The sequence below is a fragment of the Colossoma macropomum genome, unplaced genomic scaffold (assembly GCF_904425465.1).
Source record: "Colossoma macropomum unplaced genomic scaffold, Colossoma_macropomum, whole genome shotgun sequence".
NCBI lineage: Eukaryota > Metazoa > Chordata > Actinopteri > Characiformes > Serrasalmidae > Colossoma > Colossoma macropomum.
In genome coordinates this window covers 1,357,501-1,416,589 of record NW_023495515.1, presented here as the reverse complement: position 1 = coordinate 1,416,589, position 59,089 = coordinate 1,357,501, and the positions used below count along the sequence as shown (strand labels likewise).

Genomic DNA, 59,089 nt, shown 5'->3' with positions numbered 1-59,089 from the left:
ATGATTCTCTGCATGGTGACATGGTTCTTCCGATTAATGGAGAGTGTGTTGCGTATGGTTCCATGTCAAACCTTTTTGAAAACGGTTCTATATAGCACCAAAAAGTGTCCTTCTATTGTTACAAGCTTGAAATCGTAACAATAGCAGAACCTTTGGTGCTGTATAGAACCATTTACAACACATTCAAATCTGAGGAACATTTCACAATGCAAAGAACCACTTGGGCATACAAATGGTTCTTTGAGTGTTCATGGTTCTATATAAAACCAGTCTTTACTAAAAAGCATTGAAGAACCATCTTTTTTTAAGAGTGTATGGTTCTATGTAGAACCTTTTTGAAAATGGTTCTATATAGCACCAAAAAGGTTTCTTCTATTATTACAAGCTCGACATCGTAACAACAGCAGAACCCTTTTTGATGCTATATAGATCCAGATATGACACATTCTCCATCAATCTGAAGAACATTTCACCATGCAAAGAACCACTTAAGCATACAAATGGTTCTTTGAGTGTTCATGGTTCTATACAGAACCGCTGTCTTTACCAAAGACCCTTTAAGGAACCATCTTTGTTTAAGAGTATATGGTCCTATACAGAACCTTTTTGAAAAGGGTTCTATATAGCACCAAAAAGGGTTCTTCTACTGTTACAAGCTTGACATCATAACAATAGCAGAACCCTTTTTGGTGCTATATAGATCTAGATACAACACGCGTTCAATCAATCTGAGGAGCATTTCACCATGCAAAGAACCACTTAGGCATACAAATGGTTCTTTGAGTGTTTGGTTCTATATGGATTCACTTTCTTTACTAAAAACCATTGAAGAACCATCTTTTTTAAGAGTGTATGGTTCTATATGGAACCTTTTTGAAAATGGTTCTATATAGCACCAAAAAGGGTTCTTCTATTATTACAAGCTTGACATCGTAACAACAGCAGAACCCTTTTTGATGCTATATAGATCCAGATATAACACATTCTCCATTAATCTGAGAACATTTCACCATGCAAAGAACCTCTTAGGCATACAAATGGTTCTTTGAGTGTTTGGTTCTATATCAATCCACTGTCTTTACCAAAGAACCCTTGAGGAACCTTCTTTTTTTAGAGTGTATGGAGCTCCAGCCCAGATCTGACACATGTGATCCAGTTGATGACGATCTTCTGAGGAGATTGATCAACTGGATTAAGTGAAGATTATGGTTCTAACTGACCACTGCAGGACAGTAGATCTCCAGGAGTGAGTTTCATCAGTGAGGTTAGTTGTGGCCGTGCATCAAGTTCGTGGTCATGCACCATCTGCCCACCTCAGCCCAGGGGAACAGAGCACTGTGAGCCCATAAAGGACGCTCCACTGCCATAACAGCATTGGGCTTTATGCTTTGAACATCTTCTGGCTTTTCAGGCCTGTTTCTGTGGCTTTTATTGGCAGAGGCAACCTCCAGACGCCTTGTGCACGAGGATGGACAGTTGTATAACCACCGAACGCCCACCCGCGTGCTAAACATAGGCACGCGCCTTCCCTCTCGCGCTCTCGTTTCTCCTCAGAAGCCCACTGGTGGGAGGCAGGCAGACTTTGTTCTACCACAGACCAGAGGAGTGGGAGCAGTGAATAGGAATCAACCAAAAAATCCATCACCGATCACATCCACTACTGCGAAAATAGCCGTACGTTAACGGGGGGTGTTCTCGGGAGGGAGGCGGAGTTTCCTTACAGGACTATTGATTGTGCTTACCACTCATAACCCTTAACATTTCACAACAAGACAACGTGCAGCGTTTGAGGTCTTAAGAGAATAAGTTAGCGACTTTATTCGTCTCAGTGGGGCAATTAGTTTTGCAGAATAGTCAATTCACTACAATACAATTCAGAGTGCTTAATTGGGATGATGAATAAAGGTGCATATTGCCAAAGCTGGGCAGACAACATTTGGGAATGCTTAAAGAAATAAGAAATTGGACATTTTAAAGTCGATGCAAACTGGAATAATGATTAAGATTATAATAACAGTAAAAACTACAAGGCAACTGTATTTGTACAAACAAAGGTACATGTATCAAGTGCATTATATGCACAGAAAAGACTAAGCAAATACATTATATCACCCAATCTACACTCTCAGAAATGAAGGTACGAAACTGTCACTGTCACTGACTCCGTACACCCCATCTCATCTCTGTTTTATTGTTCTGTTTTAAAACATTAGGTTATGAAAATACAGGCTTTTTACTGGGGAAAAAACAATTTAAGGTACACAATTGGACCTCAAAACCACTGTTGTACCTTTGGGGGAACATTTACATTGTTTGTACCTTGATGAACGAGAAATGTACCTGCACAGAACCTTTAGTTCTAACAGTGAGCAACTTCTAAGACTGAACTTTGGAGGTGTGGGAAAATATCCCTGCAGAGTTCTAACAGTGTACCAACCCCATACACCTCTGAATCGTGTATTTGCGTCCCTGATTTACTTTTACTGTAGTTATCCATTTTTGGATTAGATTAGATTAGATTAGATTAGATTAGATATAAAATTATCCCCTTGCATAAGGAAGGAGAAAGTGTAAGGAAAATAAGTGAAAAAGCAAAACTGGAGTTTAGAAAATGATTAAATGCTACAGAGATAAAGGGATTCCTAACAGCCACCCGGAACACCTGGGAGACCACCAACACTGTCTATCAGAAAAACAGCACTTAAAGCTTTCAAATCAAGCTCCACTCCTGCTTCAGATCCGAAAACATCCACAGGTGTTTCTGTCCATCCTTCCAGACAACTCAGCGCTCTGAGTCTGAAATGATGTGTAGCTGCCAAGAAGTCTTTATTGAATAAACAAAATAGACAAAATAGAAGAAATCAAGCAAAGAAGCTGCTGGTGTTCACAGAACAACGGACTGACCACCCCAGAGTCCAGACCTCAGCATTACTGAATGTGTCTGGATCGTAAGAAGCAGAAAATGCAACCAACTTCTAAGACTGAACTTTGGAGGTGTGGGAATATATCCCTGCAGATTTCTGTGAAAAAAACTGAAAAATTGAGATTATATTTAGTTGTTTTTGTAATTTTCTGTTAAAGTTGTTTTCTGTTGCATAATGAATAAACTGTTTGCAGTGGCCGTTTTTGTTTGTACTGGTCAGTGTAAACTGTAGTCCAGTAGGACACATTTGAGTTTAGAGAACCAGTGAGATCAGACTCTTTAAGCTCCAAGCTGACACCCAATAACCTTCCTCATCTTGATTAGGGTGGCCAGTGAATTTTCAATGGCCAGAGCACTTTCGCTGTAAGATGTATCGAATGAAGCCTGAATGTTCTGTCCAGGTGACCAATCCAGCAGTCCACCTTGTGGAAGCTTCCTCGCAAGCATATCCTCAAAGGATGTATCTTTGTGTGTGTGTGTGTGTGTGTGTGTGTGTGCGTGCATTAAATTACTGCAGCTGCAGTGGCTGCTGTGTGTGTGTGCATATGTGTGTTAACTCCGTACTACACTTCCTGCTGGACAAAGGCATTAAGAAAGGGCAGTGTAACACACTTATACCCACACAGCGGTTAGAACATGGGTCCACACTGAATGTCAGAGCATCAGCAGAATATGTTGAGCCATGACTGCGCAAAACTGCCCGACACTCCCAGATATACTGCTAAGCCTTTTAGCAGCTCTGGTGCACTGAATGCTTAGAATAGAATAGAATAGAATAGAATAGAATAGAACAGTGTCATCAATTTGATCATAATACAACGGAAAAGCATTTAGTAGAATAGATTAAAATAGAATAGAATGGAATAGACTCATTTATTATATTACAATACACCAGACTAGAGTGAAGTAGCATAGAATAAAATAGACTAACTGATTAGATTATAATACAACTGAATAGAGTAAAGTAAAATAGAATAGAATAGAATAGACACGTCAACTAGATTATAATACAGCAGAATAGAATGAAGTAGCATAGAATAGAATAGACTGATTGATTAGATTATAATACAACAGAATAGAGTGAAGTAGCATAGAATAAAATAGAATAGACTGATCAATTAGATTATGATACAACAGAATGAAGTGAAGTAGCGTAGAATAGAATAGAATAGAATAAACTGATTGATTAGATTATAATACAACTGAATAAAGTAGAATAGAATAGAATAGAATAGACTCATCCACTAGATTGTAATACAACAGAATGGAGTGAAGTAGAACAGAATAGAATAGAATAGAATAGTCTCATTGAATAGATTATAATACAATAGAGTTAAGTAGAATTGATTACAATAGTGGTAGAATGGAATAGAATATCATCAAATGGAACATAACAGAGTAGAACAGAATATAATAGAAGAGATTAGAGTGGAGTAGAATAGGTTACAAAAGGAGTTCAATAGAATACATACAGAAAAAGATGAGTAGAATGGAATAAAGGATAGAATGTAATAGAATATAACAGTGGAGTCAAATAGGTAGGAGTGAAATAGAATAATAGAAGGAAAATAGAATGAAAAAGGAGAATGGAATAGAAAATAGAAGGAAATAGAATCTCATCAAATTGAAAAGAATAGAATAGAATAGAATAGAATAGATTACAGTACAGCCTTAAAAAGGGGGTCTTCAGAGGTTCTTCAGTGACAGCATATAACATTAGCATAAATGGTTTTCTATGTGTTGTATATGGTTCTTTAAAGATCCTTTTAGAAATGGTTCCTTATAGCACCAGAAAGAGTTCCACTATTGCTACAAGTCAGAGAACCCTTTTGGTACTATAGAACAGAACAGAATAATGTCATTGGAATACAACCAAATAGAGTGGAATGGATTACATGAACAGAAGAGAAGAGAATAGAACAGAAGAGAACATAATATAGAATAGAATAGAACAGCAGAATCTAGAACAGAATGAATAGAACAGCAGAATCTAGAACACAAAATACATCAGAATATAGAATAGAACAGCAGAATATAGAATAGAATAGAACATCAGAATCTAAAACAGAATAGAATAGAACAGCAGAACCTAGAACAGAATAAAATAGAACAGGAGAATCTAGAACAGAATAAAATAGAACAGCAGAATATAGACTAGAATAGAACAGCAGAATCTAGAACACAAAATACAGCAGAATATAGAATAGAATAGAACATCAGAATCTAGAACGGAATAGAATAGAACAGCAGAACCTAGAACAGAATAAAATAGAACAGCAGAATATAGACTAGAATAGAACAGCAGAATATAGAACACAAAATACATCAGAATATAGAATAGAATAGAACAGCAGAATATAGAATAGAATAAAATAGAACAGCAGAATCTAGAACAGAATAGAACAGCAGAATCTAGAACACAAAATACATCAGAATATAGGATAGAACAACAGAGCAGCAGAATATGGAATAAAACTTTAACTATTCTAGAGTGTAGTAGAACTGATTACGAGTTCAATACAATAGAATATTACGGAACAGAATGGAACAACAGAATAAAGGATAGATGAAGTAGTAGAACATAGTAGAACATAAAAGATCAGATCGATGTCATGAAATAGAAGAGTACAATATAATATAACAGATTACAGTAGGAGTTGATATAATAAGAGGAGGATGCAGCAAAACAGAATAGAATAGAACATTATAGAATAGAATAGAACAGATTATCATCAGTGGAGCAGAACAGAACACGACAGCATGTGGAACAGAATAAAGAGTAGAATATAATACAACAGAGAAGAACAGAACAGAACAATGTAGAGTAGAACAGTAGAAAAAGAATGATAATACAGTACAGCAGGAACTCTACAGAGTAAAGTACAATAAGACCGATGAAAATATGAGAATGAATTATTATTTCACAGCTGGATGATTTGGCTGGTTTCTGCCTGTGACTCGAACCTGCCGGTGTTTTCTCTCTGAGAGAAGCGCACGGCTGCATTTACAGTCATTTAGAGCTTTTACAATATTGAACAGTAGCGTACTGAGAGTGTGTGTGTATGTGTGTGTGTGTGTGTGTGTGTGTGTGTGAGTGTGTGTGCGAGTGTGTGTGTGTGAGTGTGTGTGTGTCCAGTGGTGCAGCGGAGAGGCCAGAGGGCAGAGAGGGACTGCAGCAGCTTCACAGACTGAAAAAGTGGAGCGTCAACAGAAAAAAGACGACACATCAGTTTAATGATTACTCAACCTTTATACATGACTTAATGCCTCTTTCAGCCTCTCTCTCCCTCTCTCTCTCTCTCTCTCTCTCCCTCTCTCTCCCTCTCTCTATCTCTCTCTCTCTCCTTTCCCTTTCTCTCTTTCTCACGGCCTCTTTCTGGCGATTCCTCCCTCTAACTCTCTCTACATCTCCCCTTTCTTTCTCTCTCCTTCTCTCTCAACATCTCTCTGTTCTTCTTTCTCTCACTCTCTCTCCCTCTCTCTCTCCTTTTCTCTGTTTCTCCTTTTCTTTCTCTCTCGCTCTCTCTCTCTGTCTCTTTCTCCTTTTCGTTTTCCCTCTCCTCCTCTCTTTCCACCCATTTCCTTTTCCTTTCCTTTTTTCTTTCTCTCTTTCTCATTTTTGCTCTCTCCTCTCTCTCTCTCTTTATCCCCTCTTTCTCTATCTCTCCTTTCCCTTTCTCTCTGCCTCTCCTTCTCTCTCTCTCACCCCCCTCCCTTCCTCTTTCTCTCTCTCTACCTCTTCTTTCTCTCTCTCACTGTATTCAGTGTTGTTGGTGCTGCAGTGCAGTGTTGAGCAATCTTGTAGCACCACTTGCAGGCAGGCTGGTGAAAGTCTCTCTCCCCCTGCTGTCTCTCTCTCTCTCTCTCTCTCTCTGCGTTTCGTGGGTTGTTCAGCGAATAAGACTCTGATATAATATATATGATATAATCCCATCTTCATGCTTATCTGATGAGCTAAACAGCTTAATTTGAACTGAACAGCTTAATGTTGATAAGCAGCTCTTAGTGCAGTAATCCTTCTATAACTGTTTGAATAATGACCCTCGCCTGTGCGCTGATGGTCAGCTGCGTGAAGCCTTGCAGACGAGTGACAAAGTAAAGAAAAAACTGAGCACTCTGTCCTCTTCCCCAGCATGGCGGACCTCCTTGCAGCTTGCAGCATCACACCTCGTGCTACTAGGGGTGGCAGTAGCAGTAGCAGCGCTCCCTCAGCCACTCTCCACCTCCTCCTCAGTCCAGCGCACTGTAGACGCCAGTCAGGTTGCTGCTTATGCATACTGGAGCTGCATCATTTGGTCTTGACTGACCACACTCCCGGCACCTGCTCAAAGCATCGCTGGGGGGCCGCTGTAAATGTTCCCCGGCTACCATGCCGCCCCCGTCAGGTCCTTGCAGCTGGCTGCTGTCCAGGCGTCCTCGTCAGCCATTGTCCCTTTCAACATCCTCCAGCTGGGCTCTGCTGACAAGCCTCATCGTACTGCCTCCACTGCTGTCTTTGCTGCCCATCCTCACCATGCTGCCTCTTCCTCGCAGTCCTCGGCCAGCCTCGGTCCTGTTTCGGTGACGAAAGAAAATCCTCCAGTAATCTAGCTAACTTGCTTAATATAAACAGTAACAAAAGTGAATGATATCTGTGTGCAGCTGTGGATAGCCAAGGAGCTAACACAGCAGTTAGCAAGCTGGCTAAGTAAAATAAGCATTTCAGACAATTGGCAAAATACTTGCCACAGTGCATTGCTACACTCTGATCTGTAGCAAGAAAAGTAGGGTGCTGGTTGCAGTGGGTTGACTTGTGTGCAGCTGCAGTTAGCCAAGGAGCTAACATAGCAGATGCAAGGCTAACTTGCCTACCTTAAACAGTGAAACCACAAAAGTAAAGATATTATACAGTCTCTGCTTACCATTTTGCTGGCATTTGTGTTTAAAAAATGCTCAGCTCGAAGATAAATATTAATTCGCTTGCATTTGTAGCATCCTGTACACTGTTATCACTGAGGTCCGCTTAACAACCTTGAGAAAGAGATGACGAGTACCCCTCACCTCTGTAGCTCGTATTAATGTGAACATTACAACGTTGTATCTCTGTGCCAGTTGTGTTGTAGTACTTGAGACTACTCTCGAGACCAAGAGCTAGCGGTCTCAATCTTGTCTCAGTCTCAAACTCATTTAGACTCGATCTTGTCTTGGCCTTGGGGTAAGATGGACTCGGCAATTGTTGTCGAGCCCAGCCGAGCGCAATGCCGCCATCTGAGATAACTGGAAACTGATTGTTGAATATCAACAAAGCCAGAATAAACAGAATAAAAGTCCTTTCTCTGCAGCAGGGGTTCAAACCTTTTCAGCATGCATGAGGCTGAAGTGGAAAAGCAGGGTTAGATACATTTTCACTATCTTTAGTCTCTGAGTGACGTTGTTAATTTTTGGGTTTCAAAACTTTATTTGAAAAGACCCAAATAGCACAAAGTTGTAGTTACTCATTTTCAGTTCCCACACATGAAGCCCAGAGCTACGTATTCACTGCTGTACTTCTTTCGTTGAGCATCTAATTGCTCTTTCCAGGATGGCTTAACTGGGTGTTATTTGTTTCTTGATCTCATTGTTCCCAAAATTCAACCCTTGAGAGCAGATTGGAATATTATTTTTCCTTAGTGTGTCCCTCGATGGTATAACCACACTGCCAGTTTACCACCCACACAGTCATCCACACAAACACATGCACACCCTTCCACCCATCTACACCACCTTAATCGCTGGTGGTGTTAAAAATAACTGATCTTTAAACATGGTGCATTATTTATTGACATTGGGACGTAAAGCTATACTCCCCCCGCCACCACCACCACCACATGCACAGGCACTTCACTCCCTAATTAGCCACAGGGATCAAACGCAGATCAACATGGCGTGAAGTGCTGGTTTGTTTATCAGTCATTTCCATAAACTCGCTGACCCGGCTTGGATTTTTAAGGGTATCATTTCCTGTTAATATACACTAAATACCCAAGTACTACATTATTTCCTTGATGAATTCCCAAACAGTAAAATTCATTTGCCTTTTTATTAGTTTTAACTTTTTAATTAAATTACTTTTTAAATGGTTTTTTTTTTTTGTAAAGCAGAAAATATTTAATAAAAAATTTAAAATATATATACAGTTAAATTTCATAGCTTCAATTCTTTTCAGGAGACTTGCTTTCAGTTTTTAAACCTCCAAAGTTCAGTCTTAGAAGTGGGTTGCACTTTCTGCTTTTCACAATCCAAGTAATCCCAAACACATTCAGTGATGTTGAGGTCTGGACTCTGGGGTGGTCAGTTCATTGTTCAGCTTCTTTGTTTGATGCCTGTCTCCTTTTCTCAGTGAGGGCTTCTTGACAGCAACACATCCTTTCAGACCCATAGCGCTGAGTTGTCTTCTCACAGTGGACGGACGGACAGAAACACCCGAGGCCACCACATAAGCCCTCGTTGTCCTCATGGTGCTTGGACCCCGATGATTGCAGCTTGTAGCTATATTATTATCCTTGGATATATTTCTTGAAAAATGAATATCTTGTACATAATGGATGTTTTGACTTTAAATTTAATAAAAGGAAGGTGGTCTTTTGCACAGTATTGTATCTATTGCTTATACATGCAAGCGTTTTGGTATGTAATAAAGCGAAACATAGAGCGCTTTCAAAAGCGTTTATTAAGCTGAACACTGATATTAATTGCAAATGTAAATCAGTGCTTAGTATTCAAACTATTAACAAGGTAAAAATGAGTTTTATTGCAGAAATTAATTATTCGGCTCACTTTCCAGTCTCTCTCTCTCTTTCCATCTGCACAATGTTAATCTCTCTCTCTCAGTACAGAAACAAAGTCATTACTGCCCCCAGCAGCACAGACAGTACAGAGGTGAGGGGTGGGTGAGGGGCGGAGCTCCGTGCTTCAGCAAGCCTGTAATTGGTGGTGGATACGCAGTGCTGCTGATTGGCTCCCACACACGCAGCATAGGCCATGGCATGAGCCAAATAACTCTGTTCGTTTACACCCTGGAAAAGATGTGCCATCGGGCCTCTGGCCAAAACAGCCACGTCCTCTCCACCATGGGTCTCCGAGTCCAGAGGAACCGCGGCCTGCTGGACATAGTCCTTACTCTCTGAGAAAGAGAAAAATAGAGAAAAGACGAAGAGCGTACATGTAATTGTTCCAGAAAGACTTCAGTAGATGTGCTAAAGGAATCGTTTGGCAAAACTTCAACCAGGTTTTCAAAGTTTCTGCATAATTAAATGGTCAAGATTACAATACAGAGTGGTTTGACTTGTTCCACACAGTGGTGGTGATGGGAACCACAAAGTTGTTAAATGGTTATGAATACACTGCCTGATGTCTGAGACATTGTTTTGTGATAATTAACGACAGTAGTTTCAACCTATAGGCTGCGTCCCCCCAGTGGGCTGTGGTGGTACTGCTAGGGGAGCCATTGGCTGTCTTGTGTTTTAAACCAGAAAAGTTCATAGCTCACAATTTTTCACAATTCACAATTTATAGACATTTAACCAAGACAATACATTTAGATATTGACAAGTATTATTGTTGTGATAATTATTTGCAAAAACATCAAAAAAGCCTAAATATTTAGGTTGAGCTCAGTGATTGGTCTGGCAAAATGCTTGACCGATGTAACCAACATAGGCAAGTCAATGTACATAGGCAAGTAATGTTAATGACTACAAACAGATCATTTTAAGATTTTTGGTGTTATGTTACGTTTATGTTACGTGTTATGTTTGGTTACATTTATTATTGTGTTATATTTACTTGCATTTGAAATAATCATTCCAGTTAAATGTTCTTGTGGACTGTGGACGTTTTTCGGTAAGTTGCGTGGCCTCAGTCTTGACTCGGCCTCTCTCTCATTTGGGTCTTGATCTTGACTCAGCCTCGGTCTCTTTTGGACCCAGTCTTGAGCCAGTCTTGCTTTCATTTGGACCCAGTCTTGACTCAGTCTGACTCTCATTTGGTCCTAGTCTTGACTCAGTCTCACTCTCATTTGGGTCTTGATCTTGACTCAGCCTCACTCTCATTTGGACTCAGTCTCGCTCTAATTTGGACAAAGTCTTGACTTAGTCTCGCTCTTATTTGGGTCTCGATCTTGATTTGGTCTCACTCTCATTTGGACTCAGTCTTGACTCAGTCTTGCTCTCATTCAGACCAAGTCCTGACTCAGTCTCACTCTCATTCAGACTAAGTCTTGACTCAGTCTCGCTGTCATTTGGACCAAGTCTTGACTTGGTCTCGCTCTCATTTGGTCTCAGTCTTGACTCGGTCTCGCTCTCATTTGGACCAAGCCCTGACTCTGTCTCATTCTCAGTTGGAGTCCGTCTTGACTCAGTCTCACTCTCATTTGGACCAAGTCTTGACTTAGTCTCGCTCTCATTTGGTCTCAGTCTTGTCTCGGTCTCGCTCTCATTTGGGTCTTGATCTTGACTTGGTCTCACTCTCATATGGACCCAATCTTGAGATGGTCTCACTCTCATTTGGACTCAGTGATGACACAGTCTTGATCTTGACTTTCATTGTCTCTTTCATTTGGACTCCATCTTGACTTTGTCTTATTCTCATTTAGACTTGATCTTAACTCAATCTTGGCCCCCTTTAGACTCGGTCCTGCTCTCATTCAGACTCAATCTTGACTCATTCCGATTTGGACTTGATTTTGACTTAGTCTCGCTCTGGATTTCACTCAGTCTTGACTCACACTCATTTAGACTCAAATCTAGCTTGATTTCCGCTCTCTTTCTCTTTAGACTCAGTAGTGTCTTCATCACTAGTCATAGTATTGGATTTGTCTCGGATTCAACAAAGCTGGTCTTGACTAACACCCTATGTATTTATCCATTTTTTGACAAAAAGGAAAATCACAAAAAAAAAAAACAGAACTAACTGGTGGACTGTAATCTTTCATTACTTGTTAGCCACATTAGCCTCATATCTCCAGTGCCAAACTCAAGAAGCTAACTTCACACAACAAACATGTCTTTGCTGACTTTGTGCAAACTTGACATTTGGGCAAACTATTGCTTTTAGAGCAGCGACTGTATTTGTCTTACTGGTGTCCACGCTACGGATGTCGGGCCTTTTGTTGTCGCTGATTTTGTGTCCAGGGCCATTTCCGTACATCAGGGTGGTGTAGGGGAGCAGGTCCCGTCCATACAGAGGAGATTTACCTGTCAGATCACACATGCATGAGTCACACTGGGGTACAGGTACATGTCTGTCTCAACACAGATAGAATAGAATGCACAGGCACACAATCCGCACAGACACCATCGCTGCACCCGCCCACCCAAACAAATTAGATTTACTTTAGAGCTTAAACAGCAAGCAAAGATATAATTACATGAGCATATGAGTCCACACACATAACCACTTACCCAGGATGCTGTTGCCTCTAAAAGGGTACCCGTTGAAAGACAGAGAGTGGGAGTGGTCAGCAGTGACGATGGTCAATGTCTCGTCCTCATTGGTTAGTTCCAGTGCACGGGCAACAGCGTTGTCGAGGGCGACAGCTTCATGTAGTGCCATGGAGGCACGACTGGCATGGTGACCTTGATCGATACGCCCACCTGTGTAGACAAGACGTCAGTTGACTGGTGGTGATAGTTTGGAAAACTATTGCTTCTCCAAAATGTAGTCTGGAATTTGGAGACAGTATAGTACACGAAACTGGGATGTTATGGGATGATAATATTGTTCCAATTTTAGCTTAGCTATGCATAATTTGAAGTGAAAATATGACGATTTTGGCTTGTTTTCTGTGGAAACAGTTTGGGTGACTATTGACTTCCAGTTAGCATCATTAGCCTAGCAGCTCCAGTTCTAACCTTAAGAAACTCTACATATCTTGGCTGATCAAACCTTCACTTTCAATACTCAATTACTGTGCTTCTACCTCCAAGTCGTGAGGGGATCGATAAACAGTCTTAAGTGTTAAGTGATTGATTGACTGGCCTATTGATCGGATGTCTGATTGACTAATGAATAAACTGACTGATTGCTTGATCATTTACCCTCCACCAGTAGAAAGAATCCTTTGGGGTTCTTCTGAAGGATGCGAATGGCTTTTTCAGTGGTCTCTATGATGGACGGGTCCATGAGTGGGTCTCTCTCCGCCTCGTACCTCATATCACCAGGTTCAAATAGAGCTGGAGAGGTAAAGAGTATCAGGAAAATGAAACACCTCATTTCTGCAAATGAGTCTTTACAGTGTGTCACAGTATGATGGATAGTGAACAACCACCTCGAACTGGTTTAAAAAAGACGGAGAAGGTGCTTGCATGGCCTGGTCAAGCTTCTGACTTGAGTCGCATAGAAAATTTATGGAGGATTTTGAAAGTCTGTCAGAGGGCGGCACGGTGGAGCAAGAAGGGTTCAACTCCCCAGGCTGGGTTTGATTCACAATCCAAAAACACGCAGACAGGGCAATTGGAAAAGCTAAACTGCCCCTAGGGGTGAAGGTGTGTCTCTGCCCTGCGATGGACTGCCTTCTGCCCAATTAGCACTAGGATAGGCTCCAGCACCCTCTGCGACCCAGAAGGATAAGCGGCTTAGATAATGTGTGTTTGTGTGTGTGTCCATCAGAGGAGCCTTTGTAACTTTGGGGAATTGAAAGATGGTTTGCCAAAAGTGTGTGTTGCGCTGGTGCGAGTAGATCAGACACAGCAGTGCTGCTGGAGTTTCTAAACTGGACTGAGAATAGTCCACCAACCAAAAACATCCAGCCAACAACGTCCTGTGGGCAGCGTCCTGTGACCACTGATGAAGGACTAGAGGATGACCAACACAAACTGTGCAGCAGTAGATGAGCTATTGTCTCTGACTTTACATCTACAAGGTGGACTGACAAGGTAGGAGTGTCGAATACAGTGGACAGTGAGTGGACACAGTGTTTAAAAACTCCAGCAGCACTGCTGTGTCTGATCCACTCGTACCAGTGCAACACACACTAACACACCACCACCACGTCAGTGTTACTGCAGTGCTCAGAATGATCCACCACCCAAATAATACCTGCTCTGTGGTGGTCCTGTGGGGGTCCTGACCATTGAGGAACACTGAGAGACATGATGTGTGGGTAAATTTGCAATATATATATGCAAATAAGACACACCCATTTATTTAAAGCCTATATCTCAGAAATGGATTAAGATGCACTTCTGAAATGTTGCACTCTATTTGTTGGACACCATACATTTTGGGGGGGATTTTCTAATGTGAAATTATGTGATACCCATTGCAAATAAAACTCTTAACCCAGGAATGAAACTTCAAACCCTTTTGTTCTGTGTTAATAAACATATTACTGTTCATTATTTCCAAAAAATAAAATAAATAAAATAGTTATTTAAGAAAAAAAGTGGCGTTTCTCACCCATCAGGTAGTCCGTGGTCTCTGGATCCACTGCGTCAAAGTCCTTCTTATTCCACACGTAATGAGCCACCTAAGGAAATCCATTTATCAATATTCAATATTTAGTTTGTCAATATTTAATATTCAGTGTCCCTCTCTACTTCCCCTCCCTCCATCTTGCTACAGAGCTGAAGTGAAGGCCTTCCACATTAGATTGACTACATAAACAGGAAATCAACCAATCACACAAAGAGTTCATTTGCAAAATCTCCATTTTAACGAATTGTCATAAAATTCATTGCTTTCTTATTTAAATTTAGTTTTTTTGGCCAAAGCAGAAAACTCCAATGGTCATTTTATGTTTCGGATTGAAACAAAGACATTTAATGGACACGAGCTTCTTTTAAGAGCAACATTTAAATAGGTAAAATGTTAGGTAGGTTGCAACAACAACAACAACCCATTAATAGTCAATATTAAACATCTGTAAGCTCATACAGTGGAAAATCCTAAGGCTGAATCTCAAACAGCTCACTCCTCCCTACATAGTGCACAATGTAAGTTATGAAATTTTGGCTTTTACACTCAAATATTGGTCTTTATGTCCAGTATGAACTGCGCACACATGGCTGAATCCAAAGCGGCTCTTTGTTAGACTTACTGAGCTCCGTTCAGATGCAGTAGCTGTTATTTTAAGACCTACGTAGTGCACTATGTAGGGAGAAGGGAGCCGTTTGAGATTCTGCCTAAAACAGTACACAGCAGTGTTGCGTCACCTGACCTGAATACTGCACTCTGATTCGCTGAACAGATTTATCGGGTTCTGCGCTGCAAAAAATTATATCTGACCAAGTGTCAACTTCTTACATATAGTTAATAAATCTAATATTGAGACTAATGATTTTATCTACTTTGGCAGATTAGTATACTTGTTTCGAGAAATAATGGAAATAATTTTGTTTATTTCAAGATGTAATGCTTAAAACAAGTAAAATGATCTGCCAATAGAACAAGACACTTTTATAAGATAAAACTGCTTAAAAACAAGTTAAACAATGTCTAGAAATAAGTTAAATAATCTTACAATATTCTTATGACAGTCTCACAATGAGTCTCACAGTGCACTACAGTATTTTACCACGGTTAAAATGGTGTTAGGCAGAGTATGAGGAGTCCTGCCAGTGAGGAATATTGTGGTTGGTCTAATGCTAACATTAAATCTTGGCTACACACTCATTATTTGCTCTGTGCTGCTGTCAAGTTGCAACTAGTTGTGTAAAGTTGTCACTGTGCAGAGCTCCAGGTTTAAGATTAGGTTCTGTTGAATTTAATAGACGTTTAATTGAACGTAAGTTAAAGACAAAGTAAGCAATTTATGGACTATCTTTCTTTTGGTCCCTGTTGCCATCCAGCTCCACCTTTTCTTTCTTCATGTTGATCCACTCGTCTATCAGGTTGCGATTATCCTGTCTTTTGCCGAGGGCGCCGAGATCCAAGGGGTACTCGGGGTCCATTGTGCCTTTTGGGGTCATGTACTTCCGGCCTCCGCCGATAATCACCTGCACGAATATTTGCAGATGAATACATGCAGCCATTAGCATGAGCACACATACACACACACACATACACACACACACACACACACACACACACACACACACATACACACACACACACATACACACCACACACACACACCACACACACACATACACACACACACAGCATCACTACATCACAAGCGTCATTTATGGACAAATTTTTCACTAGGTTTTACGTGAGTCAGATCAGATCACATGCACTGCACATACACACTTTGAGACCACATAGATTTGGCTCACACATGCTCTCTCTCTCTCTCTCTCTCTCTCTCTCTCTCTCTCTCTCTCACATACATCAATGTCGGTGTTGTTGATCAGCTGGGCGGCGATGTCCGTGCAGCCGTCTCTTTTGGCTGAAGCTGGCATGTCAGCATCACTGTACCACTTCCTGCTGGAGCTGTGGGCATACGCACCTGCCGGAGTGGCATGCTGGACACGCGTGGTGGTCACTACACCCACTGACTTACCTACACACACACACACACACACACACAGGACTGGTTATTAATATGTCTGAACGGAGTGTTTGAATACGATAGATAGATAGATAGATAGATAGATAGATAGATAGATAGATAGATAGATAGACTGGCAGACAGTCAGACAGATAGACAGACAGACAGATAGATAGATAGATAGATAGATAGATAGATAGATAGATAGATAGATAGATACACTGGCAGACAGTCAGACAGACAGACAGACAGATAGATAGATAGATAGATAGATAGATAGATACACTGGCAGACAGTCAGACAGACAGACAGACAGATAGATAGATAGATAGATAGATAGATAGATAGATAGATAGACTGGCAGACAGACAGATAGAGTTATTCTAGTATATGAAGGCAGTTGGTAACAGAATGATCACAGTAGCTCTGCTACACGTAGCGAACCTGTAGCAGCTGCTGTACCTGCATTAGTGCATTAGTGCTCTTGCAGTGGATCTGTATGAAGAGCTTTACTAACAGAGAGGAGATGAAGGGCACAGCGTGTCCCTCTGCTCCTCTCACTGCTGTTAGTATGCAGGTTACACATTTATAGGCCATATTATGCACCGTAGCATGAATTACACAGCCGCACATGTTTAATGGTTTTGTAAATGTCTGCAGATGATGTACCAAACAGCAACTTGACTCCATCTCTCACCTCTCCCTCTCACCTCCCTCTCTCACCTCTCTCTCTCCCTCTCCTTCTCCCTCTCTCTCTCTCTCTCTCCATCTCTCTCTCTGGTCTCTCTCGCTCAAACTCCCACTTAATCTCTCTCTCATTATTCACCTTGTCCCTGGGCCATGCCTCCTCCTCCCCTCTCTCTCTTTACCGGTCCAAACCTACTCTTCCTCACCCACTCTCTCTCGCTTACTCACTCTCTCTTTCCACTCTCTCAACCCCACCATACCTCTAGTATTTTATCTTGTTTTCCCACACTCACTCCATCATTTCCTTCCCTCACTTTACCATGCTATTTTTGGGTGAAGTGGTCACAACACTGACTACTTTGTTAGTGCATGTTGGAGAAATTACACACCTCCACACCAACTACTGTGTATGCATTAGAGACCTACTACTCGACCCAAACCCAATGGGGACTGACAAAATATCAGGGTTATGGCTGCGTTTAGGCCATACATACAACATTAGGCTTAGGCTGGGCTCAGGTTTGTTTCCTGCAGTCAGTCCCATAAATATTCGGACAAAATTATTGTTATTTTTGCTGTCCAACAGCATACTGGAGTTGAAGTTAAATAATGAATGTGAGCTTGAAGAGCGAGTGAAATGTATGCTCAGTTGGACTGATTTTGCAGAGTACTACTTCTTTGTCTTAAAAAAGTCTTGGCCTATGCCTTGGGTCATTGCTCATCTGCACTGTGAAGCGTTGTCCAATTAGTTTTGGAGCATTTGGCTAAACCTGAGCAGATAATGAAACCTTACACACTTCAGAATTGATTCTGCCACTTTTTTCAGCAGTCACATCATCCATGAATATAAGGGAAGCAGTTCTACAGGCAGCCATGCCATAACACTACCTCCACCATGTTAGTCAGATGAGGTGGTGTGCATTGGATCATGAGCAGCTCCTTCTCTTCTCCATACTGTTCTCCTCCTATGTTCTTCTTCTGTCATCCACCACAGGTCTTCCAGACTTTTTGGTGTTTCTCCAGCTCATCAGTGCGTTCTTTCTTCTAAAAGACAGTTGATTTGGCCACACCTGATGATTTTGTGATCTATCTGATGGGTTTGTTTGGATTTTTCAGCCTAATGATGGTTTGCATCACTGGCAGTGAAGCTCTTTGGACTTCATATTCAAAGTTAACAGCAACAGATTCCAAATGCAAATGCAACACTAGAAATCAACTGTAGGGAATATTTCACCTCCTTATGGAGCAGCTAAGCACCAGTTACCTTTTAGCACAATATAAATGGAGGGGCAATGTATGAAAATGGTTATAATTCTTACACCATTCACTAGATTTGGATGTAATTTCCTCAAATTAAAGCTGAAAGTCTGCACTTTGAGCTGATCTCCCAGTCAGACCGTGGATAATGAAAGGGATGTGTTGGTTTGGTGGAAAGCGGATTTTTCCTTTTGGTTGTTAAGCTCACCTGTAATGTATTAAGCATTTCTACAGTAACGGCGGTAGCGAGAAAAAGCTAAGCTTAATGTTGTTCTTACATGTTGCCATTAAAAAAGGATGTTCCATGCCTTGTATGTGAATGATGGTGTCATGCAGCCATGCCAACATTGCCATGGTAACAGCATCATTGGCAAAAATGAATAATAACAGCTTTAGCAGTGTCAATTGTTTACTGAAGGAGGAAAACATCAAAAGGATGTTGAGTAATACTTGGTAAAGATATGATGACAAAAGTAGATAATTCACTCACGTCCTCATTACATTTGTTACATTACATTACATAACATTACATAACATTACATTCAAAGACAGCTTAGTCCAAACTTGCAATCTTTTCTTTAAACACTCTTTCACTGTGTTTGTAATCATTGGATTAATCTGCTTAGGAAAGGAGTCCGAAGCGCAACCCACATTACAAAATGTTCTGCCGAATGTTGCAGATAATTACATGTTTCCACCTGAAAGGTCCCCACAAAGTACATGATGTATCTGTAAATGTCACTGTTTCTTTTTATCTTTTTAGATGCTGTGGTTGTAGCTTTATGCTTTACCATAGTTTCTTCTATATTGTTCTCTCTTTTATTTGTCTCTTTTAGTATTTTTCTTCCTAATATTAATTTTTATTATTATTATAATTGATTTGCTTACAAATTACTGTAACATCTGTAAGAACGGCATTTTACAGGTTGAACTCAGCAATTGTCCTTCATATTGTGATTAATGGAGCAATAGAAATGTTCTAATATCGCTTGGAATTAAAACTCTACATTAACTTACTTTAAAAGTTAAGAACTTTTTTGGCACTACCTGTAAAGTTTCTATTTTGGAGATACACATTTTTTTTTGACAGTAATGATTTGCTAATATGGACACTTTTTTATGCATGACTAGTCGATCAATGCAAAGTTTTACAAGGTTTGGGCATTTTCATTATGTATTTTCAATTGTGTACCTGCATAAATAATTAAAATGTGTGTGTGTGTGTGTGTGTGTGTGTACCTGCATCTTTAGCCCACTTGAGAATAGACGTGACCTCATTGCCCTTCTGTGAGCGACACACTCCATTTCGTGCAGCAGCACTAAGACCCACCACATTCAGGTTAGTCTTAACACCGCACAGATACGCCGTCGCGGTGGCAGCACTGTCCGGAATCTGAAAATCTACTGAATACACCTACAAACATGCACACAGACAAATAAACAAACATAGATACAAACACTTTTTCAAACAAGAAAACTGAGAATGTCCCCAGAAAGACAGTGAAAAAACTAATAGATGGTCCTCACAAGGTTGCATGTACAACAGTGTGTTTAATAAAAAACCAAAGGGGCCAAAGATTGTTGGAAAACAGGTTATTACAGTATCAGAAAAGTGAAAAATGATTGGTAAAGAGCAGCCAGGGCTTACAGTTGTATGCAAAAGTTTTTTGTGCCCTGGTCAAATGACAAAAAAGTATACATAAAGTTCATTTTATTAAGTAAACTTAAGTAAAGATCAAGTATATTTCCAAAGTATACTTAATGTAGTAAGTGTACTTATATCAATGTTCTGGTAGTGTACTTATAAGTCTACACTTTCAACACTTCTTGGGACTAAATCAGGACACTGTTTAGTTTATAAAAGTATATTTGAAAGTATTCTTTAAGAATAAAAGTAGTAAACTTTGAGAACACAACTTGTTTGCATCTAAGTTTTAGTTTGTACCTCAACTATACTGTGAAATACACTATAAATGAACTTATATGTACTACTTATATACTTCTAGCCCACATTTTAGTTTATGAAAGTATATTTTATATTATATACATTTTATATTTATATTATTACGAGGACAGGACACAAGTATCCACAAGCGTATGAATGAGTCTTTACAAGTATGTGTGTATACATATACATGTATACATACAAGTATAGGCCAAATATACTTATGTATAATTTTGTCTAATATATCTTACATAAAAAGCACATAAAAAAGTAACTTAGGTTTAGTTAAAAAGAAGTATGCTAATAGCAGACTTGAATAAACTTCTTTTTTTTGTAAGGGATGTTTAGTTGATGTTGAAGTTAAAATAAGTTCTGCATGTTTTAATACACAACTACCTCATTTGCTGTATATTGGAGAAAAAATAAGCATTACATTTTTGCAAAATACAAAGTGAAATCAAATCTGAATTCAAAACTATGAAAAATTAGTGTTTTCACACTCCTGGAACTTATGCATTTCTTTTCTTCCCCTAAGTTGTGGTTAGGTTTAGAGCTAAGGCTATTATGTTACAGTACTATTGGAGCCAATGGAAGACCTCACAAGTACAGTAATACATTGTCATATATTGTAAATCGTCCATTTTTGTTTTTCTGCATCATTTGAGCACAGCAGCTGCCTTTTACATTATGTCAAAATTTCATGATCAAACAAACAACAGTTATGTAAAGTTATGATTTTTTAGATACTTGATATACGTATGAGTTTATATATGCGAGTGTGCATGTATGTGTACCTTAGCGAGGCCCACATAAGGGAACGTATCCATGGTCATGACAGTCTCCTCCCCCGTCTGGTTCTCCAGCTGGCCCTTTAAGATGCGAGCGGCAGTGATCGTAGTGATGCCCATCCCTGAAAACAGCAATCAACAATAAATGCACCATCTACACTTACCTGGGGCCAGTTCTGTTCTACCAATATCTTAACCTTGACCACTATATGAGACACAACAGCTGTCAATATGGCTTTTAGGACATCATAATTAATATTGCTTGCTTAATTTTGTGATTTCTATTGTCATTAACAAAATATATAAAAAAAATATTATCTAAGTATCAGTTTCAGTCATCTACCATTCAAAGATTTACAGTTGCTTGTTTTATTAACCTTTTTTGCTATTTTATATATTTGTAAATGATTGTAAAATGACTAGAAAAGCGTATAATATTAAAATTGACATGTATAAAAAGTCGTGATCAAACATCAGATGAGGTAAATGACAAAATGACTGTAAATAGATGTAGAAGTAGAATTTACTATACATATTCACTCAAACATTCTTGAAATATTGGCTATAAAATCAGTTGTAATTCCAAACAAAGTTTAATAATTGAAAAAAAGATATGCAAATTCAATTCAACTGTATTGTCATTATATACATATGGAGTTAATTAATGAATAATTAATGTATAATTAATAATTAACATAAATAATAATAATTAATTAATGAATAATGTTAGAACTACTTCCCTGGTGCATAAACAGAGCAAAAGGAAAAACATAAAATGTGGCCTGTGCAAAAATTATGGCACATTTGGTATTTTTCACTTTAGTTTCTTCCAATATCTTGAACTTAGCAAATAAACAGAAAGTGTGCTCTAAAATTAGCAGAAATTTGTCATATTTAAGTTTGTTCCCTGTAGAGGGAATCTGACAGGGGGTGTTCAAACTGGGTTTTGAGGTTAATGCCACAGTAATTAGTCTAGTGATGAGTATTGAAAGTTTAGTCTCACCATCTCCCAGGAACAGCACGATGTTTTTGGCCACATTAGTGTTGAGTTTCCTGCTGAGAGCTGATTTCAGCGTAGTCTGAGCCTGGGCCCTCCAGAACTCTGGGTTCTCCTCTTCAACTAGGAAAACAAATACAAATATCTCAGCTGCCATAATACAAAGCAGGTCATGTTCTTTGTTTTACACTGCTGTTCAAAAGCACTGTCTGAATGCACTGTATTTATGGGTTAAAAAAGTTTGTGCTCTGCAGGGGATGTGTGAACAAAATTTCACTTCAAAATCTATAAAAATGTGTTATTTAGGCCAGGGGTGTACAATTTTGGCAGAACTGTGTAAGATAACCCACTTGCACAAGATTCAGAGACAAATAGGACTCCTAACAACCACCCGCAAGACCTGGTAGGCACCAAAACTGCCCCCATCAGATAAACAGCACTTAAAGCTTTCATCTCTGAGAGAGAGGAGAAAATCAAGCTGCTTCAGATCTGAAAACATCCACAGGTGTTTCTGTCCATCCTTCCACTGTGAGAAGACGACTCAGCGCTGTGGGTCTGAAAGGATGTGTAGCTGATCAAGAAGAACCTCACTGAGAAAAGGAGACGGACACATCAAACAAAGAAGCTGAACGATGGACTGACCACCCCAGAGTCCAGACCTCAACACCACTGAATGTGGGCTTTCTTGGATCGTTAGAAACTGAAAAGCAACCAACTTCTAAGACTGAACTTTGGAGGTGTGGAAAAATATCACTTAGGTTTCTGTTTACTTTTCTGTTACGTATATCTTCTGCTCTTTTTCCTGCAATGAAAAATGTATAACTTGTACTAATACACTTGAAGTTTTGCTTATAGACATAAATATTCAGTATTTTTACATAATCTTCTGCATCGGCGGCAGGAGGAGTGTGTGTATGTATGTGTGGTGAAGATATCAGAGAAAAGAGAGAAGAATTACCAACTAGACTGCAGAATCTGTTTGTTTTGTGTTACAATTCATTAGCGTGGGCTTTCGTCTCTCTCGCCACGCTACATAGAAAAACAGCTGCTTGTGTTCGCATTGTAACTATGTGCTTTGACTAAATATGTATTGGTGTTCTGTATTTGCTGTTTTTTATGGACACCGAGGGGAACAAAGAAAATGTAGCACTTACATAACTTCTATTACACCCCTGCTAATATGCTGCAGTAGACAGCAGAGGGATCCTATAAGCCTGAAACACATGCCTGCAAAAAAAAGCACAGAAATCCTCCAGCTTGAAAGAGTAGACTGAGGGGAAAACATAAAGAAACTTCAAACTGATCAGAACCCACCAACAGTCTTAATAAGAGAGAGAAATTTGAGTCTATATCTATGTTAGATTATAGAGAAGTGCTAAACTGTAAATATCATCACTATTTTTCTATACTTCTACATCGGTTTGACCTAAAACTTCATCAGGTTTTCACACAAGTCCTAATAGCAGAAAAAGAGAACCAAATGAAACAAATGAGACATAAATATTGGACTTTTTGATGAAAATGAAAGTATGTGAACCTGTAGGATTAGCAGACAATTTGAAGGTGAAATTAGAGTCAGGTGTTTTCAATCAATGGGATGGCGATCAGGTGAGTGACCACCCTGTTTTATTTAAAGAACAGGGATCTGATCACACATGTTTGTGGAAGTGTATCATGGCATGAACAAAGGAGATTTCTGAGGACCTCAGGAGAAGAGATGTTGATGCTCATCAGGCTGGAAAAGGTTACAAAACCATCTCTAAAGAGTTTGGACTCCACCACCCACAGTCAGACAGAGTACAAATGAAGGAAGTTCAAGACCACTGTTACGCTCCCCAGGAGTGGTCGACCAACAAAGATCGTATCAAGAGCTAGGTGTGTAATAGTCTGCGAGGTCACAAAGGAACCCAGCGTAACTTCTAAGCAACTAAAGGCCCATCTCACCGTGGCTAATGTTAATGTTCCACCATCAGGAGAACACTGAACAACAATGGTGTGCATGGCAGGGTTGCAAGAAGAACGCCACTGCTCTCCAAAAAGAACATTGTTGCCCATCTGCAGTTTGATAAGGATCACATGGACAAGCCAGAAGGCTATTGGAACAATATTTTGTGGACAAATGAGACCAAAATAGATATTTTTTGGGTTAAATGAGAAGCGTTATGTTTGGAGAAAGGAATCCATTGCATTCCAGCATAAAAACCTAATCCCATCTGTGAAAAATCATGGTTTGGGCCTGTTTTGCTGCATCTGGGCCAGGACAGCTTACCATTGTTGATGGAACAATTGATGGAACTCTGAATTATGCCAGCAAATTCTAAAGGAAATGTCAGAACATCTGTCTATGAGCTGAAACTTAAGAGAATGTGGGTCATACAGCAAGACAATGACCCTCAGCACACAAGTCATTCTACCAAAGAATGTTTAAAGAAGAATAAAGTTAATGCTTTGGAATGACCAAGTCAAAGTCCTGACCTTAATCCTATGGAAATGTTGTGGAAGGATCTGAAGCAGCAGTTCATGGGAGAAAACCCACCAACATAACCGAGTTGCAGCTGTTTTGCAGTTATTGCTGCACAAGGTGGTCACACCAGATACTGAAAGCAAAGGTTCACATACCCCTCACAGACGTAATATTGGATCATTTTCCTCAAAAAATAAATGACCAAGTGATCATTTTTGTTGCATTTGTTTAACTTGGTCCTCTTTATCTCTATTAGTAAAAAATATGATGTTTCAGGTCAAATTTATGCAGAAACATAGAAAATCTAAAAGGTTCACAAACTTTCAAGCACCAATGTAAATATATACATTCTATACATTAACTGAGGCAAGAGACCACAAGATCAGTAGTTAATCATCTTCACAAATCTGGTTTCCAAGGTCAGCCATATAAAGCCTGTCTAATTTCCCTGTGCTGAGACCAGCCTAGTGAGTTTCTGCTAATTAGCTGGCTCTCCCATCAACCCCAGCCTGGCCCCCAAAGCTGGGGAGCAAAGAGCCGATAGCAACGTTGGGAATACCTGTCTTCATCTATCTCAGCATCCATTTTCTCTGAAGTCTTCAAATTGGATTTTGGTTTCTGGATTGGATGAAATCCCTGCAATCTGGACATTTCATGGGCTATTTCAGGGCTTTAATCCAATCCCAAAGGTAAAGTGCAATTGGACAACTGCTGTGGAACCAGGGCCTGTCCATGCCGGTCCATATGGGCCTAGGGTTTATGGATGCGGATCTTAAACATAAAGGTTTTAAAATATACAGTCCTCTATTTAACAGTTTACAATTTCAGCATAATGAAGTGGTGAAGATGTAAACAAAGTCATTCAGAGTGGTTTGATGTGAAATGCTTTTAGAGTTTAATGCCTTTAAAAGCTCCCTTATAGAAATGGTTATGAATACACTGCTTGATACCCAAGACATGTTTTATGGTGGTTTTGAGTAAATTTTTTTTGGCCTAAAACTTATTTTATGTATTTTAATTTACTTTCTATGCTTTAAATACACAATATGGCCAAAAGTATGTGGACACACCTCCTAATTATTGAGATTTATTCAAACGTTTCAGCCACACCATTGCTAACAGGTGTATAGAATCAAGCACATAGCCATGCAATCTCCATAGACAAACACTGGCAGTAGAATGGGTCGTACTGAAGAGCTCAGTCAGTTTAAACGCCATAGGATGTCACCTTTGCTGAGTCAGTTTGTGAAACATTTAACTTGCTAGATCTGCCCCAGACAACTGTAAGTGCTATTATTGTGAAATGGAAGCATCTAGGAAATACAGCAGCTCAGCCACAAGTGAGGCCATCAAGTGCTGAAGTGCATAGCACATACATTTGCTTATCCTCGGTAGCGTCACTCACTATAGAGTTCCAAACTGTCTCTGGAAGCAACATCAGCACAAGAACTTTGTGTTGGGAGCTTCATGAAATGGGTTTGGACACCTTTGGGATGAACTGGAACATAGACTGTGAGCCAGGCCTTCTCGTCCAATAGCGTCTGTCCTCACAAATGCTTTTTTGACTCAATGGGCACAGATTCCCATAGGCACACTCCAAAATCTTGTGGACGGCCTTCCCAGACAAGTGGAGGCTGGTATAGCCACAAAAGGAGGCCAACTCCATTTTATTATCCATGATTTTGGAACGGCATGTCCAACAAGCTCACGTGGGTGTAATGGTCAGGTGTCCACATATTTTTGGCCACATAGTGCTCATTAATGGTGGAGTGGTACATGTAGGGTGTTGTAAGGCAAAGAAAATGTATGTTTTTTGATTAAAAACTACCATTATGATTACATTTTACATAAACTTCCTCTAGAGTGAACCATTTCATGACTTTCTTTACATCTCAACGACTGACTTCTGAATTCTGACTGAATTCTCCTTTAGCACTTCATCATGTGGGGATTCTTTAAACTTTGACAACTTTATTGTTGAGTGAAGGTTTGCAGGTTTTACATGAAGTTGGCTTAAACGTCATAAATGGATATACAAAGAAAGAAAGTAGGCGGGCTGTCTTCATGTAAATGAGTTCCATTGAATTCACCACCAATTGGGCCCTATTCGTTCTGTGACAAGAGGGCTTCAGGCATCGGGGGTAAAAAAAAAACACATTATGAAATGTATTCAGCACACACACACACACACACACACACACACACACACACACACACACACACACTCCTTAAATGAAACACACGCTTGGAATGAAAAGCACACTCCCACTCTCACACCAACACATTCTTCCCATCGTTATTCAACCCATTGCCTGGTTGACAGCTTGGTGGGACTGCAGAGAGAAAACCCGCAGCGGGAGTGGGTGGAACATTATCTAATACCGAACCTGTGGACAGGTGAGGAGAGAGAAACACAACCACAGAGCTAATGGTGCATTCAGAGAGCCTTCGTCAATTTGTGAAGTTCCAAAATTGTCACATCATCAAATAATAACTAGCAGTCCTGGTGGTCATTGGAAAATGATGCATTAATCATGTGAACAATACATCTATCTACTGGAATGGATCAGTATGTCAACAAATCCACTTTAGACAGTAGGCAAAATATACATAAAAACAGAAAGCTATGATTTATAAACCATCTTTTACAGTTAGTTAATTGAAAAACATAAAGAAGATATATTTAATATTTTACCTTCGCAACCTTTTGTAAATATAAACTAATTCCAAATGTAATGCCTGCAACATTCCAAAGAAGTTGGGCTGGGGGCAATGTAAGACTGGGAAGTTTATGGAATAATAAGAAACACCTCATGTGGAATACTCATGACCTTCGATCACTCAGATGGACCCGAATCAAAAACCGACACACTTCTGAAATGAACATAACCACATGGTCTCAGGAATACTTTGGAAAACTCTTGTCCTGCTTCTACAAATGCAAGTTATACATATATATACACCGCCGACTTCTCTGGGCCAAAACTCATCTGTCCACATACTTTTGGCCACATACTGTACATTAATGGCAGAGTGGTACATGCAGGGTGCTACAAGGCAAATAAAATGTATTTTTAGATTAACAACTTGTATTATTATTATCAATGTTACATGTAAAACCTCAGAAGACACGTGTGGGTTCAATTGTGGTTTTGGATTGTAAATAAAATGGCTATGTTTCATGACCCCTAATTCCTATCACCACCGCTGTCAAGAAATCAGAGTTTTAGGAGAGTTTCTCTACAATTAACTTTGGAAAACTCTTGTCAGTCAACTAAGTTTGTCACACCTACAAGTGCAAGTTAAAATTCTACTACACAAAACAAATCATACATGAAGAACATCAAGAAATGCAGCTGATTTCTCTTTAGGCTAAAGCTCATCTGAGATGGACTGATGCAAAGTGGAAGTGTGTGATAGCTCTGATGAGTCCACCTTTCATTTTGTTTTTGGCAGTAATGCACGTTGTGTTCTACAGGTCAATAAGGAAAATGACCATCCTGACATATACCAGAATAAAGTTCAAAAGCCAGTATCAGTCGTAGCATAGGGGTGTGTTAGTGGGTAACTGCATTTTTGCTGTGGGGTGTATATATACATTTTAGAGCAGCATGTACTGCCATCTAGATGATGTCTTTTTCGAGATGTCCCTGCTTGTTTCAGCAATGCCAAATCACATTCTGCAATATGACTTCACAGTAAGAGAGTTCAGGTGCTAGACTGGCCTGCCTGCAATCCAGACCTGCCTCCCATTCAAAAAATTGTGGAGTATTAAACTGGAGTATTAAAATACTATATGACAACAGGGGCCTTAGACTGTTGAGCAGCTGAAGTCAAGCAAGCAAGAATGGGAAAGAATCCATGTTTCTCAACTACAACAACTGGTATCCTCAGTTCCCACATGAGTACTGAACTCTGTTAAAAGGAAAGGTGATGTAACACAGTGGTAAACATGCCCCTGTCCCAACTTTTTTGGAACATGTAGCAGGCATCAAATAAAAAAAAAGTTAATTAGTTGAAATAAATAAATATTAATATACTAAATATTTTGTTTTTGTACAGTTTTCAGTCAAATGCAAATTTTCAAATTACCGTGGCCTGTTTTTATTTACACTTTTCCTACTCGCCATTTTTTGTAATTTGGTTTGGTCTAATGTTTTACACTCTGCATCTATTTTGGCATTAAAATAATGGTCAGTTTGCCATGACTTAATGCCCATAATAAGAAGGTAAATATTAAATGATATATTATGCATTTGCCTCTTTGCATAAGTACAGTGCCTATAAAAAGTCTTAACCCCCTTAGTTTTCTTCTGTTATTATCATCAAACATTGAATCAGGGTTTTTTTCCAACAGAAGCACTCTTTTATGTCAAAGTGAAACTCTCTACAAAGTGCATTAAATTCATTGGATTGTGCTAGAAATCACATAATTAGTTAAATGGAGATCACCTGTGTGCAATCAAGGGGTTCCAAATGACTGAAGCATAAGTATCTGATAGATCTAACGTCTGGTTAGTATTGTGGCACAACCAACACCGTTAATAGAAAAGAGAACTCCAAGCAACTCCCTGAGAAGGTGATTGAAAAAGCACAGTGGGTCGATACAAGAACATTTCCAAGTCACTGAATGTCCTTGGAGTACAGTTAAATCAATCATTAAGAAATGAAGAGTATGGCACAGCTGCAAATCTGCCAACAACCGGCAAAAACTGAGTGTCTGTGCAAAAAGGAGGCTAGAAAGGGAGGCCTTTAAGAGACTTATGACAACACTGAATGAGTCTCAGTGGCTGAGATTGGAGAGACTGTTGTCTGGATGTGTTACCAGTCACAGCTTTATGGGAGAGTGGCAAAAAGAAAGCCACTGTTAAATAAAACTCACATGACCTCTCTGTTGTAGTCGGCCAGAAGACTCTAGAAGAAAGTCAAATGGAAGAAGGTTCTATGAGACCAAAATCGAGATTTTTGGCCATCAGACTAAACGCCACATTATCATCATTATGCTAAACACACCATCTCCACCGTGAAGCATGACGGTGGCAGTATTGAGCCGTAGGGAAGCTTCTCTGCAGCAGACCCTGGACGGCTAATGAAAACAGAGAATCTCCCAGCCACAAAAACACTTCAGCCCTGATGAGTTCAGAGATGTCCAGTTTAGCGGAGAAAGAAAAGGTTAATCTTTCCAGCACAAATGAGGAACGAGGAATTTCAATGAAATGAAAAAAAGCATAATTATTGGCTACCAAATATGCAAATATGTCTAAATTTTTGCTTCTACCCTGAGGAAGCATGCAAGTAGTTAGCTAATTAGCTAATTAATCCTTGCTAAACTGGTGTCCTTTTACTATGTTCTTCTCACTTTAAGTAAGCTAATGTTCAAAGAGCTAATGGGCAGCACAGCTGACACTAAAAATATATAATTAACTGAGTAATCTACCTGTTATTTTGACTCTGAATCAAGTAAATTCTGTAAACTCAGTGAACAATCTGTCAAAGCATTTAATCATACCAATATGAAACTGTTCAAACCTTTGCATATGATTGGTCTATTGTGTTTACATGATATCAGAGAATGTTGGTGACAACTTGGTAACATGAAATGCTAGAGCAACCTTCTTGTGATGAACTACAAAATCCATCTGAATGCATCATAAGAACATATGGGAAAGTTTCACAATTGTGAGACCAGTGAATGTGAGACAGGTAACATAATACAGGTGGATGCAAATAGAAAAAAAAACTCCTTATAGATGATATTCCATGTAGGGCTGATGTTGCCCCAGGCTGTCATCATGGAGACTGACGTGGACTTACCTGAAGCAGTGGACAGCCCTACCATGGCCAGAAGGAAAAACAGGATGAACACCTTCACTGGCATCATCATGACCAACAGCAAGTGGACAGCACTTCTCTCCTGACCAACCATGAGCTGAAGAAGAACTCCTGCTGCTCTCTGAGCCAACGTAAACCAGATTAGAAGTGACCCCTGAACTCTTTCACAAATAATATTAATAAGGGGCTTTCTGCGGTCAAAGTTCTTGGAAAAAGGTTAATGGAAAAGTTTATTGATCCATGACAAAGATGCTTTGAAGTAAATGACTGATAGCACACTGGAGATAAATATTATTGTTCATAATTACCAGTTCAAAGTTCAAATAAGAAATGCTTATTCTGTGGCATGTGCAAAACTTTGGAATCCCTATTAAGTCAGTATTAGTAACACCCACTTTGGCAGACACCACAACCTGCAAGCACTTTATGTAGCCAGCTATGAGCATGGATTTATGGGTGTTTTTGTCAGACTCTGATCTGGTGAAGCTGTTTTTGAGGATTTTATGGTAAACCCTCTGCATTTACTCTGATGAAGTCTCTTGATTGTTGACGGTTGACACAGATATGCTGACCTCCTGGAGAGATTTCTTAATCTGGACAAATGTTCTGAAGAGGTTTTCTTCACCAGGAGTTCTTCTGTCGTTCTTTTAAGAGTGTACCAAATTTTTGATTTGGCCACACTTAATGTTTTTATTATATCTTTTTGACTGGTTTATTATGATTTCAGTCTATTGAAGGTTTGCTTTACTGGCAGTGAAGATCTTTGGACTTCATAGTGAGAGTTAACAGCAACAGATTCCAAATGCAAATGCCACACTTGAAATCAACTCTTGACCTTTCATCTACTTACTTGTAAGTGAGTGAAGTAATGAGGGAATAACACATAACTGGCTATGGAACAGCTGAGCAGCTAATCGTCCAAGTACTTTTTAGCTTTAGCTGTACACTGTTCAGCCAATATGGATGTAAAATGCCTTAAATTAAAGCTGAAAGTCTGCACTTTGCAGCTCATAATCATATTTAATATAAATCCCAGTGTGCTATGGTCATGGACACCTAAAGTAACCTGAAGTAACTTGGTTCACGTCCAAACATTTATGAACCTAACTGTATAATAAAATTGATATCCAGAATAAAGTTATACTACAGTTGACATCCATATTGCATAATGCATGTATTTTGAAAATGGTGATCAAATCTCAGGGTAGAAAAGTTGAAAAGATGTTAATGGATAAAAATGATATTTATCATTTAATGACTTTTTTATTTAGTTTGCAGAATACTTGAGATAAGAATAAAATATGTAAAAATACATTCTGGTATTTACAACCCCAATTCCAAAAAAAGTTGAAAGAGTATGTGAAATGCTAATAAACATAGAAAGCAGTGATTTAAAAACTCTGTTTTAAATTGAAAACAGTAAAAAAACAAAAAAACAAACACATTCTATGTTTTACCTTATGAATGCCTACAACAGGTTCTGTAAAAGTTGGGACAGGAGCATGTTTATCACTGTGCTACATCACATTTCCTTTTGCCAACACTTAATAATCATTTGGGGACTGAAAACACAAACAAATCCAGTTTTACAAGCTTAATTTTTTGCCGTTCTTCTGTTATACTAAAAGTTCAGCTGTGCAACTTTACAAGACCTTTGTTCTCATATTTTGAGCTTACTAAGACACACATTTTCAATAGGAGACAGGCCACCCACACTCTCTGAATATGCAGCCATGCCGTTGTAACATGTGCAAAAAGTTTCTTGGTGTTGTCGTCATGTCGAAATAAGCATGAACATTCTTTGAAAAAGACGATGTCTAAAAGGCAGCATATGTCTTCCAAATGTGTTCAGCATTAGGTGCTGTCCCACATGTGAACGTTACTCACTAATACCTCCCCTATGCCATGACAGACCCTGACTTTTGACCTTTATGTACTTAACGATTTGTGTAGTTCTTTTTTTTTCTTTGCCCCATAAAACACATTTTCTATTATTTCCAAAATCTAAAAGGTTGACTCATCAGATCACAGTACATGTTTCCACTGTGCATCCATTTCAGATGAGCTCAAGCCCAGAGAAGTCGGCAGCATTTCTGGATGTTGTTAACATTTGGCTTCCACTATGCATAGTACAGTCTTAATTCGCATTTATGGACGCAGTGACAGATTTTGTTTATTGACCACGTTTTTCAAGATATTCCTCTTCTCATGTGGTGAAATACATCACAGAAGCATGCTGGACTTTAGCACAGTGCCATCTGAGAGGTCGAAGGGTCACGGGCATTCAGGGACTAGGCTTTTGACCGTTTCACAATGTTTCTAGTCCTAAATTTTTCCTGGAACATGTTTCAGGCCTTAATTTCAGAATGAATGTAACCATTTCGTCTTTGTACTGTTTTTGTTCAAATACAGGCCAAAGTAGATTTATAAATCGCTGCTTTCTGTTTTTACTTGCATTCTATCTACTGTAGTACATATTTTGGTCTACATTGTAAAAGTTATTAATATACAAAATGACAGTTATTTTTGTAAAAACTTTTAAATGCAGAGTTTCTGCATTTTATGTACTCAATTATGAAATTAGGCATAACTTTTAACACTTATGTCATAAACATATGCTTGCATACATTAACCTTGACACTTTGATAGTTAGACACTCTCTGATAAGCTCAAGGAGAAACACTAAGGTGAATCTGACATTCTGAACACAGTCAAACACATGGAATTCTACTTAACTTTGGAGGTCACGTCTTCCAAATTGCTCCGTATTCAGATTAAATATGCTGTGGACTTTAATGATTATTAATGACAGTCTGATTCATTAATAAGTCAGTGAATGAATTAAGTTTTTTTTTTTTGCCATTTTTTATGACCTTATTGAAGGACGGAGTCGACTCAGCACATCACAGCTTCTTATCACTCAGTTCTCTTCAAGAAGAATGGCAGATCACAGACGAGTACAAGAGAGCGGGATCGTAAAAGGAAAGCAACAGGGTGGAGTTAGATAGATAAAGGAGAGGATTATGTAACACAGAATAATCTGACGGTTGCCAGAAACTGTTTTACACTCACTGGTTTCTGCATTATTGCCCATCATATAGAATCCATTGGCATTTTAATATGTTGTCTTATTTTATGAATAAGAAGAGTTTCTACAGTGCAGACTGAGATATAAATTACTAAAATATATTGTAGATTTTTTATTCTAGATTTTTGTTTTTTGGGGAAGTTATTAAATGCTGTTTTTCTGTCTCAGAATACAGCATAACTTTTCTACATAAAGTATTCTAAAGGATTATTTTTTAACTTGACCGTGGATGATAATTTTATTGTAATTTAATTCAAAATATAAATTTTATTCTGAATAGTAATTTATTACAACTTTATTCTTGTTTTTAATTGTATCATACAGTATTGCACATGTTAATTTATTATAACTTGCTTGCAGATATTAGGTTTGTATATTAATTTATCATAACTTTATTCTGGATATTGCTTTTATTAGAATTCTATTCTGGATATTCATTTTATTATACCTTCCTTGTGGCTGCTAACTTTATTAGACCGTCATGTTAGAACTTCATTCTGAATGTTAATTGTATTAGAACTTCATTCTTGATGGTAACTTTAATAAAACTTCATTCTGAACATTAATTTTTTAGAACTTCATTCTGGATATTCATTTTATTAGAACTTCGATCTTAATAAGAATTTTATTAAAACTTGATTCTGGATGTTCATTTTATTTGAACTTCATTCTGTATGTTAATGTTTTTAGAACTTCATTCTGGATATTAATTTTATCAGAACTTCATTCTGGATATTAATTTTATTAAAACTTCAATCTGAATATGAATTTTATTAAAACTTCATTTTGGATGTTAATTTTATTAGAACTTTAATCTGAACATTAATTTTATCAAAACTTCATTCTGGATATTTTTATTAAAATTTTGTTCTGATGTTTTTATTAGAACTTTATTCTGGATTTAAATTTTGTTAGAACTTCACTCTGCATGTGAACTATATTCAGATTTTCTGAGTCATTGGGATTAACAGGATTTAGCCTAGCAGTTCGAGTGGTGTGAGTTATCCACCAGGAAGTTGTGGGATCAAATCCAATGACTGACTAGGGTTGTTCTGCTGATGATGCTGTGCTGCTCCCACATTGGACATAGGCAGCAAAATGCCGAATGTCCTTTGCAGGACAAAAAAAGCATCTAAAATTTTTTTACCACTTCCCACTAATCACATGAAAGCTGTGTACACAGAACTATCACAATCAATTGAAATTACAATAAATGAAATTACAATAATATTTACAACAAAATGAATTTTATATCAATGAAAACATTAATTCAGACTTTTTAACAGCACTTCCAAACATTTGTACTGTCAGTAGTTTAATATATTTAATGACTTTGCTGGTTGAACAATCATATCTATTGAACACTCCCTCTCACACGCATTACACATACACACACAACTCAAAACACCTCCAGTGCATTTATGGAGCTAGATCGCCATCTACTGGCTTTTAATCGTCATAAAACCCAGACACCTGTTGTCTCCTCTGAATGAGTAGAAGTAATGCATAGCCCATTCCACCTCCTTGTTTCTACACTCAAAGTCCATTCTATCAGCTCCACTTACTATATAGGAGCACTTTGTAGTTCTACAGTTACAGACTGTAGTTCATCTGTTTCTCTGATACTTTGTTACCCTGTTCTTCAGTGGTACGAGTGGATCAGACACAGCAGTGCTGCTGGAGTTTTTAAACACTGTGTCCACTCACTGTCCACTCTATTAGACACTCCTACCTTGTCAGTCCACCTTGTAGATGTAAAGTCAGAGACGATAGCTCATCTGCTGCCGCACAGTTTGTGTTGGTCATCCTCTAGTCCTTCATCAGTGGTCACAGGACGCTGCCCACAGGACGCTGTTGGCTGGATGTTTTTGGTTTATCGACAGTTCTCAGGTGTTTAAAAACTCCAGTAGCACTGCTGTGTCTGATCCACTCAGACCAGCGCAACACACACTAACACACCACCACCACGTCAGTGTTACTGCAGTGCTGAGAATGATCCACTACCCATATAATACCTGCTCTGGGGGTCCTGACCATTGAAAAACAGGGTAACAAAGTGTGCAGAGAAACAGATGGACTACAGTCTGTAACTGTAGAACTACAAAGTGCTCCTATATGGTCAGTGGAGCTGATAAAATGGACAATGAGTGTAGAAACAAGGAGGTGGTTTTAATAAAGTAGTCGTTCAGTGTACAGTGTAATGAAATAATAGCATCAGACAGTGTTTACTGAGCTCTTACTGAATCTTCAACCTGTATTTAAATATAAACAATACAAAGACAAGATAATCAATGTTCTACCTTATCAACTTCACTGTTTTTGGAAAATATATGCTCATTCTGAAATTCCTGGGACAATGCATAACAGAATCTATCCATCAACAATGTCCAGGAGCACCGCCAACTTCTCTGAGTCCATCTGAAATGGACTAATGCACAGCAGAAACGTGTATTGTGGTCTGATTGTTTATGGAGTAAATGGACATCAGGTTCTCAGGACCAAAGGAGAAAAAGACCATCCTGATTGTTACCAGTATAAGGTTCAAAAGCCAGCATCTGTCATGGTATGGCAGGGGGTGGGGGGGGTGGGGGTTGTCACGCTTCCTGGTTCTCATCGGACTCCAGACCACCAAGAAACTCCACTTCCCAGATCCTTCAGTCAGTCACGAGACTCTGCCAACCAATCACCAACCACCTAACAGATCACAGTCACCGGAATACTAATCATCATCACCTGTTGCACTCTGTATTTATACCGGTTTGTTTGAAACGTATCTTTGCGAAGTATTGCCCTTACCTAGTCTGTGCATACCGAGCCGTTTTGTTTTTCTGATGCTACTCGTGTTTGACCTCGCTTGTTTTTTCGTTTTCGATTCTCGTCTCTGTCTTGGCTTTGTTGTTTTGGTTTTTGTGCTATTTCTGGTTACGACCCTCGCCTGTTTTTTCGACTTCGCTTTCGCCTATGCCCATGTATTTCGATCTGCTTGTTCTGGTTATTGGCCTGGTCCTTGTGTTAACCCTGTTTACTCCCGTCAGAATAAATCTTCCGGATTAACTTTTATCCGCGTGTGTCTGGTTTACAAACCCTGCGTTACAGAATACTTCGCCATCATGCAGACAGCGGATATAAAGGAGATCGTCTCGGCTGTGAGTAACCAGGGTGCTATTTTAAATCAGCATAATCAGTTATTTGAGTCTCTTACTCACTCTGTCGGCTCCCTCACACAACAGCAGATGAGTGAGCAGCAACAACAGTTAGCATCCATAGCGCCAATAGCCTAAAGAGATCACATCTCAGCTCCAGAACATGAATGCTAGCGGATCTAGTGAAACTAATCCTAGTCCTGTTGTTTCTCTACCTACTCCAACTAGTGTTTTCCCTGTTAGTAAGCCCGACAAGTTTGATGGTTCGCCAGACCAGTGTCGCGGTTTTTTGCTTCAGTGTTCGATTTTTTTTAGTAACTCGGCTCCTAGTTCAGACACCGCGCGTATTTCATTTTTAATTTCACGTCTTACTGGTCGAGCCCTGGAATGGGCCACTGCAATCTGGCCGCAGGCGCAATTAGACACATATGAACAGTCGTTAAAAAATCAAATCCGTTTTTGATCACCCTCATGAAGGACGCTCTCAGGGGAATTACTCGTTAAACTGCGCCAACGAAACCGCTCCGTCGCCGACTATGCCCTGGAATTTCGTACGCTAGCCGCTGGCAGTGGATGGAATGAGCCAGCTCTTATCATTGCTTTTCGAAATGGACTTAATTCAGACATTCTATCCGAATTGGCTTGCAAAGATGATGATCTGTCATTAGAGGGACTTATTAGTTTGGCTATTCGGTTAGATCAGCTGAGATCCTCAAGAACTTCCTCACGCCCTTCAGCCATGGCTCACCACCGAGGAAGTTCCACTACCCATGCTTCACCTGCCAGTATCCCCAGCCAGGATCAAGCTCTGGCCGAGCCCATGCAGTGTGATTCCACCCGTCTGTCACAGGAGGAGCGGCTTCGAAGGTTACAAAGAGGCCTGTGCATGTATTGTGGCGTTGCTGGTCACGTTTTACGTGACTGTCGGGCGCGTCCGCATAGACCTCAAGCACCGACCCCTGGAAAGCGCGTGGAGAATACTCCACGCGCTAATGTGGTGAGTGTTCCCACGAGGGGGTTGGTTACGAAGTCGTTTCAGCTGCCTGTGACTTTGTGCTGCCTCAATTCTGCTTATGTTTTTTCAGCCCTAATTGACTCCGGAGCAGAGGGAAACTTCATCCACCGATCCCTCGTAGAACAACTTCAGCTTCCTGTTGAGACCCTTCAAGCATCTCTACGATTATCAGCGGTGGATGGAGACCCAGTTGGAGAGGGTGTCATCGACACTCTCACAAGGCCTGTTATTATGTACACCAGCGCTCTTCACAAAGAGGAGATCAGCTTTTTTGTATTGAACACTTCAGCCTATTCAGTGATTTTAGGTTTGCCCTGGCTGCACAAACACAACCCAAACATTTCTTGGTCTGAACGTGAGATCTGTAGCTGGTCCCCCTTCTGTCACGAACAATGTCTAGAACTTCCCAGTCTGAATTTGAGCTCCACGTCCATTGAAAGTCCAAATTCCGACCAACCTTTAGTCATTCCCCCTGATTATGATGACCTGAAAACAGTTTTTAGCAAGCACAAGGCCACTGAACTCCCTCCTCATCGTGAATATGACTGTGCTATCGAACTCATAGAGGGTGCTGTTCCACCTAAATCTAGGGTCTAACCCCCTAACTCAGGAGGAGGATAGAGCTATGGAAGAGTATATCAGGAGGCCTCTCTCAGGGGTTCATCCGTCCTTCCACTTCACCTGCAGCAGCGGGGTTCTTTTTTGTGAAGAAGAAGGACGGAGGACTGAGGCCGTGCATAGACTATCGAGGACTTAATCTTATTACCAAGTCTTACCCTTATCCGCTGCCACTCGTGCCCGTAGCCTTGGAACAGCTCAGAGGCGCCACTATTTTTACCAAGCTAGATTTACGCAGTGCCTATAATCTTGTCCGAATCAAAGAGGGAGATGAATGGAAGACTGCATTTATCACCACCAGGGGCACTACGAGTACTAGTGATGCCTTTCGGTCTTCCAACGCACCTTCCGTCTTCCAAGCCTTCATAATGATGTGCTAAGAGACATGTTAGGCAAATTTGTCATCGCCTACATTGACGATATCTTGATTTACTCCCCAGATCTTTCCACACACATTAGTCATGTCCGTCAGGTTTTGGCCCGGTTGCTAGCAAATCAATTGTTTGTAAAAGGGGAGAAATGTCAATTCCATTTGCAGTCCACATCCTTTCTAGGATACATAATCAGTTCCGAAGGAGTCACCATGGATGACTCTAAAGTAGACGCAGTCCTGAACTGGCCCGTCCCCACTTCTATCAGGGGTTTACAGCGTTTTCTTGGATTCGCCAATTTTTACCGTAGATATTATGGTGGTATAGTTCCATGCAGCACCCTGACGGCCCTCTGAAGGGCATGCCAAAAAGCTAACCTGGAACCCCAAGCTGAGAAAGCTTTTAACTTGTGAAGTCTGCCTTCACGTCTGCTCCTGTTTTAAAAACACCCTGATCCTACCCAGCCTTTGTGGTGAGGTTGATGCCTCGATGTAGGGGTAGGAAGCTGTTCTTTCTCAGCGTGAGGGTTCACCACTTAAGTTACACCCGGTAGCGTTTTACTCCCATAAACTCACCCCAACTGAGCGCAACTATGGAATTGGTGATAGGGAACTTCTAGCTATAAAGCTTGCTTTTGAAGAGTGGCGTCATTGGTTAGAGGGTGCTGAACATCCTTTTCTTGTGCTAACTGATCACAAAAATTTAGAATACCTTCGGTCAGCTAAAAGACTCAACCCCCGCCAGGCACGTTGGTCCCTCTTTTTCAATAGGTTCCGATTCTCTATCACATATAGACCCGGCACTCGTAATACCAAGGCAGATGCTTTATCCAGGGCTTTTAATGAGGAGAATCAGATGAATGCTACCCTAGAAAATGTCTTGCCTCCTGAAATAATCATAGCCCCCATCCGTTGTGGCGGTAGATGAGGAGATAGATCAGCCTTAGCAATGTTGATGTTCCGAAACAATGTCCCCCAAACAAGAAAATATGTACCTGACCAATTCAGAGATCGCATTATTACCTGGGCCCATTCATCCCTTTCGTCAGGACACCCTGGGGAGACTCGCACTCAACAATCATATCAAAACGGTATGGTGGGAGAACATGTTAAATGACATTCATAGGTTCATAGCATCATGCTCCACATGTTCACAGTGTAAGGTCCCTAAGTCCCTTCCGGCAGGAAAACTTCTACCATTGCCCATTCCTACACGTCCTTGGTCACATATAGCAATAGATTTTGTTACTGATTTACCCAAATCAGAGGAATACACTACAATTCTTACTGTCATAGATCGTTTTTCTAAAGGAGTCAGATTCATTCCATTCCCAGGTATTCCTAATGCTTTCCAAACAGCTGAGGCATTATTTCAATATGTGTTTCGTCTTTTTGGCATCCCTGAGGATATTGTGTCTGACCGTGGTCCTCAGTTTACCTCCCAAGTTTGGTCAGCTTTTTTTGAAAGACTGGGTGTATCTGTCAGTTTAACATCAGGTTACCACCCACAATCGAATGGTCAGTGCGAGAGAGTTAATCAGGAGTTGAACAAGTTTCTGAGACTGTATAGTCATGAAAACCAATCTGACTGGGCACGTTACTTACCTTGGGCAGAGATTGCGCAAAACTCTCTTATCAGTTCTTCTACAGGTCTCACTCCCTTTCAGTGTATCTACGGTTATCAGCCTCCCTTGTCACCCTGGTCAGCCCTTCCTTCTGATGTTCCCGCGGTCGACGATTGGATGCACCGTAGTGAACAAGTCTGGGAACAAACTCACCAGCATATCGAGAGGGCACTGCGCCGTCAGAAACGTCAGGCCGATCGTCGCCGTGGGGAAACTCCAGTATATTCCCCGGGGGATCGAGTGTGGCTTTCGACCAGGGACTTCAGGTTCTCAGAGGGAAGTAAAAAACTGTTTCCAAAATACATTGGTCCATTCAAAGTTATTAAACAAGTCAATGAGGTTACTTATCAGCTTGAGTTACCACGGCAATACCGAGTATGTAATTCATTCCATGTTTCCCTTCTGAAACCCGTGATCTCTGGTCCGCTGGATGAGGCTTCGCCTGACGTTCGACCGCCCCCTCCGGTCGAGGTCGAGGGCTCTCCGGTCTACGCTGTGCGCAGGCTGCTGGATTCCCGGAGGAGAGGAGGTGTTCTCCAGTACCTGGTTGACTGGGAGGGCTACGGACCTGAGGAGAGGAGCTGGGTTCCTGCCAGGGATGTCTTGGACCCGGGGTTGGTGGAGGAGTTTCACCAGCGCCATCCGGACCGCCCGGCACCGCGTCCCAGAGGTCGCCCCAGAGGTCGCCCAGTCAGTTCCTGCTTAGGCCGTCGGACAGGATGTTCCGTGAGTGGAGCCTCGACCCAGCGCCGCGCCAGCTCCGGAGGTGTGGTCCGAGACTCGTCCAGGAGCGTGGAAGGTCGTCGTCGAGGTCGGCCTCGTTCCTCGGCCCCCTCGGACTCCTTGCGGGGGGGTACTGTCACGCTTCCTGGTTCTCATTCGGACTCCCAGACCACCAAGAACTCCACTTCCCAGAATCCTTCAGTCAGTCACGAGACTCTGCCAACCAATCACCAACCACCTAACAGATCACAGTCACCGGAATACTAATCATCATCACCTGTTGCACTCTGTATTTATACCGGTTTGTTTGAAACGTATCTTTGCGAAGTATTGCCCTTACCTAGTCTGTGCATACCGAGCCGTTTGTTTTTCTGATTGCTACTCCGTGTTTGACCTCGCTTGTTTTTTCGTTTTCGATTCTCGTCTCTGTCTTGGCTTTGTTGTTTTGGTTTTTGTGCTATTTCTGGTTACGACCCTCGCCTGTTTTTTCGACTTCGCTTTCGCCTATGCCCATGTATTTCGTCTGCTTGTTCTGGTTATTGGCCTGGTCTGGTGTTAACCCTGTTTACTCCCGTCAGAATAAATCTTCCGGATTAACTTTTATCCGCGTGTGTCTGGTTTACAAACCCTGCGTTACAGGGGTGGTGGTTGGAAGTACTTACTGAGTAACCTGCACATGCGTAAATGCACCATTATACAGACAGATATACACGTTTTGGAACAACATATGCAGAGCATATGGATGGAGCAATGTAGCAGGAGATATTGGAGAAGAACTTAATCTCATCGGCCAAGAAATGGGAAAAACCGGACATTTCAACAACCATCCCAATCACCCAAAATTCAGGCAACTTATGGGCTTGTTAAGTAATGAAATAATGTCATCAACACTTATTACACTATGTTTCTAATTAACATTCCTGTTCCAGAACATCAATGGACAATTATGTTGTTCCTACCAAGATTCCAGATTTCCAGTTTATGTTCCTTGAATCAGTTCCGGGTCTCGTTCTCCGGTTTCTTCCACCAGTTTTTCCAAGCAAGCAAAAAATAAACTTCTGAAATGAAAACTTCCTGTAAAAGCTTGAGTAGAAGTGGATCCAGACGTCTGTAAACACTAAACCATAATCTTTTGGTGGCGTTCAAGAACACAAAACAATGACAATAGAAATCAGTGTTTTAATCAATAACAGCAAACAGTGGAAGCCCAGTTCTTACCTTCTGCTGGTTTCTAGAGCTTCACCAATGGTCAGTTTCTGACCAGAAAGCTTCATAATTTTGGGTTGTGAACCACTCTCAACCCAACCAGATCAGAAACTGATCAATGATAAATGGAGGGCTGATAAACTGCATAGCAACAGATGGGCTCCAGTCTGTAAATACCCACCTATACACTGATCAGCCTTAACATTAAAATCTGTTTCTACTCTCAATGTCCATTTTGTCAGCTTACCACTGTTTTAAACACTGTGTCCACTCACTGTCCACTCTATTAGACACTCCTACCTTGTCAGTCCACCCTGTAGAGGTAAAGTCAGAGACGATAGCTCATCTGCTGCCGCACAGTTTGTGTTGGTCATCCTCTAGTCCTTCATCAGTGGTCACAGGACGCTGCCCACAGGACGCTGTTGGCTGGATGTTTTTGGTTTATCGACAGTTCTCAGGTGTTTAAAAACTCCAGCAGCACTGCTGTGTCTGATCCACTCAGACCAGCGCAACACACACTAACACACCACCACCACGTCAGTGTTACTGCAGTGCTGAGAATGATCCACTACCCATATAATACCTGCTCTGGGGGTCCTGACCATTGAAAAACAGGGTAACAAAGTGTGCAGAGAAACAGATGGACTACAGTCTGTAACTGTAGAACTACAAAGTGCTCCTATATGGTCAGTGGAGCTGATAAAATGGACAATGAGTGTAGAAACAAGGAGGTGGTTTTAATAAAGTAGTCGTTCAGTGTACAGTGTAATGAAATAATAGCATCAGACAGTGTTTACTGAGCTCTTACTGAATCTTCAACCTGTATTTAAATATAAACAATACAAAGACAAGATAATCAATGTTCTACCTTATCAACTTCACTGTTTTTGGAAAATATATGCTCATTCTGAAATTCCTGGGACAATGCATAACAGAATCGATCCGTCAACAATGTCCAGGAGCACCGCCAACTTCTCTGAGTCCATCTGAAATGAACTAATGCACAGCAGAAACGTGTATTGTGGTCTGATTGTTTATGGAGTAAATGGACATCAGGTTCTCAGGACCAAAGGAGAAAAAGACCATCCTGATTGTTACCAGTATAAGGTTCAAAAGCCAGCATCTGTCATGGTATGGCAGGGGGTGGGGGGGGTGGGGGTGGTGGTTGGAAGTACTTACTGAGTAACCTGCACATGCGTAAATGCACCATTATACAGACAGATATACACGTTTTGGAACAACATATGCAGAGCATATGGATGGAGCAATGTAGCAGGAGATATTGGAGAAGAACTTAATCTCATCGGCCAAGAAATGGGAAAAACCGGACATTTCAACAACCATCCCAGTCACCCAAAATTCAGGCAACTTATGGGCTTGTTAAGTAATGAAATAATGTCATCAACACTTATTACACTATGTTTCTAATTAACATTCCTGTTCCAGAACATCAATGGACAATTATGTTGTTCCTACCAAGATTCCAGATTTCCAGTTTATGTTCCTTGAATCAGTTCCGGGTCTCGTTCTCCGGTTTCTTCCACCAGTTTTTCCAAGCAAGCAAAAAATAAACTTCTGAAATGAAAACTTCCTGTAAAAGCTTGAGTAGAAGTGGATCCAGACGTCTGTAAACACTAAACCATAATCTTTTGGTGGCGTTCAAGAACACAAAACAATGACAATAGAAATCAGTGTTTTAATCAATAACAGCAAACAGTGGAAGCCCAGTTCTTACCTTCTGCTGGTTTCTAGAGCTTCACCAATGGTCAGTTTCTGACCAGAAAGCTTCATAATTTTGGGTTGTGAACCAGTCTCAACCCAACCAGATCAGAAACTGATCAATGATAAATGGAGGGCTGATAAACTGCATAGCAACAGATGGGCTCCAGTCTGTAAATACCCACCTATACACTGATCAGCCTTAACATTAAAATCTGTTTCTACTCTCATTGTCCATTTTGTCAGCTTACCACTGTTTTAAACACTGTGTCCACTCACTGTCCACTCTATTAGACACACCTACCTTGTCAGTCCACCCTGTAGAGGTAAAGTCAGAGACGATAGCTCATCTGCTGCTGCACAGTTTATGTTGGCCATCCTCTAGTCCTTCATCAGTGGTCACAGGAAGCTGATGGCTGGATATTTTTGGTAGGTGGACTATTGTCAGTCCAGGTGTTTAAAAACTCCAGCAGCACAGTTACAGTTCTTCAAAGATCAAAGCACTTTTTAAAACCCATTTCATAGAGAAACTTGCAGAGTCAGAATTGTTCACAATGGTGGTGATAGGAACCAGACGTCTGAGGAGGTTAATGCCTATAAAAGCTCCCTCAGAGAAAGTTATAACTAATACAGTGGATAATATCCGAGACGTTGTTTTGGACCACAATGTAAAATCCATGAACATCTAAATGTTAACATCCTTTAATGGCGGAGATGTACACTTAAGATGTTGTAAGGCAAAATAGTTCCCAAATAAAACATACTTTTTCAGATTTTTCACTATATTATCATAATTAACATTATATATAAAATCTCAGAGGACACTTGTGGGTTTATTAATCATTTTAGGTAGTAAATAAAACAGCTATATTGTGTTGTGGACATTGTGACTCCTGGTTCCTATCACCACTGTAAAGAAATCTGAGTAGGTAAGTTTCTCTACAATGAACTACTTCACATCAAACCACTCTGAATGACTTTGTTTACATCTCAATCACTGAATTATTGCTTGATCATTTTGCAAAATATGTGTCTAAGGAACATTTAAATTATGTTTTTGAAGAAAAACAAACATTTTAATGCAAAATGGGCCAATAGAAGTGGCCCAAAATCTCATCAACTAAAATAGACTTAAATTAACATGCATAAGAGTTAAAAATCTTCTCTTTTTTCATTGTCCTATAAAGTTACAGTTTCAGAAATATATCTTTATGCAACAGCAACAATATGTAACATGAACCTTTTTTTCAGGAGCTCTTTTGATTTCGGCCGTCTGAGTTTTCTCTGAAACTGGGACTCCAAATAGTTCTTAGTAATGCAGTTAACTTTGTTCTCTGAATGTTATGTAATGCAGACATGGACCCTAATCCCAATCTCAGCAGTTTCATAGTAGCCTGTGTAAGTATTTATAGCAGGAGATTTATTTGCATTGTAATCCAAGGACCCAATAGGCTGGGAACAGTGGACCTTGTTGTGTAAACAGTAGTTTCCAAAGCACTCGCCTCTCCAGCTTCTATTAATACTTTGACTCAATTGTTGGTTTAAACATATGTTGCTTGTGCTAGAATTTTAATATTCAAATATAAAAGTCAACCTGAAATCAAGATGGACCTTTTTTGACATTTTTGACCATTTGCTAAGTTGTTGAAACTGTAGCTTATTGTTTTTTTTTTTTTCAGGGCCAATGCACAAAAACATTGACTTCAAATAAGAAAAGATGCTTTGCATTTTGAAATTAGCTAACTAGCAAATTTTCATGTGTAGTCCCTCAGCAGATAAACATGTAAATAATAGATAGATAGATAGACAGTTGGATGGAGCCAATGGACAAATCTTTGTGGGCTGCCCAAAGGGGGCCCAATTGCTTTATTGTTAACACGTGAGGCCCACATGGACATATTGGCTGGGCAGGAGCAACAACAGCTCAGCCATGAAGCAGTGAGACCACACAAAAAATTGCTTATCCTCTGTTGCATCACTCACTATAGAGTTCCAAACTGCCTCTGGAAGCAACATCAGCACAAGGACTGTGTGTTTGGAGCTTCATGAAATGGGTCTCCATGGCTGAGCGGCTGCACACAAGCCTAAGATCACTATGTTCAATGCCAAGTGTCGAATAGAGTGGTGTAAAGCGCGCCACCACTGGACTCTGGAGCAGTTAAAACATGTTCTCTGGAGTGATGAATCACACTTCAATATCTGGCAGTCTGTTGGACGAACCCGAGTTTCTTGGATGCCACCTACCAACAGTAAAGTTTGGTGGAGGAGGGATAAGGAGCAGGGGCTGTTTTTCAGGGTTTGAGCCCCTCAGTTCCAGTGAAGGATGACATTAATGCTACAGCACATAAAGACATTTTACACAACTATATGCTTCCAACTTTGTGGCAGCAGTTTGGGGAAGACCCTTTCCTGTTCCACCATGACTGAGCCCTGGTACACAAAGCGAGATCCATAAAGACATGGTTTGGCGAGTTTGGTGTGGAGGAACTGCACAGAGCCCTGACCTCAACCTCACTGAACACCTTTGAGATGTACTAGAACATTGATTATAAGCCAGACCTTCTCCAACATCAATGCCAATGCACTTAATAATCTGATAACTGCAGAAAATCAGATTTTGTTGGTAATCTGATCAGCGTGTTTACATGCACTTGAGCAATCAGATGATGGTGAAACTACAGGAATCAGGCAGTAATCGGATTTCTGCTTTGCAACTAGCCAATAAACTCAGAGAAGAAGAGTGACGTAAACGTAAAGTAAAACTCAAACTTTATGCCGCAGCTTTTTTTAAAAAAAACAATTCACCACTTTACCTGAAAATATGATCATACATCATCTAGAAGATGAAGAATATTTAAATTCTTCATTCATCAAGCATGTGTTTGGTTTCAGTGTTTTGCTGCCTTGCGGCGATGCTAATCGCTTATTTCCGGTACCGCCAACTCATCCATAGACTGAGAAATCCGAAAGAAATCAGAGTAAGAGTCCACATGCACTGAGAAATCTGATTACTGAGCTAAAATCCAGCTCTCTTTAACGGATTTCTTAATTGGATTTCTAGACCTTACTCCAATGCAATAAATCGAACTATGCTGTTTACATGACCATTTGAATAATCAGATAACTGCAGAAATCTGATTATGATTGAATTATTGAGTCCATGTAAACACACTAGATTCCAGACCCCTGAACAGGAGGGTGGGGGTTTCCCTCCAAATCAGGTGAAGTCATCCAGTGTACTTTTATTTGTATTTGTATTGACACATTTGTATTGCCAGACTGTACTAACAAGGAGGCAGGACATTCAATGGGTCTTCAGTAGGCACTGTACCGGAATTTCACATGCCTTGGTAGTCAACTACGGTAAGTGCCTAATACTATGAGTAACAACATTTCTAAATTGTTTGATACCAGGACTTTCTCCAATGTACCCGAGTGTTGTGTAAAAAAAGAAAAAGAACACAAAACACACACACACCACTGGGATATCTCCATGTTGATGGTGATTGTTTTGTAAATTCTTTTTACTGTATACAGTTCATGGAGATCACAGACCTGCAAGCAACAGTCTGCACGTGTAAACTATTCTTATTAGCACAACTGCTAATGGCCTGTACAGAAATGACCACCCACCTCCTACACTCCCAGAAAAAAGGTACCCCTCTTGTCACCGGGGTGGGACCCTCAATGGTCCATCTCAGTAACTTTAGTCAGGGAACGTAACTGAACCATAATCCACTGAAATTATATTTTCTTAATTGTATTGACTCCACACACCCCGTCTCGTCTCCAGACCTTTATTTTATTGTTCTATTTTAAAACACTAAGTTATGAAAAGATACAAATACAGACTTTTTACCTAGGAAAAACCAATTTAAGGTACACAGTTGGACCTCAATACCACTGTTGTACCTTTGAGGTACATTTACATTGTTTGTACCTTGATAAATGAAAATGTACCTACACAGAACCTTTAGTTCTAACACAAGTTTCAGATCTTTTTAGTGGAATATAAGAGCAGAGACACTTGGGACTCTAAAGGGGGACTCTACCAATAATGGACCAATGGTGGACGACCTCATATAGGGTGGTTGATGTGATGCTCCATTCTAGAGAAACTTACCAAGCCGGAGTTTTTCACAGTGGTGGTGATAGAAACCAGACGTCCACCTCTAAAAGGTCCATTACATAAAATTATTCCATGAAATCCATGAATTCCATTGATACCCAAGACATCATTTCACTAACACCTTCAGCAGATGTCCAGAACCAGGACTGGGCACCCCAGGCTCAAGTTCAAGTACAAACAAATGAATATGGTAAGAGTGAATTCTACCCTGGAGATGTTGCTGCACAACATCTCCTGCACAACAAAGGTTATGTGCAAAACAAGCCAAGAACTAGCATTACCTCCAGCCTGTCCACAGCAGAGTGGAAAATTTACAGAGCAGCGCAGATGTGAGGGTGGTGATGGTAGTTGAAAAAAAAATCATCTACATATTATATCTACGTGATTGGCCCAATAAAGATTTTAGCCTCCCACCCAGTAGTAATGCCTATAGTAACCTGTAGGGATGGCTCAGTATCACTTTTTCATGTCCGATACCACAACCTCGAGTATCTACCGGTACCAATACCAAGCCGATACTGTCTTTTTCCATCTTTTAAACAACAAAGCTGTTAATAATATATCAAATAATATCATGTTCAAACTGTGGAACAAATATCTTACTCCCCTAAAGGAAGAAATACCCACAACATGACTCAGCACTCTGCTGCCTATATCTCAATAACATAGCAAAAAAGAAGTTGCAGTGTAGACCAGAACTTATAACTTAAAAATAATAGCATTTCCAGTATAAAATGTACAGTGGAACACAGTGCGGTAGACATGGCATCTTAAGACACTCACAACTGAAACTCCAGGGGTCAGCAAATTTTAAGTAAAGCCATTTTGTCCTTTCAATAAAAATCAAACCACCTTGGGAGCCACAAAATATTATGTCCATTTTATCATCTTGGCTGTAAATATGTCTCAGTGTGTGTTAATGTGCTAGTATAGACAAAAAATATAATAAAAACAAAAATGCAGACTCACTCTGCTTTAAGCTTCAGCTCAGCTATAGCCGCTTTTCTCACATCTCCAGCAGGAAACTTTTCCTCAAAAGCAGAATATTTTCTTGTAAAATGTTTCTCAACGTTTGACTTTTTACAAGGCTGAAGTCACTTCTCACTCGCCAGCTTCTTGTTCGAATTTTCCCGTTCCACCTTAAATGGCGCCTGACGTGCCAGAATGTAACTGCTGCACCATTTAAGGTGGAACGGGAAAATTTGAACAAAAAGCTGGCGAGCAAGAAGCTGACTTGAGCTTTGCGGCTTTTTAGTATTTGACAGTTTCTTGTTGCAGATTAAACATATCAGGAAACCAGCTGGAGTGATTATAAATGCAAATAACTCTATTCGTCTCCAAATCATCAAAGTCTGTCTTAAATCTTTTTGCTTTTTCGTTAGCTACTAGCTAGGCCAGATTTTTTTTTGTGTGTGTTTCAGGGTTAAAGGGTGAATTATCAGTTATAGGCTACATTAACTCCAGAGTTTATTTATTGTTAAAACTGTGTTGAACGATCAGCAGAGCTTTATTTTACTGTAAAGGAGGATTATTTTATTTTTACCTACAAACCTAATTCTGCAGTGGCGCAACAACAGGGCAGTAAAAGAGCCGCATGTTGGCCTAGACTATTGCAACTGATATTAAATTAGCTGCGTTACCAACTCGTAGGTTAGTCTCATGACTATGGCTGTCAAAATTGGCCAAAAATGCCAAACACATCAGTTTGAACTGTTTGAATATCTATTTTGGGGCATTATGCCCATATTTTTGAGATGTGCTTTCAGGTTGGAAGGCTAGGCTAACTGTAGCTTACCTAGCTCGCATACAACTTTATCTCCATTTTCCACTTTTTTGTCATCTACTGACCTGAAGTTCTGCTCTGTTTCCAAACAGGGCTTTTTAGACAGCTTGGAGCACAGATTGCTCTCTCTGTTGCTTTATAAACTCTGCCATCATGGCTGTTGTTGAATTAGCTGGACATACGTTTTACTTTCAGTCCTGTAAGTGTGATGTGTGACTCCTGTCCATCAGGCAGTGCATTCGGTGCAGCGGCCCTGGCTCACACGAGAACTCATGAGGCAGGCTGCAATGGTAGTGCTGCTTTTTTTACAATAAAATATTTATTATGGATTTTTACAATTGGATTTTATTAGCGAATTTAGAATATTGGTTGAGAGCCCTAGTTGTGACAAATAGTGATAGTTTAGGCTAATGGATCGTATCCGATTATACTTTTTCTTTCGATATCCGATCCAGTGATTCTGGCCAGTATCGGTTTGATACCAATACTGAGTATCGGATCAGCGCTCCCTAGTAATCAGTGAAGCTGTATTACACTTTTAAAAAATATGTTTTTTCAAGACAGTGGTTCTATGTAGAACCACGAACACTCAAAGAACCATTTGCATGCTTAAAGGGTTCTTCGCATGGTGAAATGGTTCTTCAGACTGTATTGTATGTGGTTCTACAGAGAACCTTTTAGAAAAGCGTTCTACATTGCACCAAAAAGGGCTCCACTATTGTTACCATGCCAAGCTTGTAACAATAGAAGAACCCTTTTTGGTGCTATATAAAACCATATACAACACGTTCTCTATCAATCCGAAGAACAATTTCACCATGCAAAGAACCCTTTAAGCATGCAAATGGTTCTTTGAGTGTTCGTGGTTCTACATAGAACCACTGTCTTGAAAAAACATATTTTTTAAAAGTGTAATACAGCTTCACTGATTACTAGGGAGCGCTGATCCGATACTCAGTATTGGTATCAAACCGATACTGGCCAGAATCACTGGATCGGATATCGAAAGAAAAAGTATAATCGGATACGATCCATTAGCCTAAACTATCACTATTTGTCACAAGGTTCTTTGAGGATGGTTCCATACAGAACTGAAGAACCCTTGAAGAGACATCTTTTTAAGAGTGGACACCTTTAATAGAACCCTTTGCATGATTAAAGGGTTCTTCAAGGATTTTTCAGTAAAGAAAATGGTTCTACAAAGAACCATGAACACTCACAGAACCCTTTGCATGCTTAAAGGGATCTTGCCATCATGAAAGTGTTCTTCAAACTGATGGAGAATATGCTATAGATGGTTCTTTATAGAACTTTTTTGAAAAGGGGCCTATACAGCAGGGTTCCACTATTGTTCCACAGGGTTCCACTATTGTTACAAGACAAAGAACCCATTTTTGGTACTATGTAGAATCTTTTTGCTAAGCGTGTACATTCTTAAAAAAGATGGTTCTTCAAGGATTCTTTAGTAAAGAAAATGGTTCTATAAAGAACCATGAACAGTCAAAGAACCCTTTGCATTAGTAAAGGCTACTTCAGATTGATGGAGAATGTGCTGTAGATGAATATAGCTAGCTATAGCACCAAAAAAGGGTTCTTCTATTGTTGCAAGCTTAACATTGTAACAATAGAAGAACCTTTTTGGGTGCTATATAGAATCCTTTTCAAAAAAGTTCTATATAGAACCATCTACAGCACACTCTGGAGAACCCTTTCATGATGCAAAAAAAAACACTTTAATCATGCAAAGTGGTTCTTTGAGAGGTCATGGTTGTTTATAGAGCCATTTACTTTACTAAGGAACCTTAAAGAACCATCTTTTTAAGGAGTGTATGATACAGGTGATGAGGGAGCTTCATTACCAGCATTACTGCAATGCTAAGGCTGAGCAGAGGGCCAGGACTGGGCACCCCTGACCCCTGTTGGACTACAAAAAAGTGAAGATTGTAAGAATGGATTCTACCCTGGAGATGTTGCTGTGGAAAGTCTACCTCCTACACAACAAAGGTTATGCACAAAACAACGTCCAGCCTTTAGCATCACCTCCAGCCTGACCACAGCAGAGTGGAAAATCTACACTGAGTGCAGCGCAGACATGGGGGTGGTGACGGTAGCTGAAAAAAAAAATCATCTACACATTGTATACTGCTGATTTTTTTACTGGAGAAGCCAAAGTTGGTCATAGTGTGAAAAGGGTAGGTGGGTCTTCATCCTGGCCCCGCCCCCCTCTCCATGTGGAAGCTGGTTTGGGGATAAAAACTGAATGAACACCACGGTGCTACAGTCTTGCACTACATCTGAAGACTGCATCCTCATATGGTCCACTCTTTCCTCAAGCTGTTGTGCTTCTTCTGAGGTCACTGCGGTCTACGAGCACCGTCATGACTGGAGATATCTCGGAAAAGAGCTCGCTGCAGTGCGCGCAGCCACTGGTGAGTCCAATCATTCCTGTGCTTAAGGCATAATATCTAAAAACTATTGTAATTTTTGAGATGCTTGTAAAATTATTAGTTCTTTCATTTTCTAAGCTGCTTATCCTCTTGGTTCGTGCCAGAGCCTATACCAGCATTCACTGGGTGGAAGACACTAATAAAATAAATAATGTGAGACAGTAATCAGTCAAATAATTATAACACACTGTCTTATAACTTTGAGAATCTTTCTCATTATTTTAAAATGTTAAGTCAAAATTATGAGATACTAAGTCATTATGAGATACTGTCAATTATGACTTAGTAGGTCATCATTGTGAGATAATATCCTGTAAATGAGGTACTAAGTCTATGACGTAAAACTCTTGTCATAGCATTTTGAGAAACTTTCATTATTTTGAGATACTATGTCAAAATTCTGAGATAATATCCTGTAATTATGAGATAAACTAAGTATATGGGATAAAATACTCAAGTCATGGCATTTTGAGAAACTTTTAATAATTTGATACATTACGTCAAAATTCTGATATGAAGTTGTTATTATGTCATAAATATAAATACATGTCATAAATATAAGATATTAGGTAAAAATTGTGAGATATTATGTAATTATGAGATATAAGTCTATGACATAAAACACCTGTCATAGCATTTTAAGAAACTTTCATTATTTTGAGATATTACCTCACAATTCTGAGATACTAAGCTATTATAATGAAATAATGTCAATTATGATGTAGCAACTTAAAAATGTTAAAAATATCCTGTATTTATAAGACACTAAGTGTATAGGATAAAGTACTCAAGTCGTAGCATTTTGACAAATCTTCATTATTTTGAGATTTCAAAATTCTGAGATACTAAGTGACTATTATGAGATAATATCTATTGTGAGAGAATATCATGTAATTATGACATACTAAGTCAAGTCATAGCATTTTGAGAAACTTTCAATATTTTGAGATTACATCAAAACTCTGAGATACTAAGTCATCATTACGTGATAATATCAGTTATGAGATAGTAACTCAAAATTGTGAATATCTTGTAATTATGAGATACTAAGTGCATGGGATAAAATACTCAAGTCATAGCATTTTGAAAACTAATTATTTTAGGATATTACATCACAATTCTAACAATTCTATGTCATTATTATGTGATAATGTCAAATATGAGATAGTTAAAAATGATCAGATAACATTTCATAATTAGGAGATAGTAAGAGTATGGGATAAAATATTCAAGTCGTAGCATTTTGAGAAACCTTCATTATTTTGAGAACATCCTGTAATTATGAGATACTAAGTCATTATTATGAGATAATGTCAACTATGAGATAGTATGAGACTGTATGTACGTTAAATGAAACCCCTGTACACTACAAATGGCTCAATTACTAATTATATTTTTCTTCTGGGTGCTTAACAGATGTACACAGAAGAACGAGAAAACGAGAGCTTTAAGCAGCGTCTCACAGAACAGAAGCAATCGGAGGAGTCTGTCCGAGGTCGGTGGGCCAAGTTCAACCGTGAGTGACTCCAGTGCACCCACAACAGCCTCAGTTTTTACCCCTTTTTAGACGAACATTCCATCAGTGCCACATTCATGACATGTTGTGTTTAAACATGAATAACTTTAAAACTGTTTGGGATATCAACAAAATTCAAATTCCAGGTAAAACTAGAGAGGCAGGTCTTTCTGACAACATGCTACACGTGGCGCTGTGTGTTGTACTTCCTTGTGAACCCTGCACTTGCAAAGTCAGCTGCATTGGCCACCCATTAGATCAGTGTACAGCTCAAGATTCAATGGTCATTTCCTTCTATACGGGTTTGTCTTTTTTGGGGGGTCATCATTTGGTGGCCGGTCAGGTGCCTAAAAAACACCATCCAGCAGATCCAATCAAAGTAGGGATTTGGCTTTAGAGACCCGCCCACACTGTGTTTCAAAGCTTGACTGCTGCCATAGTGTTACCCACTGGGCTCCAGCCCAAATTTAAAAGACGTCAAAAAACCGATGAGGCTTAGTTAGATAGCAGTACATATGACCAATAAGAGCATAAAGTAGAATTAAGAAGAAAGTGGAGTGTGATAATGCTGTTACTTGAAACAAGTTGGCTCATCTTGAAATAGGTCAGCCTAAACACATACTTGGTTTAAAATTAGCTCTTAATCTAAGTCAGAATGTTAAAACAGTAAAGTGTTTTTACTGAAATCACAACCAGAACTGCAAGTGAAATTTTACATTTAATGAAATTTCCACATTTAATGAAATTCTACATTTAATGGCAACTGAAAAGAGAGTGTGAGAGAGACAGCGAGAGAGAGATATGACATTGGACTACTGAAGAACAAAAAGGCTCTACTGTTTGAACACCAGAGAGAAAAATATATTATTTAGATTAATTAGATTAGATTAGATTTTTTTGAGGGGGGGGGGTAAAGAGAATGGTACAAATTGCTGCTCTCTAATGAAGCTTGTTTTACCAGTAAATTACTCAATTTTAAGATTGCCTGACTAAGTGAAGCATAAACGACATATTCCTGTTCAGTTTAAAAATATACCATGAATTCGAAGATAGAAGCTAGAAAGTAACTTTTTTAAAACAAGAATTCATCTCATATTTCCAGACTAAGATTTGAAATGTTGGCGAGCACAGTGTAAACAGCAGCATAAACAGTACTTAAAGTTTTCTGAGAAGACGACTCAGCACTATGGGTCTAAAAGGATAAGTAGCTATCAAGAAGCCCTGAGAAAATAATATAGACAAAAATGAACAATATTTGCAAATCAAACAAAGAAGCTGCTGGTGTTCTCAGAACAATGGACTGTCCAACCCAGACATCAACATCACTGAATGTGTTTGGGATTAACTGGATCGTGAGAGGCAGAAAATGCAACCATCTTCTAAGACTGAACTTTGTAGGTGTGGAAAAATATCCCTGCAGATTTCTTTTGAATAATTGAAATTGAGTGTCCTGAATAGAATGAAAGCTGTAATAAAGGTGAAGAGTGGACACGCTAAATACTGAAGAAAAAATATTATATTTAGTAGCTGAGGCTCTAATTTTCTGTTAAGTAAATGTTTTCTGCTTTTTCCTGACACTGAAAAACAAATAACTTCTAGCCTAATAAAGGCCAAGGAATAGAGGTGCAAAAGTTAGACTCTATGTTTCTAATATCAAATGCAATATTATAATGTTTGATTTCATGACACCTTATGTCACATGCACATTTTTGCAGTTCTCAACTAGTTACTGATCATAAATCAAACATCATGACATCTGTCTTGACAATTTCCGGTAGCATGACATTTTGTATATTGTTATTTAATTTGTAAATTGTTGTATATTGCATTCGTAATGCGGCACACATTTTCAATGGGAAACAAGCCTGGACTGCAGTCGAATTAGTGTAGCACCTGCACTCTTTTACTAGGTATGAACACTGTTGTGACATGTGCAGAATGTGACTTGACATTGCTCAAACAATCAGGGACTTCCCTGAAAAAGACATTGTCTAGATGACGAAATATGTTGCTCCAAAACGTGTAATGGTGCCTTCAGAGATGTGCAAGTCACCTACTAACTCCCCCCATACCATGACAGATGCTGTCTTTTGAACTTTCTGCTGGTAATAATCAAGATGTTCCTTTTCCTCTTTGGCCTAGAGAACACAATGTCCATTATTTCCAAAAACAAACTGAAAGATGGACTCGTCAGACCACAAAACATGTTTCCACTTTGCATCAGTCAATCTCAGATGAGCTTTAGCCCAGAGAAGTCGGCGGCGTTTCTGGATGCTGCTGATATTTGGTTTCCACTTTGCATAGTGGAGTATTCAATTGCATTTGTTGATGCAGTGACGAACTGTGTTTACTAACAAGGGCTTTCTAAAGTATTCCTGAGCATGTGGTTATTTGAGGGGTCAAAGGTCATGGGCATTCAGTATTGCCTCTTATACACAGTGATTTCTTTAGATTCTCTGAATTTTTAAACAATGTTATGGACTATATATGGTGAAATCTCTATATTGCTTGTAAACATGTGTTAAGAAATGTTGTTCTTACATTGTTGTTATTTGTTCACACAATTTTTTTTACAAAGTGGTGAACCTTGACACATCCTTGCTTGTAAATGACTGAGCCTTTCGTGAATGCTCTTTTTATACCCAATCATGATAGCAACATATGTTACCTATTCACCTGTTTACGTGTAGTTCCAAACAGGTGTTTTTGATGATTCAATAAACATCACAGTCCCAACATTTTTGGAATGTGTTACATGCATCAAATTTAGAATTGTTAGAGTTGATAATATAAACTATGTAGTATGATATCTTTCTGCTGTTTTTAATTAAATGTCTGTAAACGATAGTTTACAAATCACTGCTTTCTGTTATTATTTGGATTTTGCCTACTGTCTCAACCTTTAATGGAAATGGGTTTATACTTTTTTTGGTTGGGATCTAAAGATTTCCACCTCTTTTTGTCTGTGTTGATGTAACCAAGAAGCTGGACTCTTTGAATCTCAAGGCAACATAACATCATGCTCTCTGGTACTGTAATGTCAGCACGCATTTGGTATGTTTTATCCCAAATCAGAGAATTTGACAGTGGACAAGAGATCATGGAGGACTCCAGAAAGGCTGCCTTAGAAACAGAAGTCTCTGTTTACTCCTACGTCCACAGTCTCAGGGCACCTCTGTTGTGCCTTTCTTGGTATGAATTTGGTTGTTTTGGGTCCAGGACATGTTTCTAAGAGATTTGCAGCTGGAATCCGGCACTGCTGTTCCATCAACACCAATTGATGTGTGGCACCATCCATGTCTTCTAAGGTCAACACTATCTGCTCCTGACCACTTTGTTGTGGAAATATGTCCTTAAAGCAAGAGTTCAGTGAAAATCAAACATGCAAACCCCAAATGTAGTTGATCAATCAAGACATTGGTGTTGCAGACTGGGTCATTTGACTGTTGAGGTGGCAAATGGTGTCAATGAAGCCATGAAAATAAGCCCAGAAAGCTGATAAATATGGATTCTTTCTAAAGTGGTATTGTGGGTTCTGTCTCTGCAGTCTGCAGCCCACCATGGCGGAAGTTTTTCTTGTGGCACTTGGGAGAAGACTGGGTCCTTCTCATCCTGCTGGGAATCATCCCAGCCACCATGAGCTGGGCCATGGACTTCGGCATTGAATTCTTCCTACACAGTGAGTCCAGCTTTTCAAGATGTTCTAAAGCAAATGAGCACGTCTTAATACAAAGACTGGCGACATGTAGTGACCACTGGTCATAGTACTGAATGGGAGGGCTAAATAAACAGCTTAGACTTCATGAAGAAAGGTGCGTTTCCTCCATTTTGTGGTTCAGTCTTGCAATATGAGGGGCCCTTCAGAGGTCAATGCAGCAAAATGTATTCACCCCTGAAATCTGTAATGCGAGATCCTTAGATATTAAGGGGAATTCCACCCATTTAAGGGGAATTCCACCCATTTAAGGGGAATTCCACCCATTAAATATGTAGTTAAGGTGTAAAGAAAGTAATTCAGAGTGGTTTGGTGTGAAATGTATCATTCTAGAGAAACTTGCTAACAGGCTAAGAAGCTCTATCAATAACAATGACAGTAAGACTGAAGGTTTTGGTTTCTTCGTTCTTTGGTTTCTTAACACAAAGTTTCTGATGAATTTGCTAAAAGCTAAAAAACAAAATAAAGGAATATGTAACAAGTGTATCGTACCAGTTTAAAAGTTTTGTGTTCTTGTTTATGTAGAAATACTGTAAGAAATATTACATTTAGTGTGGAGAAGTTTCCCATAAAGATGGTAGTGAAAATTTGTATAATATATTCTTTATATTAAGAATGATTAGATTATGAAGCACATCTTAAAGTATGTGCCACCGGCTTGTAGGACTCCAGAGCTTTGGGAGGAATCAACAGCAAATATTCACACTGCAAGTGGAGGGAGGTGGGTTAGGGCTAAGAAAGTTGCTTAGAAAATTCACGTCCAACATCCATGTTGAAAGCCCATCCATGGGTTACCATCTTCTATGATATCTGAATCTCCAGGCTAGCTGCTTTCCTCACAGAGCACAGTGGCACTCACAGCATAGCTTCAGTCTGTCTACCAGGCCTGCTAGCATCTCTTAGCGGTGGGCTAGCGGGTAATAGCACAGATTAAGTACAGGTTAACCAGCGCTTCACAGAGGTACGAAGGGCATACATCGCAGCCCTAAAAAGGGTCCAGTATGGTGGGCCGGAGTTTTCAGCTGCACTGGGAATACATGCTGTCTAGCACACTGTCTAGCATGACGTGAACTGCTGTGAGTGAGTGTAATGTGAGGCGTCCGAGCTGAGGTTTTATATATTTCCACATTTTAATAGTGTAATTAAAAAGTATTGGTTGGTTATTTTCAGCAAATTAAAAATAAAACTGCATTATGGATTATAACCTTACGTTTCTCCCAAAAACACAGAACAGTATTTGGCTGTTCGCCTTTATTGATAGCCTACATTTAGACAAAAAAAAAAAAAATTGGAATCCCAAAAATAAAAACTGAATAAATACAGAATTAAATTATAAATAAATACAATAATTTGCTGACAAAATGTATCGTGGTGTCGCCACTCCATGTTGTAAGTAGTTCAGCTTTTTTTAAAGGGAAGAAATGTTTATATTGGGGTGTTTTAGGCTCGTTCATACAAGGACTTTTATTTTGAAAAAAAAAATGAATACGGGTGGAGTGGTGGATTTTCTGGAGTAGAGCAGAGAGGCTGTGCTGCTTCTCAGCGTGTTTGAAAATAAAACTGCGTTCATCATAACCTCAAGTCGTCTAAGTTTCTCCCAAAAATACCAAACGTAACAATATTTTGCTGTTCGCCTTTATTAATAAACA

At 39.6% G+C, this 59,089-nt stretch overlaps 2 protein-coding genes across 3 annotated transcripts in view; one reads left to right on the top strand and one right to left on the bottom strand.

The window, feature by feature from the left end:
• Positions 1-9,590: 9,590 nt before the first annotated feature.
• On the bottom strand, positions 9,591-30,499 carry alp3 (alkaline phosphatase 3). Its single transcript, XM_036562745.1, has 11 exons — positions 30,326-30,499; positions 22,054-22,170; positions 21,057-21,172; positions 19,557-19,731; positions 16,213-16,385; positions 15,736-15,876; positions 14,339-14,408; positions 12,979-13,113; positions 12,343-12,534; positions 12,019-12,135; positions 9,591-10,064 (listed from the first exon to the last, which is right to left on the bottom strand). Exons 1-11 carry the CDS (start codon positions 30,435-30,437, stop codon positions 9,769-9,771), a joined length of 1,644 nt encoding a protein of 547 aa, XP_036418638.1. The 5' UTR covers positions 30,438-30,499; the 3' UTR covers positions 9,591-9,768.
• A 21,521-nt stretch (positions 30,500-52,020) lies between these two features.
• LOC118802283 (chloride channel protein 2-like) overlaps positions 52,021-59,089 on the top strand; it is a 27,817-nt gene continuing 20,748 nt past the window's right edge. The window contains exons 1-3 of one of the 2 annotated variants that reach the window (XM_036562774.1): positions 52,021-52,191; positions 53,626-53,704; positions 57,273-57,404. In XM_036562774.1, coding sequence (XP_036418667.1) covers positions 52,141-52,191; positions 53,626-53,704; positions 57,273-57,404 — 262 coding nt within the window. In that variant the 5' untranslated portion in view covers positions 52,021-52,140. Of the gene's footprint in view, positions 52,192-53,625; positions 53,726-57,272; positions 57,405-59,089 lie in introns of both variants that reach the window. The other variant, XM_036562773.1, reaches the window with a different exon arrangement.

Coding starts and splice junctions, on each gene's coding strand:
- alp3 (XM_036562745.1), bottom strand. CDS start 30,437: ATGGTTGGTCAGGAGAGAAGTGCTGTCCACTTGCTGTTGGTCATGATG. Junction 19,732..21,056: donor CTTATGTGGGCCTCGCTAAG/GTACACATACAT, acceptor GCATGTTTGTAG/GTGTATTCAGTAGATTTTCA. Junction 16,386..19,556: donor CAAGTGGGCTAAAGATGCAG/GTACACACACAC, acceptor GTGTGTGTGTAG/GTAAGTCAGTGGGTGTAGTG.